This window comes from Biomphalaria glabrata, chromosome 8, assembly GCF_947242115.1.
Source record: "Biomphalaria glabrata chromosome 8, xgBioGlab47.1, whole genome shotgun sequence".
Lineage (NCBI taxonomy): Eukaryota > Metazoa > Mollusca > Gastropoda > Planorbidae > Biomphalaria > Biomphalaria glabrata.
The window spans coordinates 31,132,822-31,203,707 of NC_074718.1; the positions used below are offsets into that span (position 1 = coordinate 31,132,822).

The 70,886-nt window shown below is 36.4% G+C and overlaps 4 protein-coding genes across 15 annotated transcripts; 1 reads left to right on the forward strand and 3 right to left on the reverse strand.

The window, feature by feature from the left end:
- The first annotated feature begins 9,933 nt into the window (after positions 1-9,933).
- Positions 9,934-10,677, forward strand: LOC106067437 (uncharacterized). Its single transcript, XM_013226612.2, has one exon. It carries the CDS (start codon positions 9,934-9,936, stop codon positions 10,675-10,677), a length of 744 nt encoding a protein of 247 aa, XP_013082066.2.
- An 11,049-nt stretch (positions 10,678-21,726) lies between these two features.
- On the reverse strand, positions 21,727-31,906 carry LOC106067430 (uncharacterized). The gene is made up of 6 exons (XM_056037133.1): positions 31,746-31,906; positions 30,322-30,604; positions 28,200-28,682; positions 26,239-26,421; positions 24,621-24,840; positions 21,727-22,446 (listed from the first exon to the last, which is right to left on the reverse strand). The coding sequence occupies exons 2-6, from the start codon at positions 30,598-30,600 to the stop codon at positions 21,938-21,940; spliced, it is 1,674 nt and encodes a 557-aa protein (XP_055893108.1). The 5' UTR covers positions 30,601-30,604; positions 31,746-31,906; the 3' UTR covers positions 21,727-21,937.
- Positions 31,907-34,190: 2,284 nt separating this feature from the next.
- Positions 34,191-43,673, reverse strand: LOC106067435 (triostin synthetase I-like). 2 transcript variants are annotated; one of them, XM_056037146.1, is made up of 6 exons: positions 43,422-43,673; positions 39,493-39,818; positions 37,439-37,906; positions 36,761-36,943; positions 36,095-36,308; positions 34,191-35,127 (listed from the first exon to the last, which is right to left on the reverse strand). In XM_056037146.1, exons 2-6 carry the CDS (start codon positions 39,754-39,756, stop codon positions 34,637-34,639), a joined length of 1,620 nt encoding a protein of 539 aa, XP_055893121.1. In that variant the 5' UTR covers positions 39,757-39,818; positions 43,422-43,673; the 3' UTR covers positions 34,191-34,636. The 2 variants fall into 2 exon arrangements, with proteins under 2 accessions (XP_055893121.1, XP_055893122.1); XM_056037147.1 differs by lacking the exon at positions 43,422-43,673 and adding an exon at positions 41,615-41,666.
- Positions 43,674-45,378: 1,705 nt separating this feature from the next.
- On the reverse strand, positions 45,379-59,534 carry LOC106050635 (salicylyl-CoA synthase / salicylate adenylyltransferase-like). 11 transcript variants are annotated; one of them, XM_056037138.1, is made up of 7 exons: positions 58,298-58,736; positions 55,734-55,948; positions 50,997-51,322; positions 49,270-49,737; positions 48,089-48,271; positions 46,745-46,958; positions 45,379-46,261 (listed from the first exon to the last, which is right to left on the reverse strand). In XM_056037138.1, exons 3-7 carry the CDS (start codon positions 51,258-51,260, stop codon positions 45,771-45,773), a joined length of 1,620 nt encoding a protein of 539 aa, XP_055893113.1. In that variant the 5' UTR covers positions 51,261-51,322; positions 55,734-55,948; positions 58,298-58,736; the 3' UTR covers positions 45,379-45,770. The 11 variants fall into 11 exon arrangements, with proteins under 11 accessions (XP_055893113.1, XP_055893120.1, XP_055893112.1 ...); XM_056037145.1 differs by lacking the exons at positions 55,734-55,948; positions 58,298-58,736 and adding an exon at positions 59,516-59,534; XM_056037137.1 differs by lacking the exon at positions 55,734-55,948 and having other exon boundaries at positions 58,298-58,735.
- Between the last annotated feature and the right edge of the window lie 11,352 nt (positions 59,535-70,886).

A 70,886-nucleotide genomic window follows, 5' to 3' on the forward strand; every position in this document is an offset into this window, starting at 1 on the left:
ATTCAATTCCTACAATTGATAACACTTCCGTTATCTACATAGTTGAAAATTAGAATAATGAGATAGTCTTTTGTATTCTAGCTTTTCGAGTAGAAGTTTCCCACATAAATTCGTGCTGCATGATAACACAATTAATTAATTAATCAAATTTCAGAAATATCAGTTCATTAACTATCGCATTAATTGAAAATTAAAGTAAAAGAAACTGTATCTATTCTTCCACTTATGTATTGTGAAATTTCTCATGTCTCTATATTCATTATAATATTTACAAAATAAAAAAAAATATCGATAGTTTATTTATTGAGTTTAATACAATATCGGGACATAAAGTAGGAATTGGTGTTTTGAAATATACAAGGCGAATAGTAATCATATATGCTGATACCATAAATTTTTATAAGGTATCTTTAACATAAAGTCTAATTATTAAATTTCTATAACACCTACCCATACACTCCACAATGTAAGTTGTATGACAATAACAATAAATAAAAAATATTCTTCTAAATTAATTTTGGATAATAATAACTGACGGAGCAGTTTAAAAAAAATATGCTTTAAAAAGCTAGATTTAGGATGGCTGTCTGGTTGTGCAGTAGGCGCGGTGGACTGTCGTTCGGTCAGCTCAATGGTCTAGAGTTCCTACCCTGCCCGCTGCCATTTCCCCGTCCTCCTGCGGGAGGTTTGCACTAGGAAGTAGATTATCTTCAATACTGAATGAACATTCGAAATATGTCAAACATTTTACAGATTTCTTATTGATTAATTTTCAATAATAATGACTGATATAAAAAAGTAAAACGTATATTCAGACCTGGCGATCTATGATACAGATGATATAAAAGTCATCTGATTCTGAGACTGACTTAGCAGCAGAAAAAAAAAAAGACCATGTTTTAAATTAATTTTTCCCTTAATATAAATTAAGAAAAAAAAAATTAAAACAGATTCCTAAAAACGTTTTATCTTATCCGTTTGTGTGTTGATTTAAAATTCAGATTTGGATTGTCAAAATTGAAAACATTCTGTACAAAAAATGTAAGCAGTTTAGCAGGTTGTTTCAGAAGTTTCTCAAACTCTTTTTTTTTTTGGCTGTATTGACATGGGGAAACATCAGAAAGGATAAAAGCGGCAACTCTAGCACAACTGACAGCGAAAGAAAAACGTCAATGCAATGACAATAGCCTTACAAGCAGCGTAAAACTTCTTAAGGCAACAATCTGGCATTGACATGGTCTCGATTGCTAGATGCCGTCAAACGAAAATCTTAGTTCTTCAATACAACGGAACACTGAATTTTTTTACCAAAATCAAGGCTTCTCAGATTTGTATCTCCCAAGTCTAAATAATGTACTTTAATTTTGTAAAATAAATATATTTCCGATACCAGATAGTGATAGATAGATATACAGAGATAGAGATAGTGAGATGGTGAGCTTCCCACCTTAGTTCTTCGCATATTCAGAGCCAGTTCTATGAATAAATACAACTGAGATTATGGTTAGGTTTAGGTTTAGGGTTAGGACCTGGAGGGCGGCCGAGTTCGAATCCTGGTGAAGACTGTGATTTTTAATTTCGAGATCCTTAGGGCGCCTCTAAGTACACCCCGCTCTAATGCGTAACTTAAATTTGTTGATGAAAATTAAAGGCGGCTGGTCGTTGTGCTGGCCACATGACCACAGTGGTCCACAGTAACAGGGGACCTTAAAATCATCTGCCCTATGGTCCACTTCATCGTCCCTCGAGGCGAACTCGGATTTTTTTGTCCCAGCTTCGTAGTTAACAAAAAATGCTTTATAGTAAAGAAAATTTCAAGTATGAAGATATTTATGGATAGTTACGAATCTGTACCATTCTTTCTTTCCCACCTCAGGGGGATAGATAATATTGTCCGAGAACCATTGCTCATTTCTCATATAAATTCAAATGTAGAAATCCTCTGCAACACACACATACAAAATTACCCATGTTGAATGAAAGTTTTCGTTTACCTATTGAAAAGCTGTCTCCATCACATCCCGGCACAACAGTATACGAGCATATAGAAAGACTGTCTCAGTCGATCTGTGTCAACAAGCAGAGAAACTCGAGATATCTTGAAGGCAAAAGCGACTTCTCAGCGTCTTTGTAAAAGTTGTTTGTCCTTGTATGCAAACGTTTATCGGAAACTTTAGGAAGATATTCGATCAAACATGTCTTTTACCTCGGCCCAGGTCTCGCAGAATGAATGAAACTTAAAGACTGAGTCTTGCTGCTCTTACTCTTTTCTTTACTAATCACAGATCGTCGTTTAATTGAAAACGTTGGGTCGCAAATTACAGCACTCAATCTTAAACCTTAGTATTCACATATGTAAGTAATATTCTCTCTATATATAATCAGGGCCGGCCCTAACCATTGCGGGGCTCTGTGCGAAACGGATTGCGTGAGGCCCAATCTGGGTAGGAATAAGCATAATGTCAAAACTTATATTTTGTATTAGAAAATACATTCATCTTTTCATTTTTTTTTTAATTAAAAAGAATTGTGATAATAATATTGTTTTTAAAATCACGCGTACGATTGGCACCCCAAAATGACAATTTTCTCTATTTTTAGGACATTTTAATAATTTCTGGAGATTTCCAGGACTTTTTCGTATATTTTACTATTTCATGAGATTTCCTGGAAAATCAGGAAGCCGGGGAAACCCTGTTATTATATATTTATATATTAAAGAAAGACTTTAAAAAAAAAACACAACTATTTCTTAATCAGCTATCACCACGCCGTACAGCTGACCCACAGCTGACTTCAAACGAGCCACATCAGAAGTTTCAAGCCCACTGTATTAAGGAACGTTGTTTTACTTCTCCTTTCCCTACTACTGTCTCGGGATTCATTTCAAAATAAAGGGGGATTTTAAAAAATGCGCAAAAAATAAAATAAAAAGAATTAATACCTAGTTGGAAACAATTGTTGAATATAACTTAAAGAAGTTTTGTTTTCATGGTCTACAAGTGCTCAATCTGACCATTACTGGAAGTACAATATGACAATTCCTCCCGATCTCCTTTTTGAATGTTCCCCATCCACTGTGTTGATTCTAGCCATTGATATTTACTGGCAAAGGTGGAACAAACACTTTTGTTTTTAACGACCCCCACAGGAAAAAAAACAACTCGCACACTGTCAGGTCGAGAACCTGGCAGGTCAAGCCTTTCTAATCACGTGCATTTATAGTTTCCGTTTTTTTTTTTTTTTAAGGAGGAATTCCTTACTGGTGCTCGGCCTCCGGTCTCTCCACTGTATCAGGAATCAGGCAATGGCTCAAGAAATAGAGACACCGGAAATCAAGCGTGATTACAAAATGAATGAATGACCATCAGACAGACGGGTTGGCAAAGAGCATTTCGTTCCTCCCAGCCCTATGAGTGAATCCTTCGTTTAGTGTAGACTGTGTAGAGTCTCATGGGCCTTGGGTCTTTTTTTTTTTTTGGAGATGGGGGTTGGGAGTGGGGTGCAAAGGAAGGGAGTATGATTTTAATATATTTAAGACAAAACCATATTATTTTGTTCATCTCTAAGCTGATTGTTTAAACGATATTAAAAAGAGAAACCCTTTAACCGGAAGTGAGAACAATACTACAAGCTCTGTGTTTCAACCATGGTGATTGCCTACTTAAGTGTCCTTTTTGATTAGTTCTTCACTAACGCGAAACCCACTTTCGTTTTGTCATATTGCCTTTATCTTGGAAAGCGCTAACAAAAAACCCCCCCAAAAAACGAAGCAGGGCTTTCACCAGAAAGTACCTCAAGTGCTATCACAAGACAGAGACAGGCGTGTAAACAATGTTGTCTTGTTTTGTCAGTGTCAATGTATCAAGACGTACTGAGAGAGAGAGAGAGAGTAAGAGAGAGAGAGAGAGAGAGAGAGAGAGAGACCCGTTGATCTCAAAGACTTGTCTCCGAAGATTACATTCAACCGAACAATTCAATTGTATAAGAGTTGCGTCCCTTCTGTTGACGTAATGCACTTCTGAGGTTACTCTTGGAGTGTCGGGTCAAAGGTCAGATATGTTTGAAACGTTATCTCCTCCTCTTCTCTTCAGATCATGATATTGTAATTATATTCACTGAATGTCAGTTCAGTTGTCATCTACTGACATGGAACAGTTCACTAGCAATAGATTTGTTTCTTTTTCTCTATATAACTTTCTCTCATGTTGTTAGTCACACTTTCTCTCTCACTGTCTATCTTGCATTGCTTTTTCTATTTTAAATCTCTTTTTCCTTTTCACTTTCTCTCTGACACTCTGCCTTTCTCTTCTCTCTGCCTCTCTGTCTCTTTGCCTTTCTCTATCTGTCGCTATCTCTATTCCTCTCTCTGCCTCTCGCTTCTCTCTGACTCTCTCTCTGTCTGCCTCTTTCTGTCTCTCTGCCTCTCTGTATTTCTCTATCTCTCTCTCTGCATCTTTATCTCTCTTCGTCTCTCTGCCTCTATAAGTCACTCTATGCCTCTCTCTTCTCTGTCTCCCTCTGTCTCTTGCCTCTGCCTCTCTCTCTCTCTCTGTCTTTCTCTCTCTCTCTCTCCTTCACTCTTTCAAATTGTCATAGTTCCTCTCTTTTGATTTGTGTGTGCTCTAGTTTCCCCCGAGTCTTGAAGTTGATTTCCAATTTATGTTTCTCCAAATCCTTCATTGAAAGCGGCTGATTCTTGGACTAACAGTTTTGATTGAAGGCTGCTATCGCTAAACTAGCCGACACTCTTATCGCTACATTTCAAATCCCCCTCCCCACCTTCAACCTTCCCTCTCTTGAACCACGATATCAGCCCCTCCCCAACAGATACCCCTCCCCACACCCGTCAATTTTTTTGTTTTTTTTTGCTACTGTTTTTCAACATTTTTTTTTTGGTCACAAACTTGCTGCTGTAGACTGAGGACAGGGGGTGGGGTGGTTTAGAAACTTCTTATAACCTCCCCCACCCCGTCTCCCCCACATTACCCAGCACACACCTTTGAGTTTTGTCCCGAGGCTGTCTGCCCAGAAACCTTCACTATTTCGTTACCCCAATATCAGGTCCTGATAAGAAACACAATGCAGTCTTCGGGGACTCGCCGGAATCAGAAATAGAAAGTATTTGATTAAGTTTAAAGAATTAAACATGTAAAAGAAAAAAAACAACTTGAGGAAGGGGGGAGTCAGGGGAGGAGCAAAAAGCGCTATTCCTTGTTCTTCCCAATGGGTCGTCCACCTAGTAGGATTGTATCGCTTCTGTTCGGTTCTGGTGATTAAACATTTAGACGTTGAAATATTCTTATAATAGACATGGAACTCTTAAAATATCTTCTCAATTTTTTTCCAAGACGTTTCGGAGAATTCTCAGTCAGTCAATCCATTGTATTTGTGCAGATATACAACCAGCTTTACAAGGTAGTAACTGTGAATAGTGACAAAATCTCTAACTGCTCTCACAACAGCTAAAATTACTTTTATACAAATGTACTAATAGTAAAAGACATAAACACATTTTTAAAGAGGTTCTAATACACAGCTTTTTCTTTAAAGATAGTGAAGTGCAAAATATTTCTAAGTGATACACATAAACTTAGCAGGATATAACCTGCGTCCCGCGGGCCTTACTTTTGTGTATCACTGGTACAATGCATTAGATTTAGATCTATATCAAACATTGCGAGATATTCCCTTAACACGTTTTCATTTTCACACGAAAATGAAAGTAGACTATGAAAATGGGGTTTACCCGTTTAGCCGACACATTCATAGCTCGTATAAAATACAATAAAAATGTGTTTATCCGATTTGTTAAAAAGTTTCGTTCTTTAAAATAGATTAATTTAGGTATTTTAGTTTATTTTTATGATCTTCCGGTTGGGATTGAAATATTAAACATAGGCAACGGTCTCCGCCATGATCTAAGAAATATTTATGCCAAGTTTTATATAGATTGGTCAAACAGTTTTCTATTTCTATTCGATGATACAAACATACATACATACTCCTTACATTGTGTTTATATATTAGATAAATGAAAATGTGTTGTTTGACAATGCAAATAAAAATACAAAAGTTTTTGTTTTTAATTAGACATTTTTCCTGGTCCAAAATAGTGTCGCGCTAATTTCTCTGTCACTGCCAGACGATTGGCTGGCATCCGCCGGATGTCTCATTAGTGCATTATTGGATTCATCGTCTTCGATGAAATTACCCGGATCATTGCTTCGCGTGGCACCAAAAGGCAATCAAAGCGGTGTGTCTTCAGCTCTCGAGGCCAACGGCGAGCGACTTTCTCAGAAAGTGTCCCTGGATTTGTGGCCTGTCCTCGGTGCGATAACCTTGTCCCCTCCCCCCTCTCTCTATCCCAGCGATCACTTTTATTTCCCTTCTTTTTTTCTCCGTTCCTTCATTAAAGCTTCGCCACGTCAGTGTGTCGCCTTCACTCGTGAACCACTGGAGCAATTTATAAAGCATCATCTTGTAGACCCGCGTGCCAAGGAAGCTGCCCAAACAATTTATTACCTCCAGACTTGAGTGATAAGAAGAAAGAGAAACAAGACAGAGAGTTAGCCACGACTGGACCCCCCACCCCCTCTTTTAAGCCACTAAAACACTTGAAGAGATCTGCGGGGTGAGCAGTCCAGAGGAAATAATGGCAAGTAGTGTTACAGTTGTTAATACTTCAACTCTTAAATCTTTAGTTCTTTAAACAAAAACAAAAATTCCACTGGATACGGGAAAAAAAAAAGAGCAACATTTTATCGGGTACAATTTTGTGTTAGAATTATTCATGATTTATGCCATGCTGCCGCGTGTGTAAAGTTTTGCTAGCGGTAATTTTTTTTTTAAATCAGTAAATATAATATCTACAAACACTTATTAATATTTAAATAAAAAAAAAAAAAACAACAACCAAAAAACTTAATTTAATATAAACAGTGCTGTAATTAATAATCATGATATTTAGGTCAGACAATTAATCCATAAATCACTTGAATATTATCGCATGGCTTACCTTAGAGATTATTAGCTCTTGAAATTAAAATTACAAAATAAAATATCAGCAGTGCATTTTTATATTTGAGATTTTCATTCATGGTGGAAACTATAAATAGCTTTTTTTTTTTCGGTGTATCCGGTGCACAAGGTCAAGGCAGTGTTAAGAAGCTAGGTGTTGTTGTTTTTTTTTTAAATGTTATAAGATAATTTGTGTTTTAATGATATAAGATAATCTGTGTACACTCTTTAGGCCTTTAGAATCAATTTTTTTTTAAAGCTCTTGCGTGTGTGCAGTAAATAGTATGAATATTCAAGAAGGATTTCACTTTGACTCAATGACTTCAACTAAATAACGGCAATAAAAGGAGACTAGACTCGAGCCTCATCTTGCCCACATAGAAATCTGGCTAAAAATATGACTCAATTTCTTCATTATTTAGTTGGCAACACTTAAGTTCAATTGAGTATCTTTGACATTGTTGAGTTGCTCGTAAACAGCTCCACTATCAACACAGCGTGTTGTAAAGTCATCTAGTGTGTAACTAACAGGTTGAAAAGGAAAGTAACTTTAATAGTAAGGAAAATATTTAAAATTCTAGTTAAAATAGACTTTTTAGCTGTAGGTTTAAATATCCGCTCTGCTACAGACTTGGTACTTCGTTACATTAATGTTTTAATCGAATCTTATACCTACATATTCATAAAACTATGGTGACATTAACAATGTCATTAAATTATAGTGACATTGTTTTAAATCAAGTGAAATAGTTTTGAAGTAAGTGACATTTTTTTGACTGAACTATTGTGACATTTTTCATTAAACTATAGTGATATAGGTTTGACAAATTATAGTAATATTGTTTTTAGTAAATATAGTGACATTGTTATTACTAAACTATAGTAACATTATTTTTACTAAAGTTTACCTAGTGACATTTTTTACTAAACCATAGTGATATTTTGATAAACTATAGTGATACTGTTTTACTAAACTATGATGACATTATTTGCTACTAAACTAAAGTGACAATGTTTTTACTCAAATATAGATTTTACAATTGTATTTCATTCAAAAGACGTTTAAGCAAGGGGATACTAGCCATATACCTTGTTTCGTCCTAAAGCCAATAAGAGCTGGAAATGTTAATCTCTTATGGTAGAATACGAGTTACCCAGCAAGATGAACTATACACGCTTTATGCATATCGCCATCAATATTCTGATATTTATATTAGAACTAAAATTTATAAGTTGACGCGTCGATTTTTTTTAAACAAAAAAGTAAATTATATAAAAAGATTAAATCTTTTTCTATTACCAACACGGATTAACATTTTTGTTATCAATATAGTAAACTAGTATTTCCAGAACATAAACAAATCAAAGCAAACAGACTCATGCTTTCTAATGTGAGCATCAATTTACAAAAGACGGTATAAAATTTAAAAATACAACAACGTATTCGTTGTTTCAAATTTTAAAACCTATTTCTTGTCTACATTTCAAAACGTTTTTCCACCCCATCCGCCGTTCAACATTCAGGTCTGTCTTGTTGACATGAGTCACAGTTCAAAACTTACCTTGTAATGGGTCGTGTGGCATACACATTTGTGCTGTATTGTATGACTATGAAGCAGTCAATACAAAAGCTTAGCTAGACTTTTAGTTTCTAACTTTCACAAAATATTTAGGCTTCTTTTTAGCAAACTAAAATGATTTCTACAGGCGTGGCGCCTAGTGCTAAGGCGCGAGGGTTCCCGGGTTCGAATCTAGATGAAGAGTTGGACTTTTCCTTTTAGAAGTCCACCCAACTCTACCTGACATTGATTTGGAAAAATAAAGACGTTTGGTCGTTTTGCTGGCCACACAACACCCTCGTTAACCGTCGGTCATAGAAACAGATGAAGCAAGATATGAAAGTGGAAATTACCTTGTTTTTTTCTCAATCTTGTTTTCTAAAACTATTCTGTAAACATTAATTATTTTTATTTTATAATAAAAATAATTTAATGAGATAGATTGATACTAGAACATGTTTCCTCTAATTAATATTACCAATATGAGGTCAACCGCTTTCCCCCGAATTTCTGTTTGTCTATAAGATAAAAAGTTAATATGCAATTTTGTTTTTGATATCCGTACAATAGACTGGTATGTACTAGTAGAAATAAGAGCTTAAGACTAATTATTGGTCGCCTCCTATAGAAATAAAAGTATTATGGTTTCTCAAGAGCACAATCATTTCATTATTTCAATTTCAATTATAGCTCAATTAATAAAACACTAAAATTAACCTCAAACATCATTTCATTCAGATGATTGTTGAGCAGAAAGAGTGCATTTGTACTAGACTCAGTTGTATTTACAATACTAACGCTCAGAATCTTTTAATATCTTCTAACAGTACTCTAATAGAATCCTTTATAATATTAGAAGAAAAATGAAATTAAATATTTTTTAAAGTTGTGAGCTATTAAGCTTCTGGTTGTTAAATGTCTAATATTTTCTTTGAGAATAATTTACGGTTTATTGTTTCAGATTGAATGTCCTAGCAATATTATGTTCATATAGCCACAAAAGAAAAGAAACTGACTAAAAATGTTTAATGTCTAATCTACATTAATATAATTAACTAGTCCGATCAGACTACATATAGACACAATACAATTACATATGTCAGTGTGGTGAATTGTGCATTTCGTAACTTCAACTAGCTACTGACCCAAGGAAAGTGTGTGATGAACTGTGTTCACCAAAATGTCAGTAAAAAATGATGGATGTTGGTTAGACTCTCATCTTTTTTTTCACTCATTGTGTCTCCATATGCGGTTTACATTCTGAAAGTGAATGTCTTGCAATGCTTCAGCTAGATTTGAAGTTTTCCTGCCATTAAAACTCCACTTGTTCTAAACCTTTCTCATGTCTATTACCATGGATGGACATGCACGTTTTTATCCCGCGTTCATGTATCCGAGGGAGTTTGGTGGCTCCGTGGACGGAAGCGGCCATCATTCTCATGCCTTGATTTCTGGTCAGCCTCCAGCCTGCTATTACGCCTACGCCCAGGAACACGGAGGTTACGGCGGTCAAGCCATGTCTGTTGTTGAGCAGGAGCAGCACCAGCAACAATTGGACTCAGTCCACCCAACCTTCGCCTCCAACCACCAACAGCATTCCGGAATGGGACACCATCAGTCGAGGTGCTACAGCAGAGGGCTAGATGGCAGTCATTCGGCTTCTGGGCGCCTCCACCACCCTTGCTCCCATGGATCACTTCAGCAGGCGCACCATCACTCCCCTTCTCAGCACATCCCTGGCGCCCATCTTCAGCATCCTTCCAATGTGGAGACAGGGACTCACGAAGCAGCCCACAAAGGCGCGCCCGCTTCTATAGACCCCATTTCCGCCACACCGGTGCCAGCTCATCACAGCTCGGCTTCGGTGATGCCGGGACCGCATTTAGACCACCACGGATTAGCAATGCATATGAACGACCCTCCACCAGCCCACAGCCAGAATGCGTGCCCTACCTCGCCTACCGCTTCTCTCTCGGACTCGGATATACACCATCAGCACCAGCATTCTCAGACTCTACCATTTCCTTGGATGAAGACCACGAAATCCCACGCGCATCAATGGAAGGCGCATTGGCCAGGTAAGGAGAGTTTTATTTGACATTCATCAAACATACCAATAAATCTACACAACTTGTCCATAACACCTTCGTAACATCGCTACATCTAGGTTTTAATTAACAACTCTCTTGCACTTCGTATTTACTAGATCTCTATGCCATTTTCGGTTTGTCGGTCTCATAGATTATGCCTGGAAGTTGAATTTCTATACTTTATTTATGTATTTTATTTTTATTGTGACAACAAAATAATATAGCCTATTTGAAAAATAAAATAAATGAACTACTGAAGAATGGAGCTATTTACGTCAGTTAAAGAAATTATTTTTCCTGTCTGGAATAGGTGTAACATCGAAATGTTAAAAAGGTATTGATATGTATTAAGGTTAGGGTTAGGGTTAGCAATGCATATATATATATATATATATATATATATATATATATAGGAACATTATATAAGTATATAGATAAATACTTTATATAGAGAGAAGCAAGAGATAGATAGATAGATAGATAGATAGATAGATACATACATACATACATACATACATACATACATACATACATACATACATACATACATACATACATTGAAGCCATGATTATAGTTAAATATTTAAGAAAAAACATTTATTAGCTTATTAAAGAGAAAATGGCCCCTAGACATTGTAACCACTTAAACTAATCATACAGTTACACGACATACTATACACGACACAATTTGAAATAATTACACAATACAGTTCATTCACATCACGTTATATTTCATTCAGAATAAAAATAAACACAAGCTATTTAAATAAATAAGCTTTTAAATCTATACTTCTTTTTTATAATACGTATATGTATATATGCATATTTCTATTATTGTGTTTTCTCTCTCTCTCTCAAATTTCTATATTCAATATAGTGGTTAATCGATAACATCTTTTATTGTTGATTAAATGTATAGAATTTACACATTTGCATTAATTTTTAGATATGTAAAATGGCATCCCTTCTACGCTATGCTGAATGTGAATTATTAAGAAAGTTTTTCTTTCAACATGTTCTTGCTGTGTGATGTGTGTGTGACATATTTCACCGTCATAGCACATAAAAATGAAAAACAAAATACCCTTTAAATTTATGTATAACTAATATATATATATATATATATATATATATTATATATATATATATATATATATATATATATATATATATATATATATATATATATATATATGTGTGTGTGTGTGTGTGTTCGCGCGTGCGTGCGTGCGCGCACGCTCGCGCACAAGTAATTGTATTATATGCTATTCAGTTTTATATTTACTATTCTGAAATCTGCAATGTACAGACACATTCTTTATTACATTAATTTCGGAGCAATTACGGTACAAGCCTTCTTTTCTCTATTACACATTAAAATAAAGTGTTACAGTCCTAGATCTTGGGACTAATGACCTAGAGATTTTTTTTGGTCTGTGAGAACGAAAGTCATGCGTCAAATTCTTTCTTGGGTGTAAATTGTTTTTAAGAGTTCATTTATACTTTTACCTATGTTTAGAATATTTTTCACTATACAGTGTACTAGCTTTCAGTTTAATTCATTCATATTCTAACTCACGATTATTGTCTAAGTCTTCTACCAGAACTATCTCGAATTTTTCTTTGTTTATATTTCCAGGAGAAAAGTGATGACATTTTTAAATAGAACTACTTTTATGTAGCTTTAACTTTACAAAAGTCATTCACTGATCAGATTCAAATAAATCTATTACAAATATTACAAATCAAACTAGGACTACCACTTTTAAAACTAACTTATTAGAATTATTTATTACACTAATTTTACCTATAAAGTGTAAGCAGGTATTAGACATAAATATAAAACAATACGACTTGTGTAGAAAGTTATTGTTAGCTATGCATTTAAAAGGTGTGCGCGATAATTTTGGAGTAAATTTTGCTTAAAAAAATAATTTTTTAAGATCTTTCGCTTATAGCAAAAAATTAATTTTAATAGTTTAGTTGGCAAAGTGTTTCGATATGGCGTTTTTGTAAAGTTTATTTGAGGTCTCTATCTCAAACTCTCTCTCAATCTTTCACTTTTCATTTTATTGCGTTTTTCATTATGTTACCTCCGCATTTCTCTATATTCTTTTTTTCTTTGTTAATGCAGAGCCGGCCTTAGATAATTGGACGCCCTGGGCGAAGTAAATTTTGGTGGCCCCAAATGAAATAGAAAAATAAAAATAAACAGCGAAAAAATAAAATGACGCCAATTATGAAAAACTACATTGGATACAAGTCTCTTCTTTAAAAACATTGTTTCGAGCTCTGTACGAGGTCCCCACTAATTTAGAAGCCTAGGTGAAAATTCCTAAGGCCAGCCCAGGTTTCAGCATTTTATGGCTTAGAGAATGTAAAGCGTATGTTTAAAGAAATGCATAACTAAGAGAAGATCATTCTGTTTAAATTTAGTATGAAAATCATCATTTACGTTTCTTATGTTATAATGTTACACTTTGACCTTTTATTCAATCGTATAGTTCAGTTAAAAGACCTGGAAAATGCAGACATCAGTATCACTACAAAAATCAATTATTAGAATTAAAGAAAAAAAAAACAAGAATACACAGGCTGTCTTCAGCATGGATAACAAATTAGCCATACACAATTAATTCTCTGTTTTATTCATACGCAAATGATACACAGGAGTAGAGTAGTCTATATAGTACTGCATTGTCTGTTGTTGTTTTTTACTAAAACCCCATTTCCAATTACCCGGCGTTTTCACAAAGTAGGGTACCCTTGGGTCCAGATAAAGCCGAGTTGGTAGATATTTACTGTATTGGGTGGGAAAATTTGTTTAGAAATTATTTCCAAAATGTCTGCCAACGTTTGGAGGAGTGACTGACTGAATGTGAAGTACATTGATGGTTTATTCAAGTTAATTTGATCTTTGTTTGAGTAGTAACAGAGTTGAGAGCTTTAATCCAAATACAGTTTTATTGAAAGACTAATTCAAGTATTAAAGAGAACCAGCATAGAAACGTGTTACATTGAAGAGAGACTGCTCTAATGTTAAAATAGCTTAAATGTTTCCAATAGACCCCCACGCATTCTCTTTCGACACCTGCTGATGAATGCTCCGCCTAGTTCCGTTAAGACTTAAGAGAGAGAGAGAGAGAAAGAGAGAGAGAGAGAGAGAGAGAGGAATAGAGATATCTAGAAACAGAAACACAGTGCAAACAGACTAAATCCAAGGATTATTAGAGTTTCCTTTGACAAGAGGATTCCTGCTGAGATCAGGACCAGACCAGAATTTATGAAGTACTTGAACAAAAAATCAAACAATTAACAGCATCGTTTCTATTTGACCCCATCGAAATATACAAGTGTACGTGTATTTGTGTACGAATAAAAATATAATAATTGATGAAGTAAAAACAACAAAAAACACTTTACAACTAAATAATCAATAGTTAGTAAAATACATGTTTTTGCCTTGGGTAGAACCTCTTTCAATGTCAGGCTCGTCCGAGGCAAAAGACCGAGAGGAATGGAGAAATACCGTTGCCGAATCTTGTGTGGTGTCCCAACGGTCCAACAGACTAAGGGATAGGTGAATGTAAAAGTGAATATATGTGTTGCATAGAGTATACATTTTTTCATAAGCGATTCGCTGGCACAGTTGTTAGTGTATTGGCTTGAGGAAGCTTGAGACATCGAGTTTTTTTTGTTTTTTTTTTGTTTTTTTTTTTGCAAAAAAAATAAAATATTTGAAATCACACAAAATTTATTATTGTTAGTCTACATCTATTACAAATTAACCGACTAATCGATACAACTACAACGAATAAAAACTTTGTTTAATAAAAAACTTTCTGAGGTTTTCTGGGTATTATTTAAAAATTGTAAATTACGAAAAATGTTATTTTTAGTGACCTTAGGATTTTTTTTTTTTTGGGAGAGTCAGAAATGTTTTTTATTTTTCCATTTTTAGGTAGGTAGCTTATTATTCTCAGATTAAAACATTTGCTTATTGACTTAAAACGGCCTTTAGAAAATCGCCCCCCTCCCCATCTCCTAATAGTTTGATTGATGCACGAGTGTCATCTTACGAATTCATCAGAGTATGTGTAAGAATTGAAAACCTCAAAACTGAAGGAATTGGTTCGCTGCTGGACTATTCAATTCAGTAACACTTCCCAGGCCAGATACTTTCCTCCCCTCCCCCACACCTTTTAATTTTTCATTAAACATCCCATTCCCCCCTCCCACAGTTAAAGTATGCTCAGACTCTATCATGGGCGTAGCCAGGATTTTTTTTCGGGGAGGGTTTGGAGGGGGGGGGATTCCCCCCCCCCCCCGACCCCGACCTCCCCCCCCCCCGCGAAAAAAAAATATATATATAAATATATGTGTGTGTGTGTACATAATTAATCTTTATTACATTCTGACCCTTTCGGAAGACTTTTATTGTTTATTGTAGACTCCCCGCCCTTGCTAGCAAGGGGGTCTGGGGGAGTTCGCAGCGCTCGCCAAGCGCGGGGCGAAGCCCCGCCGCCGAGCACTATTTCTGGTATTGAAAGCCAACAAAATGCATATTCTGAGGTATCTACAGTGCATTATCTTGCTATTAAAAAGTTTTATTTCAAAAACCTAATGTGCTATTCTTACTGACTTAGACCCTCTCGCGCCGTTCTGCGCATTTTCCGGCAAGCTGTTTCCGCAACTCTTATTTTGCGTAATTCATTTTGTCGGAAAACATGTCCCGCAAAACCTCATGCGACGCTCTGTCACAACCTTACTAAGGATTCGACTCCCAGTTCGGCATATGATTTCTTTGATTTAGACCCGATCTCTATGACTGACTCCTAAAATCTGTCTTAGCCATCTTTGTTGAGACACATTTAATGATTTTCAATTTCGGCAGAAGACTATTCACACTTAATTAATGGAGCCCAAGCCACTGGTAGAAATTTGTAACCTTTCTTGACTACGCTCTTGGAATTACATGCCTGTATTTCGCTTTAGATTTTATATCGAAAAGGAAAGTTTTTTCGTCAAATCATCTGTTGAGGGGTTTTAAACTAAAAAATCTCTGGGTTTTTTTTTTGTTTTGTTTTTAATTCAAAACCCCATTTAGCTACGATCATAGAATTTGGTGACTGTAGTTTGCTTTAAAATAATATTGAAGAGAGAGGTTTTCAACTCTAAACGCTCTGTAGGGGAATTTTAAACTCAAAACCATCAGGAGGGGTTTTAAACTTTAAAGAAAAAGCCATCTGGAGGAGGGGGATTTAAACTCAAAACCCCTTTGGCTACGCTCATAGATTTTATAGTGTGTAATTTGCTTTGTTTTATATTGAAGAGGTACTTTTTAGCTTCAAACCCCAACTGGAAGGGGGAGGGGGGTTAAACTCAAAACCCCTTTGGCTACGCTCATAGAATTTTTAGTGTATAATTTGCTTTTTTTTATATTGAAGATGGGGTTATCGTAAATTTTGGATGGGGTTTTAAAATCAAAATCTTCCTCAACTGTGCTGTTGGAATTAGGGGATTGTTGTTTGCATTTTTTTTGTTTTGTTTTATAGAAGAGGGGGATTTAACTGCAAAAACCTCTGGTAGGGGGTTTAAAATTCAAAGCCCCCTGGTAGAGGGATTTGTATCTCAAAACCCCCTGATAGGGGTTTTTAAAATCTCAAAACCCCCTGGTAGGGGGATTTAAACTCAAAGCCCCCTGGTAGAGGGTTTTTAACTAAAAACTGCCTCGGCTGACCTGTGGTAAGTGATGATTTAGTATTAAAATCTCACCTAAAATAAACAAATGAAAGCAAAAATCAGTCACTTAATCCCTCCCCCCCCCGCGCGGGGGGGGATTTCATTTCGGGGGGGGGGGGGTTGAACCCCAAGAACCCCCCCTGGCTACGCCCATGGACTCTATACATGTTCCAGTAAACTTTCTTCAAGATAACGCTGGTTTGGCCAATAATCCAGTATTGGTTAAAAAAGAATATGAGCCGGTCTATTTGTTTTGTTGATAAAATTATATTCCTACCTTAAATTGACTTAAAACAGGGAGTCGACTTTGGGACCCATTTTTCTTTATATATGTCATGGCTTTTATTTTTTATTCTTATAAAATGTGAAAACGTTTAGTCACATCTTTAGTAATTCCGGAGCATGTTTAGTAAAATAACAATAAATCATAAGGCATTGATAGAAGATCTTGCAAGACCCTAGTGCTATTAGAGCATGGAATGGGCTGCCTGAGCTAGCCAGGAAAACCAGTGACTTGGCAGAATTTAAGTCATTGGTTAATATGCATGACTAAATGCATGACGCGTAGGACGTAATCATCTTCTTTTTTGAAGTAACGTCTGTATTATAGAAGATAAGATAAGATTAATTCAATGAAACATTAAGTGGCCTCTAGTTAACTCATACTTAGTTTCAGCAACAGTCACTATTTTTCCTAATTTACACAAATAAAATTAAAAAAAAAAGCCTTAGTTGAAGAACAAAGGTAGATTTGTACTTACGAAATTTTACATACAAAATTAGATCAAGATGAAGTAGAGCAATGTTAACTATTTTGGTACATGTCTCTCTATCCAGAAAATGCCTACTAATTTTTTTTTTTGTAAATTTACTACTTTACCTATCCCTTAGTCTGTTGGACCGTTGGGGCACCATGGAAGACTTGTCGACCGTTTTTCTTCATTCCTCTTTGTCTTTATTTTTATGAAGTAATAATAAATAAATAAAGGTATCTTATTCATGGTAAACCAGTTTATCTAATGGAAAATTTTAAATATTATTCATCAGAAATAAAATACTAAAGATGAAAGGAAGCATTAGTGTGATTTAAAAAATAATGTTCATAAATCAACAAGAACATTCAACGAAAACGCTAGTTTATTTTGGTGAAACTAATTTTAGAATAATAATAAAGTTATTCTTCGAGTCCGAAGATTAACGAGGAGAGCAGTATTTCACGTGGCTATGAAGCCCCAGCTGCGATCTACATATTTTGCCACACACAGTGCAGACATAACCGTTGTTCGGGGGTGGTTCTCTTTTCGCCGTCTGCGTCTGTCATCGGTATTGAATTTTGTTTTAGTCTCAAATGTGTATCCCACTACCTTTGTAAGAAGCCTCCATTTTTCCCGTTCGAAATCCGCCTGCTGCCAAGTGCTCTTTGCGATGTCTGCTAAGCAAGTTGGCGCCTAAGTATGATCGCACCACAAAAGGATATGTTCTTGCGAATGCCGATATGGACAGTATAGACCGGTGACTCCCAGCCTAATTCAGCCTGCGGACCAATTTAATTTCCGACACTCGTGTCGCGGGCCCGATGACCGAAAAGTTACAAAAACAATTTTGTTAGAAACCTGTAGATCTAGCGCTTACTACTGTACTTACATTAATGGAACATTTAACAGAAATCTTGTAGTCTCTTCAACTCTCCCATTTCATGAACGTACAAATGTTGAAGGTCATGGTGCCAATCTCTCAGAGGGCATTAACGTAGGTACTCTTTGTGCCGACGTTATCGGCGGGCCGGATAGAACCACGTCGCTGGCCGAATGTGGCCCGCGGGCCGTATCTTGAACATCACTGGTATAAACTTTAGAGAACTGCTTTTAGTTCGGACAACTACGCTTGTCATGTATCCCTTATGGAAGATGACCGTATGCCAAAGGATATCTTTTTTTGGTGAGATGATGGGTGAACGGCATAACAGAGGTACCCCCACCCCTAGAAATGCTTAATTTTAGAATACGTCTTCTTAACATGCCCAAATGAGTTAACTTCCCTTGAGACTAAAGAGAGCTTGTACCACTTTTACAAATCTATTATTCTTATGATCGCTTCCAAAGGGCCAGCTCTACTGACAGTCACACTCTTCAGACAATAAAACTCTACTGACAATAAATCTCAACTGACAATAAAACTCTACTGACAATAAAACTCTACTGACAATAAATCTCAACTGACAATAAAACTCTACTGACAATAAAACTCTACTGACAATAAATCTCAACTGACAATAAAACTCTACTGACAATAAAACTCTACTGACAATAAATCTCAACTGACAATAAAACTCTACTGACAATAAAACTCTACTGACAATAAATCTCTACTGACAACAAAACTTTACTGACAACAAAACTCTTCTGACCAAAGCTAGAATCAAGATTCTAGATTTATATGTCAAAAAGACATTTGCAGATACTTGCTTGTACCTCAATGAGACTTGGTCTACAGCAACACTCTGTTTGACTGTCAGTCCCGATGGCGTAACAGATGTGTTCTTCCTTATCTTAATGATGACTAGAGTGTGTTGTGTGTTGTTTGTATGTAAAGTTCTTGTGTTTTAGTGAGACATTTTATTTCTTTGATCCCATTGATGTTATTAGTTGGTCTCCTTCAGTCGTAGAACGACTATGGTTCATCTCGAACACTTTTTCATGTGACTGTGGAGCCCTATTTTGGAGAGACACCCCCGTCAATAAATATCGCAAGGTTAAGGTGGCTTTCGCTTCTGTGGTAGAGGAGCTGGCCATTTTTCGCATGGTACGCATGATCCCATTGATGTTATAAACCTATAGAATCGAGTCACAGAAGTTATAATAAAACCCAACTGCTTTTACTTTTCCCAAACTAATGCTATGTACCCATTACAGTTGGGTGGACTCGGGCATTACAGTTGGGGGTGGACTCGGGCATTACAGTTGGGAGTGGACTCGGGCATTTCAGTTGGGAGTGGACTCGGGCATTACAGTTGGGGGTGGACTCGGGCATTACAGTTGGGGGTGGACTCGGGCATTACAGTTGGGGGTGGACTCGGGCATTACAGTTGGGGGTGGACTCTGGCATTACAGTTGGGGGTGGAGTCGGGCATTACAGTTGGGGGTGGACTCGGGCATTACAGTTGGGGGTGGACTCGGGCATTACAGTTGGGAGGGGGGGACTCGGGCACCCCATAAATTTGAAATTAGTTTTTTTCCCTATTGTTCATGAACTTTGATTAACTAATTTCTTTCATCGAATAAATTGTAAGTCTAGCTTACTTTCTCTTGTTTGTTAAATTGTCCTAATTGTAAGGTCCTCCTTTCTGTCCTTGTGCGTGTACATGCCCTTATGACCCTGTCCATCTATTCTAAAATATATGATGTGCATAACACCAAGTGATGAGGATATTGTTAAGGTTTGTTTTGACTGTCGATTGACACTGAAATTTACTTTACGATCACAGTTGATCTCCTAGCCTACAGTTGGTCGTGAAAAGTACAGACATGACACGAAGTTTGAAAAGACTTATGTCTTATTACAGGAAGTAGTGAATTGAAACTACGAATGTGAGAAATTGATTGTTAACAGGAAGATCTTTCTGTCTGGCAGTGAGCTCGACCTAATAATATTTTCGTCTGAGAACCTTTTTGGTCTTGATGAAGGGAGCATATACACTTCCGTTTCATGTGTCATGGACCGCAGGTCGAGTCTATTAGAACGGATCATCTGCGACCTAATGGTGCACTATGGGTAAACATGTTGAGGGGTGGAATAGCGTAGCTTTACAGGCTGGATGTGGAATGGTCATCATGGTGGTAGGATCTGTTCAGAAAACTAGTTCATTTGTGAGGTAAAATAATATCATTCATAAAGATATGAACATATTAAAGCAAACGTTTCTCAGTTTATATTTTAAAACGTTATAAAACCAAAGCTGACCGGACTTATTAATGTGACCCGTACTTTTTTTGTGTAATTAACAATAAACAAATTAATACAGAAGCAACGTATAAAAATACTTTAAAAAAACACAAAGCTAATATTGAGTGAAGGGAGAGTACCATTCAGTTGCTGTCATATGTCTCAATAGTGCAATGTTTATCTTACCTTTCTATATAAAAATAATTAATTACTTTTAGTTAATAAACTATTAGGTTAGATTTTTGATTGATTCCTGTGTTGTCATCGACAAGGAATAATTGTGCGAAATTTCAACTTGATCCCAGAATAGGAAGTGGGAGAAAAAGGGTAAAAGAGTCAGACACACAGACAGACGGAGTGAGTTAATATAAGCTTGGTAAAAATGTGGATGCATAGTTACATTGACAAACAAAAGACAAATATGAGTTTGAGTTTGAGCTTTGAGTTTAGGCACATCGGCACAATTTAGGCGATGTCGTGTTCAGACATTGTTAAGTTTAGCGTCCTTGACATTGTTAAGTTTAGCGTCCTTGACATTGTTTAGTTTAGCGTCCTTGACATTATTTAGTTTAGCGTCCTTGACATTGTTTAGTTTAGCGTCCTTGACATTGTTTAGTTTAGCGTCCTTGACATTGTTTAGTTTAGCGTCCTTGACATTATTTAGTTTAGCGTCCTTGACATTGTTTAGTTTAGCGTCCTTGACATTGTTTAGTTTAGCGTCCTTGACATTGTTTAGTTTAGCGTCCTTGACATTGTTTAGTTTAGCGTCCTTGACATTGTTTAGTTAAGCATAAACATCTCCAAAAAAGTTGGATAGCTCCTTGTCAACAACCGGACTTGACCCAAGGGTCCTAATTTCGTTATGCAATTTTAATAGAACTACAAGACTTTTTTTTTATTTATTTTCCCATCTACGAAATTCTATTTAGCAGTATTAGACTTAGGATGATCATGGCGTCGCGCTGTGAAAACTGGAGCAACAATTGCAGAGTTTGAGTTTGAGTTTTGAGTATTTGGCACATCGGCACCATTTAGGCCATGTCGTGCCAGTAATCCTTCAAGGATTACTCTCCTTTACAAGAGATAAATTCCATACAGTTAAATCGTTAAAAGCAAGGTCTATTCACAGTTAAAATAGCACTGGTAGAAGATTAAGCGCCCGAGAAAAACTAGGCAGACGATACCAGCACAAGCTGAAACAACCTGCCTGGTGTGCAGCCGAACATTCCGGGCTCACGTACATTTCACCAGCTAGATGAGGCGAGAAACAGCAGTGCATATCCCTCAGTGGTCATCTTCGAACCACGATGAACGAACTAAACTATATCTCTAGCAGTGCTTGTGATGATAACTCAGAATGGATAGCAACAATATTGTTTATAATAGTATTTTTTTATTATTAATCTAATCAACTACAACACATGCAATGATAAAAGTAATGTACTAAAAGAATGCGGGTTAACATTGGTGGCTAGGAGTTAAGGGAACAAAAAGCTCTACAATTCTACTTTGAAACAACTATAAGAAGACTCTCTTTTAGTTTTCAGTGGAGAAAATGCTTTTTTTTCTTCCCCAGAAATTATCTTAACGAGGTTGTAACTCAAACCCCAATCTTAGTCTGATCATGTCCTTAAGTAAGGCAATCGGAATTTTTCCATTAGCCGCCTCTGGCAATTTATCGAAAAACAAAAATTCCAAATGATCCAGAATTGAGGTGCTATTGTTACTTGTGCTTAGCGCCATTAAAGAGTGGGGGCTGCAGAGGTAGAGTTGACAGTATCTCTGCATAGACTCCTTGCTCAGCCTGGCTCCAGTCACTGGCACGATACATGCGTAAAACTTCTCTCTCCCTTCTCTGTCTTTGACCACAACGACAAAGTTCCGTAGCACATCCGGGCTGTGGTAGAGCATCGCCTTGATGTTGCTGGCGTAGTAGGTCACATCTCCCAATTTCAGTTGCTCTCCGGCCCTGCCGAAGCAGTACAGGCTGCCGATGTCGTCCACGTAGCCCCTGTCTTGGGTGACGTAGAAACCGTTAACAAACGTCTGCATGACTCCTGGCTGATTATAGTAAGATGTCGCCATTGTAGGCGCTGAAAGATGAACGTGGGATATAATTATAATTAGGATTTAATTGAAACGTCAATGTTCAATAATCATGATTAAGTTTCAAGGAGGAATACAATGTCGTGAACGACACGACTTTTTAAATAAAACAAACGGTCACGTGATGTACGCGTCAAGGTCCAGAGAGAAGTGCAAACAGAATGTTTACTTAAGCATTTTGTCTTCGCGAAAATCCAAAATTTTAAGCATACAGTTGGAGTTTTAATAAAGGAATTTAATTAGAAATGAAAAGTTCTACTTTATTCCCTGTTCGAGAAGATTAGAAGTATAGATCTATAAAAGGAGGAGACAAACTTAAAGCGAGATATGTCAGTTAACTAGTTTTAAGCTTAATGTTAAATACTTTTGTGCATTTATTATTGAAATTAAGTTATATAGTATGTTAATATCATACTTTTGTGAATCTATTAGTGAAATTAAGTTTTATAGTGTGTTAACATTATGATCATTTTTTTTCTGTTATTTCTACTTTGAGAATTAAAGTGTTTTATATCATACAATATCATACAATATTTTAAGCCACATTATAAAGTATAACTGAATTGTATATTCATTAACACCTCGGAGGCTATGTTAGACTATCTCATCATATTTTTTTTATTAACTACTGTTTATATTAACAATAATATGTTTTTAATAAGTGGTACTGGCGGCCAATTGGAATACTCGTTTAAAATTTTGTAAAGCCTTAGGCACAAATGTATTTGAATTCTTAAAAAGTTTCATGAATATATTCGGTCAAACATTAAAATGAGCTTATTGTGTGCGTTAAAAGTTGGAAAAACAAACGTGATCTTTGCTCAAATCATATTGAAGAAAAACAATTTTGTTCAATTTTATCATTTTAATTTCAATAATTTTTTTTTAAAGTTTATTAATAAACCATGTTTCTTCGAAGTTGTACTAGATATTGGAAGGTAGCTGTACATTCACGTCTATAAAGAAATGGATTAAAAGTAGCTACATTGGTGCTTAGTACTATAACTTCAAGAATATCGAAACCAAAGTAAAGCTAGATCATAAATAACTTTTGTTTGGTACTAACTTATATCAATCTTACTAAAAAAATATTACACATTTTTTTTTAAAGTAATACTTTTGGTTAATACATACATAGTGTTAAGGATTTTTATACAAAATTGAGAAATTGATACATCTATAACAATGCTCTTAAAAATATCGTATAATTCTATTTTCAATTGCGCTTTTAATTAATAATTATTATTATACTATTATGTTATATATGTAAATAAATGTATTTATTATTAAGTGTAAAAGTAAAACAACCCAAAAGAAATTATAATTGATTTTCGTAGGGAAAAGAAAGAAAATGATATTGTTTCTGTAGCTGGAGAGACTATTGAATCAGTGCAAACTTTTAAATACCTTGGTACTATCCTAGACAATAAACTAAATTTTACTGCAAATACTGATTATATCAGCAAAAAGGGGCAGCAAAGATTACGATTACTGAGAAGACTGTCCTCGTTCAATGTTAGTGAAAAGGCTTTGGCTATGTTTTATCACGTCCACATCTGCAATATTTTAAGTTTTAATATGACTGCCTGGTATGGCAATCTGAGCATTAGAAATTAAAATAGACTCCATAGAATCCTAAATGCTGCTGGTAAAGTCATTGGTAAAAAACAAACCCCATTTGGGCAGCTGTTTGAGACAAACATCCATAAAAAAAGCAAAAAAGATTATAGAAATAAGAAATCACCCTTTGGGTCAGGATTTTGTGATTTTACCATCACAAAAGAGATACAAGACACCGATAGCAAAGACAAACAGACATAAACACTCATTTGTACCTCTGGCAATCAAATCATTAAATAGAAACAATTGATATATAATTTTTTCGTATGTAAATTATGAATGAAATGTATGAATGTACTTATTTTTTCATAGTTACTATGTTCTGTTTGGTGTAATGCACAAATTGTAAGACAAATTTCCTCATGGACAATAAAGATTATTATTATTTTTATTATTATTATTATTATTATTAACTGAGGGAATGATCGACAAAAGGACAGACAAACACCACAAAACCAATATCGGCTTTTTCTCTGTCGGGGGCTTTGAAAAACATGCTTATCAAAATATCAACACATTGGATACATCGTCCTTCTCTTACATTTTACTGCAATGTTTCCGACAGCGTAGGGCGCCAGTTGTTCGCCCTCGTCATTTACTATCTGTAACTCCACATCCTTGATGGGCATCCCGCAGTAATAGAGCTTCATCTCTGTCTTATTTTGCTGGCTGACCACCGCGGAGGTCAGCAGTCCAGTCTCGGTAGCGAAGTAGATCACTTTGACATACTCCGTCAGCAGACCGATGGCTCCAGTGATGGACTGACGGAAAATAGAAACATTCTTTACAGAAATGCAACAGTAAAATGTAGTTTGTCATTGGAGCTAGATGTAGCTAACACTATATGGATTTCGAATTTCGCGATCTTTATGGCGTTTCTGAGTCCACCCAGCTGTAACTGGTATATGACATTAGTTTGGGAAAAGTAAAAATAGTTGGGTTTCATTATTAAGTTTTTGTGTGACTCGATTCTATTTGTTTATAACATCAAAGGGATTAAAGAAAAAGAATGTCTCACTAAACCAAAAGAGAACTCTAAATACTGCGCCCGGTATTGGGATACTGTTTATTACCTTCGCAGAGACTGACCTTTCATTCAGTAATCTTAGTACTTCAATTCTGCCCGGACTCACCTTTAAATGTTTGTCTTCAAATCTTTTGCCCCAATTAGTTCATTGAATGTTTGTGTTTGTAAGTGTTTGATTTACATGTTTCGGATCAATCGGATGTTCCTTCTAAATTATAGGTTATTACATCTTAGCCAAAACATCCCGCAGGAAGGCGGCAGCGGGCAGGGTTCGAAGCAGGGGCCATCCCGACGACAGTTCAGAGCGATACCAATACAAACAATACTCAACGCTTGATTTAACAATAACATTTGTATTGATTCAAGAGATAAAGTAATAATGGTGATAATAATAATAATAACATATTTTGACTGACCAGACGGTCAATTTCAAACTCCTAGATTTACTGTTTATCAACAAACAAAAAAAAAGAAAAATCCGTAACCATCATTGACATGGCCTTACAACTAGCCCACAATAGAAGGGACATCGACATAAGAAACATACAAAATACAACAAGCTTAGAAATTTCGGGACTATAGAAGCTATTTATAGTAACAATAATCCCTGTTGTTTTATCAACCGAAGAGATCATTTCAACTTGCTTCGCAGACATATTCAAAGCCCTAAGCATTCATTAGAGGATCCGTACGACCTGTCAAAGGGCCTGCTGCAGATTTGCACATTAAAGAAATATCAGTGCTCACTGTTAAAGGGACTAGAAGGAGTTTTGTTTCCATTTAACGAAGCTCTACCTGGCAGTACCTGCGAATGAAAATTGATTGATTTCCTTATCAAAAAGGGCGACTTTGGAACAACGTTGTCGCCCCTACAGCAGTTTCATCCCATTACACTGACTGCTTTATGATTCAAATGAATCAGCATCGTCTCAGGATCTGCCTCAATTTAGGCCTGAGCGATACAAGCTGCCCAGTGGTAAAAGCTCCTTATTTCCCCCCAAGGTTCACTCTCACCTTTTTCCATATTTGGGTTTCTTCGCAAGTCAAAGGACAATTGAATCTAAGCCTTTCTTTCTAGGGCATATCTAAGTTATTGCCATCAACGAATACACATACAATGTCTTCAGATTACCTGGATAATCGGCTGTCCACCAGTGATGAGTGTATGTACTTTGTAAGATGGCCTCTTCTCTCTGAGAACTATAATGAGCTCCAGCAGCACTTGGGGCAAGAGGAAAGCGGTCTCACATTTCGCTTTGCAGATGACATTCCATTTGTCTTGGGCTGACACTCTCTTCTGACACTCAAAGTAATCCTTCCAAGGGGAAGAGACATAGTTCAAAATAATGTGCAAGAAATAGTAATAAGCACCCAAACATTTATAGTAATACTTAAAGAAGCAAAATATCAAAATACTTTAAAAAAAAAACACAAACACTTATCTTAGACAAAGAACTCCACATTTACAAGTATATCTCTTAATTATATATTAAAGTTATTTCACGTTTTTGGATATCAAATAAAGTAATTAGCTACCAAAAAATAATTGACAAATTAGTTAATTTTTAATTGATTCATTTTTTGTTAGGCGCATAAATGGCTGTTGGAAGTTTCAACTTGATACGAGAATTTGGTATGGGAGAAAAAACTGGTACAATTTTCTAAGGGGACTAAACCCCACATATTTAACCATCTCTTAATACAGAAGGATTAATCTCCATTGTCGGTATCAAACAAACTATTAATCAGACAGACAAAAAGAGTTGGTATAAGCTTTGTAAATATATATATATCAGTAAATTGATTGCATCTAGTATCGTTGCAAAGTTTCTCTTTACTTTTGAAAATGGCCAGAGAGGTGTAAGCTGAAATTTAACTACAATCTAGTAGCTTCTAATTTCTACAGTTAAGAGTTATTTTATGAAAGGGAGATAATTCAACAAACTTCAAACTTTATATTTGTGAATTAATCATTAAGTTTGAATTTATCAAGTGTTTCTTTGCTTTCTTTAAGGAACAATATTGTTATGATTTCTCTAACAAGATCAAAAAGTATTTTGTAAAATGGAATTATTTTATCTAATCATTGTAAACAAAGATCTTCGGCATAGGGTTAGGCTACAGTGTTATAAGATGTAACTTAGGGACATTTCAAGGCGCCTTCAGCAGCTCAATTTCAATGTAAAAAGTTCCCCCTTTCAGACCTTGCGATCTATATGTTAGATTATGTAAAGGTCATCTGTTTCTGTGACCCACGGTTAACGAGGGTGTCATGTGGCCAGCACAACGACCAATTGCCTTTACTTTTCCCCAACTAATGTCACGTACCCATTAGAGCTGGGTAGACTCGGGGGCCCAAAGATGCCGATGTTAAAATCCCTATCTTCAGCAGTAATTAATAACCAATAGTTAATTAGCTAATTTAATACTTTTTAAAATTGATTCTTGTGTTGTCAGGTAAAAGAAATAATTGTGCAAAATATTAGCTTAATTTGAGATTGGCTGTGGGATAAATAACGTGTACAATCCTTTTACCAGACAGACAGACAGACAGACAGAGTGAGTTGATATAAGCTTTATAAAAAAAAAATAATAAAACGCAGTTTATTAAATCGATAAATAACTGAAATTCATATGTCGCAATTTATTTCTGTGTTAAAACCAGAGTTTGACTAGTCAACACTGAGTCTTAACGCTCTGCTTTGTTTAAGATCTGATCCAAGTTTTGCAAATTTTTTCTCTATTTTTAGAGTCCTGTGCGAGGCCTCTCTTCCACCAATTGGAGGTCCTAGGAGACTACCTAGTTTTTCTATGCCACAGGCCAGCCCCTGCTTAATTAAACATCATAGAACAGAACTTAACAAAATGTATAGTGTATTAAGATATTCAATAATAAATGAAATCGTCCTACAAAGAACTCAATCAGAATGAAGTGCAATGAACTGATCAACTTAAAGACAAGATGACTAGACTGTCATTCCGAAAAGAATCAAACACTGTTAAGTGATACATTTTTATGCCCATATTCTTAAATTAATTACACTGTGGCTACACTATTAAATTAATGTCAATATAAAAATAGTAATTCTTTACCAGTAAAACTCTGACTGAAGATTCATTCAAGAAATCGTATGGAAACGAGAACACCCAGCCAAGAGGTCTATCGTTGAAGAAACATCCGTGATTCTTCTGAAACATTTTACCGACAGTGAGAATTGTCCAGTGCGACCTTGGAATCAAGAGACAGGTTCCCCTGGACCCAGTGGTGACAAACACTGTCGCTAGGTCATCGGGCTTCGGGGAGGCAATGTAGCCCTCGGATTCGTCATCCTCTAGGCTTTCCAAAAGAGAGACTTCCTGGCCACTGCCGTCGTCACGGTGGCAGTAAATCAGCTGTCTCACGCTCTGGACCTTGTCGATCTGTACGTTGGCCTGGCCGGACTTTTGCGACGAGTCTGGCATGAATGGTCGGAATAGTCTAAAGGCATGGTTCTCCTGGTTGGTGGTCAGCAATATGGCTTTACACTGGGCGGTTCTGATGGTGCTCCAAAACTGTTCAGAGAAATGTTCAGCAGTCTGAAAGAAGTAGAGCAGCATTAGATGTTCATGGCAGCGAGATGGTTGTCAGTGCTAGAACTGGATTACAAAGATATTTTTGTTTTGCATCATTCATGCCATCATTCACTAGATCTAAGACTATTACTTCACGACGATTGTCTCATAGAGAGTCGCATGTCATCTCTATTTCTTTATTCCTTTTTCTATGGGGAAGGGGGGGGGAGGATATTTGGTTTTGGTAAATCTTCGTCTTAGTTTTGTAGGTTCAGCTAGTATAGAAATTAAAAATATATAATTAAACACGTCTTCATAATTAATTCTTTTAATTAGTTCTTTAAATTTATTCTTTTAAACTTTCTTAAAGCGACTTAACGGATTCGAGAAATAGTTAAGACTGATTGAAATATTTTGAAATGCTTTCCGCTTGGGTGCAATGTAATATCGGTCTTGATTTTATCCAAGTAATAATTTTCTTTTTTGTTTTGAAACCAGTAGAAAAGACTTGGTATACATTCTGTGATTATGTTTATTCAAAGTGTAGGATGCTTCGAAAAATCCACTGTCTATCTACTATATAAATATATTCCGATGTCTAGATACTATATAAATATATCTAGCTTTTTGTGTGTGTCTGATGCACAAAATAAAAGAAGTGTTGTTTTTTTAAAAGGTTTTCTGATTATATTGTGTGCACTTTTAAGCAGTGCAGACTGAATTTAATGAGGGTTTCTTGTTTATACTGAACAATACTAAAGGAGGCATCAGACTCTCCGTCCATTCAGCTTCTATTCAGAAACTAACAGGCAACTAACTAGCGGTAATAATGGAGAGTCTACTTGGAGATTAAGTATCACGCATTGAAACCTCAATACAATTATAGTTCACTTGTATTTCATAGAGATGGCAACAGTAAACTTTAATTTAGCGACCCTGACATTGTTTAGTTTAACGTGAAAATCTCCACCACCCAAACACGAGAATTGCTTCGGGGGTAAGCTCAGAGGAAAAATCAGGAGCCGGTGATCCAAATATAAAAATTGTATTCGCTTTTATTAAGAGCTAAACAGCTGCTTGGAGAAGCAGCCATCTCGTCTTTAGAAAATAAAATAGAGTAGTCCCACGGCTCAATGCCGCCTATATGGATGACTCTGCTTACATTTTATACAAACGTCCATTATTAACAAATATTTACAGTTTTATGGTTGGCTAAAACTTTGACAACGCGGTTATCACTTGTCTTTCCAATGGGCCTTTATTTTTGTACATCGCTAATGTTTCATACAGGTGTCACATAATTTCTCTTTCAGTTTATTTTCATGTACTGGTTATGGTTAGTATTATGTTTAGTGCTGTGTTTAGGGTTAGAGCTAGGGTTAGGATACGTGTATTTCACTAGCGGATCAGGTGACGGGGGTGATGTAGGAGTGATTGCCCCCTTCCAACTCGACCCGGCAAATTTTGATAAAGATTACACTATTAGTGTACAAAAACATTCACTAGTCTTAATATTTTATAATGACTGTTTCTATCTTAACCATTTGTTATATTGTCGCCCTCCCACATGGTGTGTGTGTGGGGGGGGGAGTGACGACAGCATCTATAGCCCCCCTGGATGGGGACGGTTTAATCCCACGTATCTCTGGATTATCGTTCTTACCTCACAACTGACCGTGACGCACCCTGCCAGAAGGATTCCGAAATCTGTCAACAGTCTCTCTGGTGAGTTCAAAAGCGTGTTCCCGACTACGTCGCCGTCTGTAAGGCCGTACTTCCTGAGCCTTGCTGCAAACTTGCTGGCCACCTGGAGGATGTACTGGGGAGTCAGGGAGGCATACACCTCTGAGTCTTTCATAAATCTGAAAACCTCCTTGTCTGGAGCCTTCAGTGCCCATGCTTTGAGCGCCTCCACTATTGTCTCCGCACTTTCCGTTGCCATTGAGCTGAATAAATGTTTGTTATAACAAACTTGGTCATTTTATTTCAAGATTATATTTCAAAACTGACATCAAAATGAAACAAAAAGGATTACCTACAGTACGATGATGAAAAAGATTCTACGCAGTGGGGGCGCTGTAGGTGAGTGGTTAAGCGCTTGGCTTCCGTACCTGGGTTCTAATCTATTTGAAGACTGGGATTTTTAATTTCGGGATTTTTTAGAGCGCCCCTAAGTCCACGCATTTCTAATGGGAACCTGACTTTAGTTGGGGAGAGTAAGGGCGGTTGGTCGTTCGGCTGGCCAGATGACACCCTAGAGGTTCGTTAACCGTTGACCATAGAAACAGAATATTTTAACAACATCATGGATCGCAAGGTCAGAAAAGGAAACATTTTTTATTTACGCAAATGCTATTGAGTGCGTGGTTCAAGCCTTTGTAAAACTATCTGGATAAGTTGTAAAGATAGGCTGAAAAAGATTCTGATGTAACCATGAGAGATTCCATCGTAGTTGAGGCTATAAATAGAGAAGTGAACGGTGAAGTGTGGGATGAGAGACAACCGAGAGACGAATGTGAGGGTGACGTGTTGTGACTCTGTGTCTGTTTGTCAATCTACGTTACGTTCATTTTTAAAAGAACTTTAAGTTTTATTCAAGTTTGACATTAAAAAAAATGAATCCGCCTGAAATTGTGTAGTTTAGCGAACTGTTTATGTTAAAAATCAACTTTACTGTACGCTAGAAGTAATAAATGAGGCATTACCGTCCCGTCGGATATAAAATGTCTAATGGAATGTGTGAACAATACAATTCACAAACGAATTCGTGACACTATACTTGTATTACAGCGTCCATTAATGTAGAGATCTGGGGGGGGGCGGGGAATCAAATACTGTATAAGGCTGGGGACAGTCAATAAAGCAGAACCCACGTAACCATGACAACCACATGTCTCGGTCAGCTTACCGTAAATAACTTTTAATTTGACCACTCTCCCTCTCACTATCCACCAACCAGTCTAGTTCTACTTACATCTAGATCTACCTGCCTTTGTCTAACTCTTATACATCTATCAAACTCTTAAATAATCTAGATTCTAGATCTAAAGTTTCAAGTGGTTTGTTCTCTAACAAATTAAGACTCACTTTAGATTTCCATTTCCAAACCAACAAGACACTAAAACCCCTGTATATGAATACTTATATAGATCCAATAGTCTTGTACTTCAGTAAGTTCTTCTAGTGTAGACTGTCTAGACTTTTCTAAGCATGATGTCTGGAATAAAATTGCACTTTTGATTGTAGCTGTGCCAGACAGTGCTATCAGTGAAACATTTCTGAAAATCAAGACGCGAAAACGTAGACAAATGCTTTCTGAAATCAAGATCTCAACCTCAACGTAGGTATTATAACAATAACAATAACAATATAGATGCGAAGCCAACAATATTCACATTGAGGTATACACAACGAGCCCTCTGTGAAGTAGGCCTTTATGTACTTGTCTTTGACAACAATTGACCTTGAAACATCCTTACTAAAATAGGAATAAATGAGTTTTTAAAATCTTTCTGTTCTAGTTCGAATGGAGAGGAGACGACCACTCATCGAGATCTGAAGTAACTGTGGTCTAATGGGTCCAAATTGTCTTTGAAAATTTTGGAAAGGCATTTTTTATGAAACAGATTTTCAAGAGATGGTACCCGAGTTCAAGTGATATACAATGCTTTTTAAAATTAGTTTATTTAGCCTATGTCCTTGTACTGGTGAAGTATTACTATACCACCAGCTGATAGCAAAGTTAATAAGACTACAATGGTTGCTGTGTAAAATTTTTTTTTTTTTAATTTTATATTTTGCGAGCTTCCTATGTATAAAGATTTGACAGTATTCACTTCTTTGTTACTTATGGTTGTACCTAGGTATTTGTATTCTTCCACTTGGTCTACGGTTTGGTTGTTTATATGAATTTAGTAAGATAGTCTTTTTGTTTCATAAAATCAACAATCATTTCTTTAGTTTGTTGAACATATAGAATTACGTAACCATCTATACACCATTGGTAAAAGGTGTTAACCTAACTTTTTTTTCATATTAAAGTGGTTCATTTTTATGAAATATCTGCTTGCATAGTAAATATTTAAAAGATTAAAGGGTTCATTTTCGGAAAACAAAAAGGACTAAAATATCATGATGTCCGATTTTCTTTCTTTTCTAGTTTCTGAGATCTAAACAGGACGGACGGACGGATAGACAGACCACACGAAATTAATAGCGGCTATTTCCCTATCGCAGGCTTCTAAAAAACTATTCAGAGTCTGTATGGCTAACTAGCAGTACACACCTTCTACGCCCGTTGTACCTAGGCTTTATATTGTTCATTATGGCCGGAAAACACTTTTAATTAATTTTTTTTGAAATATAACGAGTCACATTTTAACGATCAACCCTAACATACTTTCTCAACCCTTGATTTAGTGTATGTGTTACAATGAAATGTTATGGTCCGCTCTCTCTTTCCTTCTCTCTCTTTCTCTCTTTTCAATCTCAGGAACTCCATTTTTTTTTTTTTACCTACGCATCGTAATTTCTCCCACATAGACTTTTGACTTAATTGGGTAAGACACGCTTCAGCATGCATACCAGACATATAGGCCTACACGCTCTCATAATTAGGGACCGTTAATTTTAGTAGCAATTTTATTTATTCGCTCCCTTCCCCTTTTCCAAGCCAACAACAAAAAGTAGATACCCCATTTCTACATTTATCTTGGACAAAAATAAGAAAATATGGGAACCTAGGCTTGGAGATTAAGCGGTTATGAAAGTTTTCTAAAATAACAATATAACCTGATGTTACATCAACTGAGCGGATAATGACCTCACAGATACCTCCAAGGCTCTTAACATTCCTAAGAGGATTCTCGTTGCTTGTCAGAGGATGGTACTGCTGCAGACCTACCACATCATAGAAAATTTATCAGTGGATACTGTTAAAGAGACTACAATGAATTTTATGTTTTTCTAACGAAGCTTGACCATGGCAGTGCAAGAGAATGATTATTAGATAGCTTGTAACACAATAATAATAATCTTTATTATACATTAGGAAATTAGTCTTACAATTTGTGCATAGTGCAGAAAAAGCCCACATTTTAACCAAAGAAAACAAAATACACATTCACACCAGACTCACTCAAAAGTAAAAGGTGCAATGTATATATCAGATAGTTGAATTGTATTTTATGATTTAATTGCAAGTGGAACAAAAGAGTTTCTGTGTCTGTTTGACTGTTGTGTCTTGTATCTTCTTTGGGTTAGCAAAATCACATTCTTTATTTTTTATTTCTCAAATCTTTTTAGCTTTCTTTTGAATGTTTTTCTCAAACAGTTGGACAACGGGGCTGGCTTTTTACAATGACCTTGCCAGGAGCATTTAGAATTTTATGATTTTTTTTTTTTAAATATTCAGATTGCCATACCAGGCAGTGATATTGAAAGTTAAAATACTGCAGATATGAGCATGGTAAAACATTGCCAACGCCCTTTTTGCTACCACTCTACAACTTATACAAATAACAATACAATGTGTACTGTGTTCCGAGCATTGTAATTTAATTTGTAGTTAAAAGCATAAAACTATAACTTTAGCCCTGCGAACTCGGCCAGGCTAAACATCGGTATGTACGTCGGTGTCCACGACAATGGTTATTGCTTAAATTGAACTCAGTGTCCCTAACATTGTCCGTATCTGAGATAAACTGTCCTAAACATAAAAAAGTAATATATATATATATATACATACATACATACATACATACATACATACATACATACATACATACATACATACATTCATACGCCTTACTATCTACTTTATAGTATATCTATCTATCTATATCTCTCTCTCTCTCTCTCTCTCTCTTCTTTTTCGGTGTAACGTCTGTATTATATAAGATAAGATAAGTATTTATATATCCCTCTCTCTTTCTCTCTCTAAGTCGAGCTTCTGATGAAAAAAAAGTTTTTATAAATATTTATGCTATAGCTGTGCTGTTAACACATAGCTGTTGTAGAACAAGGTCCTTCAGTCGAGGTTTGTTAACCTTCCCTGTAAATGTCTGGGGAAATCGCTCAAAAAGAAAAATGTCTGCCAGCTCCGGTTTAAATTTCTCCGACGTGGTTGAGGTCATGAAAGAAGATGTGTAAAAGTCCATCAAAGATTCTTTGGTGACAGTAGAACCTGGTTTGGGCACCACGCATGCGTAAAAACCGGCGGCATTGTCCGTAACCGACATAACCAGAACCACTACGTCTGCCACGTCCGGACACTTTGATAAAACCTTCTCAGGCCAACTGGTGTATACAAGGAGAGGTCCCTGAGATATGACATCGCCAGCGCGGCCGAAACAGAACAGGTTTCCAGACTCGTCCAGCATGCCACGGTCGCCTGTAATGAAGTACCCGTCTGGGGTGAAGATAGAGCTGCTCGCAACTGCTGGGAGGTAGTTGGTCAGGATGAAAGGCGCTGCAAATAAAGAAAAAAAACAACACGTGATTGTTGGAAAACAAAGCTAAAACATCTTTGGTTTGAGTGGTTAGTGGACTTGTCAGGACCTTTATTTTGACATCTTTCATTCACAATCTTTTTTTATACAAATATCATATAATAAGGGAAGAAAGAAAGGGGACGGCCCAGAAATGCCTGGCGCAGAGATTCAGATGCCCAACTGATTAGAAAAACTACGGGTCGGAGAGACTCATCCAGAATCGAGACGCCTGGAAGAAGCTCTTTGGTAGATTATTCCCCAGACGTGACCATGGAGAGATGTTCTTCAGTTTTTCCACGTTCTACGGAAAGGTCTTCAAACACCCTTTGACCAAATGATATGACCATACCACGTATGTTTGTCTTGACTTAAAAGTAGTTAGAGTCTCATTGTAATCAGCTTACAGTTGCTAACTCACCTACAAAGCCAGAGTTACTCAAACATTTACTAGTTACTACCCCCTAGAACAAAACATTTACGTTATCTCTCTTCTCCTCTTAGCCATCTTGAGATCTATAAGGGCAAATTGAGCTATACCAGCACTGTTTAGCACTGCCCAGCGAAAATTGTTATCCTGCATTCTGAGGGTTAAGAAAGTCATTCTCCTGGCGTCTACAAAGCACTATTTCTCGTAATAATAAGAACGCAGGTCAAATAAAGGGATTAAAGTAAGACGGGATTAAAGTTATCATCCCATTCAATGAAAATAATTTCGAATTTACAAATCACGTAAAAGATAGAATCAAGATTCTTAAGAAGATAAAATGCGTTGATTTTCTACAACTCATTTAAATCTTATGATTCACTTGCAATTTTTGTTTTAATTAAATTAAAAAAAACTTTCACTTTTAATTTGAAATATGCTCCTAATGCTTGATGAGTAGACTTTGATCCGATCTCTCTCTCTCTCTCTCTCTTCTTGAAATAATTGTTTTAAATACCTACACTTAAGTAAAATAAGCCCTTGCTCGTTGGTGGCTACCGGGTTATTGCTGTCGTCCACTATGGTCAACGAGATGTCTTTACCAGGTTTACCAACAAAGTTGTCTTTCATTTGGTCAGCGGAGGTGACAACTCCGACGCTGACCATAGCACACTCCGTTGAGGAGTATGTTACTACCAAGGCATCTGTAAGTAATCCTACTGCAGGTGAGAGATTCTGGGGAGTTGGATCAATGGTACAATATTAGAAAACATGATCAATGGAGATTGTTGTAGGAGTGATTTGTTACATTGATCGTGAAAATCGTGTTTGTTGGAGTTAGTGAAAGAGAAAAGGAATATATTAAACATGGCATTACGTCAATCACCCTTAAGTAGGAGTATTAGTAATTTATAAATAAATAAGCTATTTATCATAGACATAGATCCATATAAGATCTGAGCAGTTTATATGTATTATTTATCTATCGAAGGCTAGAGGGTTTATAGTATCTGCTATCAATAGAGGACTAGACTATATGGAGCACACATGTTAAAGATTGATCTGTCATTTCGTCTTGTGAAGGCTTGAAGCAGATGGCAGCATAAGACTTTCTAGATACATCCTTATCAGTGTTCAAAGTATTGAGTGACCGATGCAAAAATACGCGATAGACTGTTCACACTTACCCTTGTAATCGGCTGACCACCGGTCACTATGAAGGGAATCTTGTAGGAGGGCTTTGATGTTGTGTAGGTGTGGATAAGGTCCAGTATAGCAATGGGTAGCATGGCGGCGCCAGTACACTGCTCTCTGCTGATCACGTCCCATATGTCTGTACTGGTCTCTGCAAAGTCGTCCGTTAATTTGTCCTAGTGACCAGAACAATGACAGAGGACATTTTATTATTTAAGATTTTTCACAGACAGCCTTTAGAACATTTTCCTACATGGCGGAAACAAACTAGAAACTGAAATGTTTCGGTGTATCCTGTGTAGAAAATAAAAAAGCATTGATGTGGTGGATAAGTTAGGGTCATATGTATATATATGTCTTTGAACATAGCTTATCAACCATATCAACACTTCTTATTATATATATATATATATATATATATATATATATATATATATTTATATATATATATATATGTGTGTGTGTGTGTATGTGCGTGTGTATATGTATGTGTGTGTGTGTGTGTGTGTGTGTGTGTTTCAAATGCTATGATGATTCTTATGAATATTGTCAATTTTTTTAAAGATCTTCTGTTAGTAGCTTTTATTTGGTTTGCGATTTTGAAGTTTAATTTAGCGTCCTTGAAAAAAAAAAGATAGTGTCATAACATTTTATGTAAAAAAAAATATTACCTGAAGAACCCTATGGGAGCATCTAACTATATAGTCGAACGGGAATCCTCCCATCCAGCCAAACGGTCGGTCAGAGTAGTATTTTACGTTGCCGCCTTCAAAAGACCTGCCAGCTTGCAGTATCTGCTCGTGCGTCCTGGGCACCAGCTTGGAGAACCCGGACGTTCCTGAAGTGGTGAACAAAACAGCCAAGTCACTTGGCGACGTCTCTGCGTCAGAAAAGATCTCATCCTGCCCCAGATCTTGCAGCAGTGGAGTCAGATCTCCCTCCACACGGGAACAGAGCAGCAGTTTTGTCAGAGAGGGTGCCTGTTGCACGAAGACCTCAGTGTACTCTGCACAGTTCTGACCAATGAGAGGCTCAAACAACTTGAACATCGCATTATTGTTCTTCTTGTAGAGAATAACTCCTTTACAGTTAGAGTTGTTGGCGGTGAGGAAGAAATCAGAGCCGTCAACTTCACAAACCTAGATAGCAAATGTAAAATATAGCTTTTGATTTTATATGTAATGTTTTATGTATATATATATATATATATATATATATATATATATATATATATATATATATATATTATAGCTTTTATATAGCGCTACTTGCATGCTTATAGCATGCTCAGAGCGCTTTTGGTCCAATCTCATTTGTGGTCCAGTGGGGGGGGGGGAGGGGGTATCTAGGAGTTGGTTTTCCGTGCTGCCTTTAGGCGCTCAGTAAACACCACTCAGCCCGAGTCGGGTGTGTCGAACCTCGAGCCCCATTCTAGGTAGCCAAGCCAAGCCACGTTCAAGCGCAATTGGGTTATACAATTGGCCTCTCGACCACGCTTCCCACTAAATGTATTATTTTAACATTGATCATACAAACCTAATACAAATAATATAACAATCTTTTTAAAAGCTACTGATGCAACTTTTAAATTCGTGATACTACAATAGGTCTATGTTTCTGTACAATTGAAACAAATAAAATCAAATAAATATGAACACTTTATACGTTGCACAGTGATATGATTTAATAGTAAAAAGTTTACCTAGTAGTTCTGGACTAGAAGATTAGTATTATAAAATGATGGCTTGGTACTAGACTAGTATCTAGAAATACATTCAGATATTATACAAGAGCTACTACATATTTATTGCCACCAATGTAGACTCCGTCCACAGCTACACTCGCAAAGCTCACTAAAATCAGACTTATGCTATGATTGGTCTTAATCAAATTCTTATATAATTGCTAATCTTGGACGCTAACTGCAAAGTTTGAGAGTAGGATACTAACAATGAAATTGAGATGCTATAGAAGGATACTAGGTATCAACTACAAAGACGACATCACAAATGAGGAGATTCAGAACAGGATCACATTGGCCCCCATGATGACCTATTGGCTACACTGAAAAAAACGCTGACTAAAAGTTTATGGTTATATAACAGGGCCCTTCGAGCTCGCAAGACCTTCTATCAGGGAACAGTACCAGGTAAAAGAAGAAGAGGTCGACAAAGAAAGCGATGGAAAGACAGCATCAAAGAGAGTAGTAGCCTGTCACTGGAAGAGATTCTACTTAAGGCAAAAGACAGAGCGGAACAGAGGAAGGCGGTCGACATTTCATGTGTGGTGCCCCAACGGTTTATAAGACTAAGGATTAGTGATGGTGGTGAAAAACTTACTACATTTCTTAAATGAATAATCACACATGCACAACATTATAAAAAAAAATAGCTTTTAATATATATACATATGCAATGCAAAAATGTCAACAATAATTTTTATATCTATTGGTCATTTAAATAACAATTCTCTTCAATATCAATATACTTTAACAGTGCCCCATCGATTTTAAAGACTAAGGAATAGTGAGTGTGGAGGTGTAGATTATCTAAATATATTTCTTAATATGCACAGCACAACATTACAGAAATAACGTTTTACTATAGGGCCTATACAGATGCAATGCAAAAATGTCATCAATATGTTTATATGCTTTGGTCATTTAAAAAAAATGTCTCTCAAATATCAATATACCTTAACAGTGCCAATAAAGAGACACTCCTACCTGAGCGTTGACCATGACACACCCTGCCATGATAATCCCCATGTCTGTCACAAGTCTTTCTGGCGAGTTCGGGAGCCCGTTGGCTATAACGTCCCCTTTTCTAAAGCCGTACCGTCGTAAGCGGGATGCAAACCTCCCGGCCTTCTCATACACAGCACGTGGAGTGTACTCACTAGTGACGCCATGCTTGTTGACGAAAGTAAAGACCACCACTTCCGGTTTCGTGTCTGCCCATTGCCGCATGGACGCCACAATGGTATCCATTTCGAGATGCTGTATCAGCCTGGGGACTTGAACCCGAACCTATCAGTCATGCGTGGTGATATCTGGAGAGATTAAACAACACATTATATCTCTTCTTAACCAACAGACCTGGATTAGTAGTTGATTATGAAATTATCCCTGGTCTATCAGACCATGAGATCATAAAAATACACAGTCAGATAAAAGCAGTAGCCAATACAAAACCCAAAAGAAAAATCTTACTCTGGAATAAATGTAACCTAACACAACTACACCAAGCTGCACTAAACTTTCAACAAACATTCTTATTAGAAAAAGACATTAACCAACCAGTCGATGACCTCTGGAATTTCATTAAAAACCATCTTAAAAGCAAAATAGAAAATCATATACCAACTAAATACACATCAAACAAAATAAATAAATGCTGGTTTAATAATAGACTAAAGAAGCTTTGTAAACAGAAGGAAAACCTCTATAGAAAATTTAAAGAAACTAATGGAGAAAGAGTTTACAAATAGTATATAAAAATTAAACACTTAACCCAAAAAGTAAGCAGACAGCTGCAGAGTGAATACATAAACAATGTAATATCTAAAGATAACAACAAAAACCTATGGTCATACATTAAGTCTAAGAAAATGGAAACAACAGGCGTAGCGCCATTAAAAGATGAACATAACATAATACATAATGATAATGAAACTAAAGCAAACATTCTAAACAAATACTTTGCATCAGCATTCTCAGCCCCAGGAGACAAAGACATATTACTGAATTTGAACCAAGTAGACAACATAGAAGATATAGTAGTACAAGAAAATGGAATTCAAAAACTATTAGCCAACACCAAACCAAATAAAGCTTCTGGACCTGATGGTATTCCAGCTAGATTACTCAAAGAACTAAGTAATGAGCTAGCCCCAGTGTTCAAAATACTCTTTCAGGCTTCACTTAACCAGGGCAGAGTACCAAAGGACTGGAAAGAAGCTAATGTCACCCCCCCTATTTAAAAAAGGAGAAAAATCTGACCCAGGGAACTACAGACCAGTATCACTTACCAGCATCACATGTAAAATCCTAGAACACATAATATGTAGCAACATCATAAACCACTTAGACAAACATAATGTCCTCACACCATACCAACATGGCTTTAGGAAATATAGATCATGTGAAACACAACTAATAGGACTAATTGATGATTTTTCAAAAGGTTTAGATAATAGTGAACAAATAGATGCTATCTTACTAGATTTTTCTAAGGCTTTTGACAAAGTTCACCACCATAGTTTGCTTAAAAAATTAAAATATTTCGGCATTAATGGTCCACTGCATCAGTGGATTAAAGACTTTCTGATAGGGAGAGAACAAACTGTAATAATAAATGGCTCTAAATCAACACCGATAACAGTAAACTCAGGTGTACCTCAAGGTACAGTCTTGGGTCCACTACTATTTTTAATTTACATAAATGATTTACCAAATTGCATTAGTTCAGGAACAAAAGTCAGATTATTTGCAGACGATTGCATAATATATAGAACAATAAAAACAACACAAGACACAGATATTTTACAAAGAGAATTAGATGAATTACAGAAATGGGAATCAAATTGGAGCATGTCTTTCCACCCAGAAAAATGTCAGTTGTTAAGAGTAACAAAAAAACTAAAACAAATTAATTCCACTTATCTTATTCATGGCAAACCAGTATCACAGACTAAAAACGCAAAATACCTAGGTGTTATAATAAATGAAAAACTATCATGGAATCCACATATTGATGAAACTACAAAAAATCAAACAAAGCATTAGGATTTATTAAAAGAAATTTCTATAAATCAAATAAGAACATAAAACTAAAATGTTACTTAACCTTGGTTAGGCCAATAATAGAATATGCATCCTCCGTTTGGGACCCCTCAACTCAAGAAAACATTAAGAAACTGGAACAGACACAAAATAGAGCATTGAGATTCATAACAAACGAATATTCACATTTGACTAGAGTAACACCTTTAGTAAAATCACTAAATTTAGAAAGCCTTCAGGACAGAAGGCTCAAAAGTAAAGTAGCAATCATACATAAAACACTGAACCATAATCTTCAAATACAAAAACAAAATTTAATAAAATACTCTGAAAGACACAAAGATAAAGGCACATTCCTCGTCCCATATGCTAGGACAAATTTGTACAAATACTCCTTCTTCCCTAGTGCTATTAGAGCATGGAATGGGTTGCCTGAGCTAGCCAGGAAAACCAGTGACTTGGCAGAATTTAAGTCATTGGTTAATATGCATGACTAAATGCATGACGCGTAGGACGTAATCATCTTCTTTTTTTAAGTAACGTCTGTATTATATAAGATAAGAAGATAAGAGAGTGAGTATTTCTTTGATACAAATAGAACGGAGGAGCAAAGCGAAGATGGCAGTGGATTAAATATCTAATATGATTATATTTACATCTTGGGCAGAATTATTAAGTGCGCAGTAAAGTGGTATTTGGCGCCCAGAATTCTCTTAACTTTCTCCGCTTCTGAAGTGTCGCAATGACTCAGACAATACACTAAGCCCGCAAGCAGGTTTCAAAATCGGCCAGGGCTTTCAAAATCGGCCAGGGCTTTCAAAATCGGCCAGGGCATTTTATTACAGTCTGACCTACAAATCGTTTACCATATCATGGACATCCAATCATGTCTGTCCTCAGAAGTTTTGTGTAAAGTTTAATAATGTATCAAAAGTAGTTAGCTATATGAATAATTTATTAGATGTTTAGCTCTATTAGGAGGTAGATAAAGTATAAATAACACTTGGAATAGAGAATGTTTAATGTGAAAAAATTTCTGCTACCATATACATTAACATAGTCATGTACTTTTCTTTTCGCCTATGCGTCTGTCCTCGGCGACGGATTTTCGTTTGGTCTCAAATGTGTATCCCGCGGCCTTTGTGAGTGACCTCCAGCTGTCTCCTTCTGAAGCCACATGCAACCAGGTACTCTCTTCTATGTCAGCTAAGGCAAGTTGGCGCCTAAGCTGCTCTTTAAAGCGTTTCCGTGGGGCACCTCTGTTACGTTGACCACCTTTTAGCTCAACAAAAAAGACTGCCTTTGGCACATGTTGGCCCCCCATACGGGATACGTGCCCTGCCCAGCTATACTGTCCATACCGGCGAACTAGGCCCCATAGACGCCTAATTTCAAGGGGACTAATTCAGCTTATACACCACCACTTCAGGGTAGATGATTTTAAGGTCATCTGTTTCTGTGGCCCACGGTTAACGACAGTGTCTTGCGGCCAGCACAACGACCAACCGCTTTAACTTTTCCCCAACTAATGTCCGGTACCCATTAGAGCTGGGTGGACTCTGAAGCGTCAAAGTCAAATTGTTTATCTCTTCCGTTGCTATCAATAAAACTCAATGGACCTCATTCACCAATCGTAAACTAACAACATTTAGTCACGTGATTCTCTTTCTCTTCTATACAAATTACGGTCTAATTTTAAATACACAATGGATATCACGTGACAGTTTTTTTCCCTGTTGTTTTATCAATATTATCACGGGACTAAATGTTGTTTGTTTACGATTGGTGAATGAGGTCCATTTAGCTTTCTTAAATATTCGGATTCCCATATTGGACAAGAATCATTATAACATTTCAAATGTAGATCTTACCTCAAGTTAAAAAAGTGAAAAGTGTGGATTAAAATGTAAACGCCTCGTGGATATATTTAGAATCCTTCTTTCCATGCATTAAACGAGACATCGCTAAACTAAAGCCATAAAATTCGTTTCATTCATTCCGTGGATGGTCTACACTAGAACTAGATCCATATATAGAAGACTTTTTCTTCTTTCTAAATACTTAAGTCTCATTCAAGAAGAAAACTTTCTGGTGCTGAATTTATCCCGCCAAAAAGTATTTAACAAATTTGTAATATTTAATTAATTTTATTAAGTAATTAATGATCCTATTATATCTAAATGCTCTCTTATTAGAAATATGTTCATCAATATAAGGTTATAACGGCTCTGTCTGCATTAGTTGCGGCAAAATATACAGGTCACCACCAGGGTAGCGGAAGTAGAGACTTGACAGTACGAATGTGAAAGTTTGACTATAAACAAAAAGTATTGTCTGTCTGTGTTGTCAGCTCGGCTTGATACTCTCGTCTGCTTTGTGTGACTGATGGCGAACCGATTTAGACATTGGGAGAGGGGGTTGTTGACTTATAGCACCAAACTGCTGGTAGACAACTAAACCACTGTAGGTGTATTGTGTTTTAACTTGTAGCACCAAACTGCTGGCAGACAACTAAACCACTGTAGGTGTATTGTGTTTTGACTTGTAGCACCAAACTGCTGGCAGACAACTAAACCACTGTAGGTGTATTATGTTTTGACTTGTAGAACTTGAAATACCTTGTCTAACGTATTTGTGAACAAGACTATGTATAAGTTAAATGTCAATGTAACTTGAGATAAAATGAAATAAATGTAAGTAGCTTTGAAGGACAAGGTCGGCACTGTCTGCTGATGCTCCTCAAGGGCAAATCTCACTAGTCCCTATTCTTAGCTTCCCGAACATGTGATGTCCCATTGTGTCCGGTTTTGAGACGAAGTATTATGTGTTGGTCATGTCGGGACAGCGTGTAATAGGCATCTTTTTTTCTTGAAATGTCTGTGTCAGCAGGTCCAGTTCTCGTCTATGTTTTTAACATTTCTTCCGGGTAAAAAAGGACTTTGGGTTGTTTGGTCATTTTCCCATATTTGGCCAATTTTCACCTATGCTGCCAGATCGGACGGCTTTATCCACTACGGTGTCACAGTGTCCGCGCAATTTCCAGTGTCTACAACATTTTCCGTGCCAGTGACAACGGCAATGTTCAATTCATTGTCATGGACATTATCTTTATCATGGTCCATGTTTCACGCACGGAATTGGGGGGGGGGGGGGTAAGGGGGGGGGAATGTGCAATTAAAGAATGAAATCACATCTTCTAGATGTACATGTTTCATTCTACCTGTCAGCATGTGTCTTTTTTTTTCTGGTGAGTGAGAAAACAGTGAGGTATATTTCATATCACTCTACTTTGAGGAGGAAAGTCATCGTGGATCAGTGTGTCATGAATGTATTATCTTTAAGGATCAATGCAATGTTTCACATGAGTACGCAGACCAATTGCGACATACATATTATTTTCCACATTTGATGTATACAAAGCCTTTTCCAGCCGGCCTTCGTGACAGCCTTAGTGACAGTTCTCCAACTGTCCCTTTCAGAGACCAACTTCTGACAGCTACATTCCTCTATGCCGGTGAGGGCGAATTGGCGCCTGAGTTGATCTTTATAGCGCTTACGGGGAGAGGGAGGGAGGCAACTCTTTTAAGCCATCCTCCTTTATTAAGCTCGCCAACTATGATTGCTTTTGAATTTCCCTGTACAGATTTCACATAAAAACCAAATAACGCCTAGACTCATTTCTACATTTCAGTCTTTCATTCCCTAATACAAACCACCGGCGCTACACAGAGTAGTTATGGAGTAACAACTGGTATCTGTGCCACACTATTAGCGATACCCAGGGCATCACTGCCCGCTATAAAGCACAAAGAAATTCGTTTCAACTCATTTTTAAAACCTAGAATTATTTATTTTAAAAAATGTGTATTTTATTGTTTTTAAAAAAGGAAACGATTCATTTTGAATTGAATGGTAAAATCAATAATAAACACTACAAATTGTCGTCTGAAAATCGTTAGTCATTCAATGAAGAAAATACAAATATAAACAAATGACTCTTTGACCATGAACTTGCCCAGAAACAGAAAAGGCTTAACTATTTAATTTCAACCCTAAACTAAAAGAAGGTATGTATAATAGACACATATCTCTCTCTCTCTTTCTGTCTATCTCTCTATTTCTCTCCCTCTTTCTCTCTCTCTCTCTCTCTTTCTCTCTCTATTTCTCACTCTCTCCTCTCTCTGTCGAGCTTCTACTGAATAAAAAAATTCTTTAAAAATTTATACAACGGCTGTGCTGTTAACACATAGCTGTTGTAGAACAAGGTCCTTCAGTCGAGGTTTGTTAACCTTCCCTGTAAATGTCTGGGGAAATCGCTCAAAAAGAAAAATGTCTGCCAGCTCCGGTTTAAATTTCTCCGACGTGGTTGAGGTCATGAAAGAAGATGTGTAAAAGTCCATCAGAGATTCTTTGGTGACAGCAGAACCTGGTTTGGGCACCACGCACGCGTAAAAACCGTCGTCCTTGCCCTTGACCGACATGACCAGAACCACGACGTCTGCCACGTCGGGACACTTTGATAAAACCTTCTCAGGCCAACTCGTGTATACAAGGAGAGGTCCCTGAGATATGAGGTCGCCAGCGCGGCCGAAACAGAACAGGTTTCCAGACTCGTCTAGCATGCCACGGTCGCCTGTAATGAAGTACCCGTCAGGGGTGAAGATAGAGCTGCTTGCAACTGCTGGGAGGTAGTTGGTCAGGATGAACGGTGCTGCAAATAAAGAAAAAAAAATATAACAAAGCAAAGCAAAAAGAAAGCTTTCGTTTCAGTATTTAGTGAAATAGTCAGGACGTCCATTTCGTCATTTATAATTCATAATTTTAATATGTTAATATCATACACCATGAAAAGAAGGAAAGGGGACGGCCCAGAAATGCCTGGCGCAGGGATTCAAATAATGACTAAATGACGGGGAAGACGTGAAGGTAGGTTCAAAGATCTGTATAGAGTATGGTCACCTACAAATTAATTTAAATCTTATTATTTACTTTCAAATATATTTTTTGAGTGAGGTCAAAATTAAAAAACGTTGACTTTCAATTTGCAGAAAAAATAAAAATAAAATGATTAGTACTTTTTGGATAGCGTATCTATTATGATCCTATTGCATCGGACTTTGATACAATCTCTTACTCTCTCATTTTTTTTTTTATTTTTAAACAAAAAAAAAAACAATTAGTTTTAAATACCTACACTTAAGTAAAATAAGCCCTTGCTCGTTGGCGGCTACCGGGTTATTGCTGTCGTCCACTATGGTCAACGAGATGTCTTTACCAGGTTTACCAACAAAGTTGTCTTTCATTTGGTCAGCGGAGGTGACAACTCCGACGCTGACCATAGCACACTCCGTTGATGAGTATGTTACCACCAAGGCATCTGTAAGTAATCCTACTGCAGGTGAGAGATTCTGGGGAGTTGGATTAATGGTACAATATTAGAAAACATGATCAATGGAGATTGTTTAAGTTAGTAATTTATAGTTGAAAATCGCGATGTTTATTTTTTCATTGCTTATATTAACGCACTCTGTCTGTCAGTCTGTCTGTCTGGTATAAAACTTTGTTCACGTAATTTCTCCCACACCCAATCTCGGTTCAAGCTGAAATTGTGCACAATTATTTCTTTTACCTGACAACACAAGATTCAATTAATTTATTAAAATATTAAATGAAAATGAAAAGGGCCTACATGCGGAAATACTCGAAGACCTAATCTTTTCAAGTCGTCTAACCAAATTTAAATAAATATGTCTGTATTAGAATTAGAATTAGAAAAAACATAACGGTTAAACTAGAGTCTTTCGAACTTGCCCAACGAGCTAATAATTGATTTCCCAATAATATATATTAACTGTCAAATCTCTAAGAAAATCGTTAGAGCCGTTTTTAAGAACCGTGTCTACCTACCCAAACAGGTTTTGTATTTATTTATTTTTTCAGAAAGCAAGGTCAATCTCACATGTAGGTCCTAGTCCCAGATAGCAAGGTCAATCTCACATGTAGGTCCTAGTCCCAGATAGCAAGGTCAATCACACATGTAGGTCCTAGTCCCAGATAGCAAGGTCAATCTCACATGTAGGTCCTAGTCCCAGATAGCAAGGTCAATCTCACATGTAGGTCCTAGTCCCAGATAGCAAGGTCAATCTCACATGTAGGTCCTAGTCCCAGATAGCATGGTCAATCTCACATGTAGGTCCTAGTCCCAGATAGCAAGGTCAATCTCACATGTAGGTCCTAGTCCCAGATAGCAAGGTCAATCTCACATGTAGTTCCCAGTCCCAGATAGCAAGGTCAATCTCACATGTAGGTCCTAGTCCCAGATAGCAAGGTCAATCTCACATATAGGTCCTAGTCCCAGATAGCAAGGTCAATCTCACATGTAGGTCCTAGTCCCAGATAGCAAGGTCAATCTCACATGTAGGTCCTAGTCCCAGATAGCAAGCGTATAGTAAAAAAAGACTTTCTAGGTACATCCTTGCCAGTGGACAAAGTATGATTGACACTTGGCAAAAACATGCGATAGACTATTCACACTTACCCTTGTAATCGGCTGACCACCGGTCACTATGAAAGGAATCTTGTAGGAGGGCTTTGATGTTGTGTAGGTGTGGATAAGGTCCAGTATAGCAATGGGTAGCATGGCGGCGCCGGTACACTGCTCTCTGCTGATCACGTCCCATATGTCTGTACTGGTCTCTGCAAAGTCGTCCGTTAATTTGTCCTAGTGACAAGAACAGAGCAATAAAAGAGGATAGAGACACCTAATGAAATATATGATAGATATAATTATATAATTAATGAGTCACCTTACAGCTATTTCTCTCAATAATGTAGAAGTTATTCCCTTTTATATATCAAACAAAATAAATTAATTTGGAATAACTAATTAACTAATCGGTTAATTTTTATATTGATTCATCATTCGTGTATTGTCTTCGCCAGTGAATAATTGTGCAAAGTTTTAATTTGATTCAAGAATGGGTGTGGGAGAAATAACGTGTTCAAAATTTTAGCAGACTGACAGAGTTGATATAAGCTTCGTAAATAAGGACTCAGGGACAATTAGATCATTGTTAAGGTCAAAGTTATTACCTCTCACCCCCTCTCACCCCCCAGTACAGACACACATCCAGGTACTCTTTAAAACATATAGAAAACCACTTAGAGAGATTTTTGCATAATTTCATAATTTCGACGACCTGTTTCTCAATATGAAGAAAACTTGAATCCTAAGTCTAGGTGTACTAACATAAGGCACGTGCTCAGTTCATGTTAAAGCAGAAATGAATCAGTACATGTTTATTTACATGGAAGCATACATTTTACTATTCCAGATTTTCCACAGGTAGTCTATAGATTTTCATTCTTGGGAAACATGTAAACAGCAAGCTTTTTTTTTTATACAACATTAAATAAGTTTTGATGTTTTCTAAATGTCATGATAATTCTTGATAGAACAATTTAGCACTACAGAATCAATATTTGAAACTGTTTGTAACTTTCATTTAGTTGGAGATTTGTAAACTCAATTGAGCGTCCTTGACATTGTTTAGTTGATCCTGAACATCTCCAAGTCTTAATAGTGTTACTCTTTAGTTCGGTAACATAAAAACACAAACAGAAATAGCGAGAAAAAAAATCATTTTTCTAATATTTCAAATCGTTGAGGAAAAAAAAATGTGTACTACGTCATAAAATTTTATGTGAAAAACAAATTACCTGAAGAACTCTATGAGAACAAAAAACTATATAGTCGAACGGGAATCCTCCCATCCAGCCAAACGGTCGGTCAGAGAAATATTTTACGTTGCCTCCTTGGAATGACCTGCCAGCTTGCAGTATCTGCTCGTGCGTCCTGGGCACCAGCTTGGAGAACCCGGACGTTCCTGAAGTGGTGAACAAAACAGCCAAGTCACTTGGCGACGTCTCTGCGCCAGAAAAGATCTCCTCCTGTCCCAGACCTTGAAGCAGTGGAGTCAGATCTCCCTCCACACGGGAACAGAGCAGCAGTTTCGTCAGAGAGGGTGCCTGTTGCACGAAGACCTCAGTGTACTCTGCACAGTTCTGACCAATGAGAGGCTCAAACAACTTGAACATCGCATTATTGTTTTTATTGTAGAGAATAACTCCTTTACAGTTAGAGTAGTTGGCGGTCAGGAAGAAATCAGAGCCGTCAACTTCAAAAACCTAGATAGCAAATGTAAAATATAACTTATAAATTAATATAAAATGTTATATCTGTTACAGTTATTATATCATCATTGTTAACATGAACTTACTACAAATAATATTAACATCATTTTAAAAGCTACACTTGCAACTTTAACTCTTTGCACTACAACTTGCAACCTTTAACTTTGTGATACTACAATAGGTCTGTGTTTCTGTACAATTTTTATAAACCAATAACATCTACTAAATATGAAGACTTCATTAGATACGCCACACACTGCACACGGTGTTATGATTGAATAGTATTATGAAAGATAAACTAATAGTTGCGGAATAGAAGAGTAGTTAAAAAAACACAAGGCTCAATAATTTGTATCTAGACAATACATTCATAGTTTAAACTAGAGAGATAGAAGTTTGTGGTCTATAGGGCAGATGATGTAAAGGTCATCTGTTTCTGAGGCCTACGGTTAAAGAGACTCTCATGTGGCCAGCACAACAACCAATCACTTTTACTTTTCCCCAACTAAGTTCAGGTTGAGTTGTTGAGTGGACTCAGAGGCGCCCAAAGATCCCAAAATTAAAAATCCCATTCTTCACCAGGAGGCGCAATGGCTGAGCGGTAAAGCGATTGGCTTCCGAACCGAGAGTTTTGGGGTTCAAATCCTGGTGAAACTATAAGTTTATTACACCAATTTACACTAAACCCACAACAGAAGTTGTATAGCTCAATAGAATATGGAAAGACAAAGTCATAACCCTCGACACTAAAATAAGACTGATGCGCTGATTGTTAAAAATCACATTCTTGTATGCATGCGATTCTCTTTTGTTCAAGCTCTTTTTCTTGCTGATCCCCGGGGATGTAGCCCAGCCTGCCCTACCTTAAATCCTGCCCAGCGTTCCAACAGAGAACAGTACCAGGGAAAAGAAGAAGAGGCAGAAAGAAAAATAGATGAAAAGACAACATCAAGGAGTGGAGAAGCCTGCCTGTGGAAGGCAAAAGACACAGAAGAACAGAGGAAGGCGGTCGACAGATCATGTGTGATGCCCCAACGATTTAACAGGCTAAGGAATAGTGAATGTGAAGGTGGATGTTATCTAAATACATATCTTGATATGCACAACATAACAAAATAGCGTTTTACTATAGGGCCTATACATATACAATGCAAAAATGTCATCAATAATGTTTATATGCTTTGGTCATTTTAAACAAAATGTCACTCAGATATCAATATACTTTAACAGTGCCAATAAAGTGACATTCCTACCTGAGCGTTGACCATGACACACCCTGCCATGATAATCCCCATGTCTGTCACAAGTCTTTCTGGTGAGTTCGGGAGCCCGTTGGCTATAACGTCCCCTTTTGTAAAGCCGTACCGTCGTAAGCGGCATGCAAACCTGCCGGCCTGCTCATACACAGCACGTGGAGTGTACTCGCTAGTGACGCCATGCTTGTTGACGAAAGTAAAGACCACCACTTCCGGTTTCGTGTCTGCCCATTGCCGCATGGACGCCACTACGGTATCCATTTCGAGATGCTGTCTCAGCCTGGGGACTTGAACCCGAGCCTATCAGTCATACGTGGTGATATCTGGAGAGAGGAATATCCAAGAGAGTGAGTATTTCTTAGATACAACTAGAACGGGGATGAAAGTGAAGATGACGAAAGGATTTATGAGCCACTTGGATTCTATTCACATCTTGGACATACACCTCGTTAGGCGCATATGTAATAGATAAGATAATATTAAGATAAGATACGTCCAGTGGTACTTGGCGCCCAGTATTCTCTTAACGTCCTCGGCTTTTGAAGTGCCGCAGAGAATTAGCATTGTCACAGAGGACATAATCCAAAGTCTTTCTTGCACGTTAAATCTCCAATTAATCCTATTGGATATACATACTGGAAAAACTATAAATAGCTAGCTTTTTGGTGAATCCGGCGTAATAATTTTCAAAATTGTTGATAAGCAATGTTGTTGGTTTTTTTTTTTTAAAGGAGTTTGGTAATTCATGTGCCCCATTTACCACTACTGAATCAAATAGTCTGAGCTCATCCGTTTGCAGTACAAAATAATGTCAATATAAAGGAAGCATTACACTTTTATTCTATAACAAAGACGAAAAATTACAACTTTATTAATTAAAATAATAAAAAAAAATTATAAAATATAAGAGAAAGAACCTCATAATTACTGTCATATCTCCCAATACCACATGATTTATTTTACTTTTTCTTAAAAAAAAATTACTTAGCTAATTGGTAATTTTTTTATTATTATTCTATTTTCTTGGTCAATGAATATTTGTGCAAAGTTTCAACTTAATCCGAGCTAGGGAAATGAGAGAAATAACGTGTACAATATTTGTACCAGACAGACAGACAGACAGATTGAGTTGATATCAGCCTTGGAAAAAAAAGCACCATAAGAACCTAAATGTGCATTGTAAATTTAAATTTTAATGAACTGGTGCATTCAATAACAAAATTACACATCTAATTTTAGATTCATTTTTTCCCTACAAAACATAATAAAATGTAAACTGTAGATTAGTGTAGATCTTACCTCAAGTTAAAATACAGCGAAAAGCGTCGTATAAAAATGTCACCTCCCTTTGTATCTAGACTTATAGCCTTTCAGAGACTTATAACCCTTCTAGTTCTTAGCATGCATTGAAAATATATTTTAAGCGGTAAGCTCAATTGATAAAATTGGTTTCATACATTTCTCGGATAGTCTGCACTAGATGAGACTAGATCCATATCTAAACGCCTTTCATAACTTTCTAAACACTCATAATCGCCTAGTGTCTAACTTGTGAGATAAATAAAATACGAAAATTTTACCTATTCTTTTTAACTAAAGCCTTGGAGTAGAACAATTAAGCTATTTGCAAGATCGAAAGCGCAGTTTCATATCAAATACTTGGTTCTGACTACTCACTGGTAATCGCTCATTCTGCACTCATTCTCCCACTTGTAGTGGACGATAAAATACGAAAATCTAAATTCTATTTTAACTAAAGTTTAGGACAACTAAGCCATTAGCAAGATCGAGCCCGCGGCTGCTACATTTACCAAAAATGATTTTTTATATACAATTTCTACCAGCTTTGTATTTGACAGCCGACATTGTAATGTCTAAAGTACAAACAATAACTCTTTCCGTGTAAGTACTTATGATCACTTTTTTTTTTTGGTGCGTAACTTTCGTTGCATTTTGTTATTTATGTATATATGTGCCTCTATTCTTCACATGTCTAGGTCTAATGGGTTTTTACATCTGGATGTGTAGAACAATTTTAAAACGACAAGATGTAGAACAATAAGTAGTCCTCAATTCTAAAGCAAACATTCAAAGCCCTAAAACGTTGTAACAGTCAATATGAGGGCATATGAAAAGTGTAAATGTGTGTACGTGTCAATTGTTTTTTTGAGGGGGGTGGGTATAATACGGTTTGCCAGGATGGGCTATTCTAAACAAGGTGCTACTCTAGATCTAGAATTCTAGATTTATGACTTATAAAATAAAACAAAATATATTCAAAGAGTGCACTAAACTGCGAATATAGATATTATTATACTACTGGCAGTCCCACTGGCAGCTCCCCACTGAATATACAAGGGTCAAAAAGTATATTGTAAAAGGAAGGGGCGTTTCATTACGACTAGTGTGTGTGTGTGTGTGTCTGGGGCTTAATAAGAAATGTTTATGTACACTCCATTCAAGAGGTTTCCGGGACGTTCGATTGAAGAGGCAGAAATAAAAGGACTTATAGAATGTAAGGGTTAGACAATTTTGTCAGCAATGGGGTAGTGTTGTAATGTTGTCCGTTTTATTGTTGGATTTAAAAGTGCTCAAGGCGAGGTACACCTATACCAACTATTTCAACAATAGCGTAGTATCAGGTATAGTTATGGGCTCTCAGAGTCCGAGGCCAGTCGTTTCATTAGTGAAGATACAAAAGGTTACTCTAAATAAGATTCTCTAGATATAGGTCTTTGACTGACAAAATAAATATGTAAAGAGTGGACTAGAATGAATTGCGAATGTGTTAATTCTTTCAAACTTTTCCTCGGTAAGGGATGTTTCATTTGGAAAAATTTATATATATATATATATATATATATATATATATATATATATATATATATATATATATATGAGAGGCATTATAGTGCAGGGATTTGGAAGGTTACAACTTATCGGCCGAAGAAGTGTTTGTGCATAATCTATCATAGTGGATTGCGGGCCCTTCGTTTGAAGGGTGAAAGAAAAAAATACTGTATAATAAAAAAAGCATGATTATTTTTCTTAAAAGTAGTTTATGCGAAGTGTAATTGTGTCAATTAGTTTGGATCAGTCGTGTGATTAAATCTGTAATAGATCAAGACCTGCATAAATAAATATGTGCCATTAATAATATTTTTACCAATTGTTTTTGTTTACCGCTATCTCATGCTTTTAGCTTTTTCAATACGCCATGATTCTATCAATTGTCGGGACCTGTTGGGAAAATTGGATATCTGGTGAATTTTTATCGTAATTGGTTTTTAAAAGCATTTACAAAAATTTTTTTTAAAAAAATGGAGGAACGAATGGAAAAAATTATATACTAAGGGAAGTAATTTAGGCAAGTACAATTTCTTTCCTTTGTTCGAGATACCAAACAAAATAATTATTTACGTATAGTTAATTAACTTTTTTTTATCCTTGTGTTGTTAAGTAACAAAAAATATAATTGTGCAATATTTCAGCTTGATCCGAGAATGTTTGGGTCGAAAAAACAACAACTTGTACAACCTTTATACCAGACAGACAGACAGACAGAGTAGTTGATATAAGCTTTGTAAATAAAGAATTGTAATTTGAGATATACAGAAATGTGTTTGCTTGGGGCAAGCGTTATAATGCGTGCCATTTTATTGAGGGATTTAAAATTGTTCCAGGTAAAAAAAAAACAACATATATACCAACTAAATATACTGTAGCATTGCTCGGGTATCAACTAGTTCAATATAAGGTTATACTGGCCAAATATGCATGTCGCAACTGCGTGGTCTCGTGAAAAAAACGCACTCGTCATAAATCTTCGTAATTAAAGACACTGACTTACATTGTTATTCATGTTATCTAATTAAGCATTGTAAAAAATAGTTAATTGTCGGTACATGGGGCAGACAATATAACTGTATTTTGCTTCTATGGCCCACGGTGTAATGTGACCATCTCAGTGACCAACCTCATTCGTTTTCCGAATAGACCCATTTTGAGTTTTCCCAGAGATTTGAACTCTTGACCTCTCGATTAGAAAGCAAAGCAATTTTCCAGTCACCACGCCCACAAAAACTATTGAACGTATTGATAAATCTTTATTATCTGAGTAACCATATTATGAAACAAACATCCCATGTTATAAAACAAATATCCATGTTATGAATCAGAGATCCCGTGTTATGAAACAAAGATCCCATGTAATGAAACAAAGATCCCATGTTATAAAAACAAGTCTCTAGATGTTTTGACCTACAATGCATACACATAAACAACCCATTTTGTCTACCAATTCTACATTCTGTTGTGTTCCTAGCGTTTCACTATAGCCTGCTTCAGCAACTCACATTAGAGCGGAATCTCAACAGCCAAGGAGACTCCGGAGATAACTAGGGCGCTGAGATCTGAGCGTACAACACAGCAGGACGTCGATAAGAAAGATATCTTATAACGTTACAGAATCAAAGCAACAATCTTGGGAGTGGGGGGGGGGGGAGAGGGTGTACATCCATGGTAACATAATAAATAGGTTATCTTTATGTTTTGTTATGTTTTGTAAACCAGAACTAGTGTTTTGTAAACCAGAACTAGTGTTTTGTAAACAAGAACTAGTGTTTTGCATTTTAAACGTCCAGTTTTGTTTTTTTTTTGTTTGTTTTGTTTTCCACTGGGTCACGTGATATAATGCATTCATCTTATTAATCTGAATCGAAGACAATAACTTACATTATTATCCATGTTATCAATGTATCCATTGTTTTTCTGCATACAGTGCTAATCATGAAACAAAGCGTAGTAAGCTCATTATTTCACTGTTATAGAATCTGTTATCAATCCATGGACATCTTACAGACACTTCAGATTGGAAATTATGACCTTTGAGTTTGTTTTGGACCCCTTCGTCGACAGCCTCTTTACCGCTCTTACCAACTATATACAAGCTGAAATAGCCGGTGTTGACCAAGTTATTTCTTTAAGAGAAAACAACTAATTATTTTCCAAATTATTGTATTTAATAAAATTTTAGTATAAATATGCATATTTTATCTGAGAATAGTTTTGAGATGCATTTATTAGAGACTATAGAGAGTCGGTCATAAAAAAAAAAGATGTAAAATCCTATTTCTTTTCACTAGGCCCTTTTTTAGCGGCCCCCGAATGGGGAAAAGACGCTATTAGTTTTGTGCGAAATGTCTGTCCGTCTGTCCGTCCGTCCTGTTTAGATTTCGTAAACTAGAAGAGATATTGAAAATCCGACTTCACAATATTTTAGACCATTCAAAGTTCTGATGCAAAGGCTACGTTTTTTTTTCCTGAAAGCGAAAATTCTAATTTTTAAAATCAATTATGCAAGCAGTTTTTTTATAAGAAAAAGCTAATTAGTATGCATTATATGTTAGACCTAATTTAAGACGAATAGTAATCTTATAAACATCATTTCTGTGCACATTTTTTCTAATATCGGAAATTTTTTTTTTTTGAGGCTTCGAATACGAGATTGAGCCTTTTCAAAACAATTAACTTATTTAGTTCGAACCGAGGGTCCCGGGTTCGAATCCTGGTGAAGACTGGGATTTTCAACTTCTGAGTCTACCCAGCTCTGATGGGTACCTGACATTAGTTGGGGAAAAGCAAAGGCGGTTGGTCGTTGTGCTGGCTACATGACACCCTCGTTAACCGTAGGCCACAAAAACAGATGAACTTTACATCATCTGCCCTATAGACCACAAACTAGTTAGGCCAGGTTCACATCTAACTTTACATTCACTTTCACGTATCCTTTGATCTGCGGGACGGTTGGGGCACTACACAAGATCTGTTAACCTTCTTTCTCCATTCTTATCTCTCATTTGTCTTTGATATAATTTCATTCGGATGTTCTTTCTGAAAATATTGAAGCCTACCTGGGTGGACCACTGGTCGTGCGGTTTGCGCGCTGGACTGTCGTTTGGATTTATCGACGATCGGAGGTTCAAACCCTGCCTGCTCCCATCCCCCGTCGTCCTGTGGGAGGTTTGGACTAGGAAGTAAAGTATCTTCAACTCTGAAGGATTATCGGAATTATGTAAAACATTTTACTTCGGGGGCCGATTTTGAGTTTGTGTTTCCACACAAACTGTCTTTTGTAACCTTGTTTAAATTAAGTTATTGTATTGCTAAAACGAGTCGATCTGTATCTTCTCTTCAAAACATCAACTGTTTCCATCTTTTCAATTGTACACAATATCTCTCCTCTTTTTTTAAATGTTCAAATACTTATACCGTCTTATTGTGTCTAATTGAAAGGTAGGTAGGTAGATCCAGAAAGATTGATTAGCGAAGGATAGAACGAGCCATTAGCATACAAAAAAAATGGAAGAATCTGGGCCAAAGAATTTTTCATTTTGTAAATAAACCTCTGTCCCTTGACAAACTTTTCAGTCTATTTATATGATAGTGGTAAAATGAATACATTTCAGTACATTAGCTACTTTGGGCAATGGTCAATTTCTAAGATACACCGTAGATCTAGATGTACCAGTTTGTTAAAAGAAATTAAAAACCGTTTTAGGCATTTATAATGTGATCAGTAGGCCTAATATGGTCGTAATGCTAGAGATGTCCAAATTTCTGATTAAACTAATTTATTAAATTAAGCCAAGATACTTAACAGGGATAGATACAATGCTGGCGACCAACCCAGACCCCGCTCCTTAGTAGGGAGTGGGCGCCTTAAAGAGAATCTTTAGTAATCATCAGACCATAGTACCTATATTTGTGACCCTAATGTGACACACGACAAGGGCCCCACGCACTACAAAGGCGGCCATCAACCTCTAGTGCTGGGTTTACCTATGGACAACATAAGCTATAGATTAGGGCCCCCACTTGCTGGGGGGAGGAGCAAAGATTATTTTTGAAGAAAAAGCAAAGGAATAAATTGCCTTATGCTGATTTCAAGGGGGCCCAATCTCCAAATCCGTCCCTGAATAGATAAAGTTTGATCTCTTGATAACAAAAACAAAATGGACCTCATTCACCAATCGTAAATAAACACATTTAGCTACTTCATAATATTGATAAAACAATGAAAAATACGTATCACGTGACACCCTTTATGGATTACATAATTTTATAGAAGATATATAGAATCACGTGACTAAATGTTGTTTGATTACAATTGAATGAGGTCCATTAGCTTATTGTATAGATATGGTTAATTTTCCATTTTTAAAAGAGTCATTTTTAAATTATAGATAAGCTGTAATGTGTCTACGTTGTCTGATCACATTTAAAGAAGATATACTTACACGTCGAAGATGACAGAAAGGAAGAAACAATGAGAACTCCCTTTGTTTGTGAAAATAGTGAAATCCGAGTTAATAGAAAACAATCAACTTTACACATTCAGGTTTTGGAACAAGTGATTCTCACTAATTGTGCAGTGTTTACTTAGTCCAAGAAATGGTACATTAACTCAGCCTTCATGTGCTGACGTATGTGTGTGATGTTATGTGGGCGGCTTATATTTCTAAGATCTATAAACCTTTTTTTGTTTATTTGTTGTTATGAGCTGTCTTATAGAGGAAGAAAGCACTGCTATCTCTTCCGACAGAGTCCAACTAAACCACTAATGTGTAGCTATATGAGACCCGGTAGGGAGCTTGGTGCATTGTTAGAAGGGTCGAGATAGATCTTCTTGGTTTGATTAAACTTCAACACCTCCCCATCCGCTCCTTTACCTTTCTACCCCCCATCCCTCTTCTTTCCGCTTTTCTTTACACTTACTATAGCAAGCAAACACACTGACACAGAACACTCACACACACACACACTGACAATGCTTCCCCTGCACAATTTTTTTTTTTTGCTTCTTCTCATAAGCTTTGTGACCTGGAAACATCTGTTTTTAAAAAACTACGGGCATTGAACGCGGGTCGTGTGTTATCTGTTGGTCATGACAAAAGAAACTTTAAAGAAAAAAATTGCAATAGATCTATCTGGTTGCTGACTGGTTTAAATGTACGCTATTTGTTAGCGTGTAGTTCTATTCTTCTTTCATCGTTAATAAGTCAGATGAACAACACATTGGAGCCAAAGTAAAGCAACGTGTCACCAGTACAGATATGTGAAATGATGTCTACAGGGCCGGTCTAACGCATAGATAAACCAGGCAGTCGCCTTCAAATTGTGGTGGGCCTTGCACAGAACTAAAAAAAAAATTAGAAAAAAACATTGCGAAACTTGGTTGAGATCTCAAACACAGTAGAGCACTATGACTCGATGCTTAGTCTACTAGTCTTTATTATAACTCTATGCTTAATCTACTAGTCTAACTCTGTTTTTATTATAACTCTATGCTTAGTCTACTAGTCTAACTCTGTCTTTATTATAACTCTATGCTTAATCTACTAGTCTAACTCTGTCTTTACTACGGAAATTGTGATATACGAATTACAATACCTCTATTCAAGTCACTCCTTCCTGGAGGGTGGGTGGACAGCTAATCTCAAAAAAATGGCACTTACGGTTTTCCTAGAATTTAACAGTTGAGGTATATTGCTGAGGAAAGAATTACTAGCTCGATGGCCATATGGAGAAAAATCCAGTTTGACCGCTATTTTTTTTTTTGTCAAAGTAAAAATAAATAAATGTTAATTTGGCAAGAGACTAAATCTAGGTCAAGATTCTACATCAGTTTTGAAAGTACTATCGCTTTCTTGAAAGGTGCATCGCGTTCGGGAATTTCCGAATGTAAGGCATTATTGATTCAAGAGTTTAATAAATTTATGTTCAGGAAAATTTGGCGCCATGTCTTCTAAAATCTAGATCTAAATGCTTATCATTGGAATATTAAAATGTGTACTTGATCTATAAAGACGCTTGACCAGGATTCTTTCTCGGGGAGAAGGGGGCGGGATAAAAAAGTGGATGACTTGAAAAAATTCTAAACTTCCCAAACTGTTGGTAGAATAAGCTGCCCTTGTATTGCTTTGATAAGGAGAATGTACTATAAGAGGAATAGCCGGTGTCCGTAAAAGGTAACAAGGGAAAAAAGCAATGTAGATTAGGAAATCAATATTGTCGTAAGTCCTTAAATATTTCATGTGGATATGCTAAAAAGATTTTATAAGTCAATGAAGAAAGGTGTAAAGAAGACTCATTGGTCATCAAATACAACGGTGGAGCAATTATTACTAGAACAGACATGATGGGTTCGTACTCAACATATTAATCTGCTTAAATAAAGTCTAAATGAAGTCTTCAAACTTTGGATTTTTTTGAAAGTCAATGTCTTTAGTTACTACGGAAGCCTACAGTTCTGCGACACATTCAGAGTCAAAACGTGAATGATTTTAAGTTCAAGTTTTGTATTGCAGGACATTTGACAGTTGTCCAAAGTCCATCCCAGGTCTTGTGGCATTTTACGTCTTCAGACACAGTCTTTTCCATTTGCAACTTCTTGTGTGACTAAAGAGGCAAATCCTTGATACACAGGTATTAGTTGGAAAATGTGTCCAGGAATGTGTCCAGGAATGTCATCTAGTTGTCATCCAACTGCGTGATTGAGGCTAGTATTCCAATTACTTACAGGCCATCCATCATTGGATTTGAACTCATGCTGTCCAGGATATTTTCCTTTGCTCTTTATTTAAATTGATTGAAAATATCCCATGAAACATTTTTGGGGTACCCCCAGCCAAGGAGGACCGTAAGCTATATCTTATCTTGCCTATAGGTACACCCAGCACTGTTCGGGTGGAAGGTGAGCAACTGTGTGATGTTGACATTCCTGTGTCTAAGACAGGAAACAGTGGACAGCTAAATAATCATGAACTTGGAACAATTTATGAATTACCTGTGTTGACCAGTGGCCCTAACTCTTCAGTGCTCATAAGTCTGAGGGCTACCTACTTTGTGATGAACATTTAAAACTGACCTCGTTCGGTCTACTTGTATATGCTCCTAGATTTACGACTGTGAATTATGAATTCATGGCGTGGGCATATACCAATGAACAATCTATACGATCATGAACAATCCACACATTTCTCGATAGTGTTGACCACTTGACCGTGTTGTACAATCTGGCCGCCTTGCATTCTTGGTGACTCTTTAACGTGCTTATCCTATGTGGTATTATAATTAAAATAGAAACTAAATAGAAATTTAAAAAAAAAACAACGAATCAGGAAAGAATGATTAACCTTTACCCTTTGCTTGAATGTTCAATTCAGTGTCACGTGCAATGGTTCCAGCGTGAGTATATGTTGGTATACACTGTAACTCTCGATGTATTGTTCATCAATGATAACACTCGATGTATTGTTCACCAATGATAACACTCGATGTATTGTTCACCAATGATAACACTCGATGTATTGTTCATCAATGATAACACTCGATGTATTGTTCATCAATGATAACACTCGATGTATTGTTCACCAATGATAACACTCGATGTATTGTTCACCAATGATAACACTCGATGTATTGTTCACCAATGATAACACTCGATGTATTGTTCATCAATGATAACACTCGATGTTTTGTTCATCAATGATAACACTCGATGTATTGTTCACCAATGATAACACTCGATGTATTGTTCATCAATGATAAAACTCGATGTATTGTTCACCAATGATAACACTCGATGTATTGTTCATCAATGATAACACTCGATGTATTGTTCATCAATGATAACACTCGATGTATTGTTCATCAATGATAACACTCGATGTATTGTTCACCAATGATAACACTCGATGTATTGTTCATCAATGATAACACTCGATGTATTGTTCATCAATGATAACACTCGATGTATTGTTCATCAATGATAACACTCGATGTATTGTTCACCAATGATAACACTCGATGTATTGTTCATCAATGATAACACTCGATGTATTGTTCATCAATGATAACACTCGATGTATTGTTCATCAATGATAACACTTGATGTATTGTTCATCAATGATAACACTCGATGTATTGTTCATCAATGATAACACTCGATGTATTGTTCATCAATGATAACACTCGATGTATTGTTCATCAATGATAACACTCGATGTATTGTTCACCAATGATAACACTCGATGTATTGTTCATCAATGATAACACTCGATGTATTGTTCACCAATGATAACACTCGATGTATTGTTCATCAATGATAACACTCGATGTATTGTTCATCAATGATAACACTCGATGTATTGTTCATCAATGATAACACTCGATGTATTGTTCACCAATGATAACACTCGATGTATTGTTCATCAATGATAACACTCGATGTATTGTTCATCAATGATAACACTCGATGTATTGTTCACCAATGATAACACTCGATGTATTGTTCATCAATGATAACACTCGATGTATTGTTCATCAATGATAACACTCGATGTATTGTTCACCAATGATAACACTCGATGTATTGTTCATCAATGATAACACTCGATGTATTGTTCATCAATGATATCACTAGATGTATATATATATTGGCTTCTCTAAAGATTGTAAACATAGAAATGGAAATAATTATATTAAGGTTGTCATAACTTTTTATGGTTATAAGTTATTGTTTTTTTTTAATCAATTTAAGAACAGGGTTAATGTCATAATTTTTTTCCCTTACTTTGACAATTTTTGATTGTCTTTCTTGAGACCTGGAACATTACTTCCTCCTCGTCAAGGTGGCAATCATGTCTGGTAGAGTCAGAATTTGGAGAGTCTTTGCTTGCGACAATATCTCTGTGACTAACTTTTAGTCACAGGGGTTTATTAGAGTCGTACTGATAATACTCCCTCTGCTGGATCATTTTGAGAGACAATCCAACTGAAACTTATTAATTTGACGTATGTAATGTAAAGTGGTAATATCTTAGTTGCATTAAACATAAATAGAAGTGAAGCTAGGAATAAGATATAAGAACATAATTACAGAATCAATAAAATTTGGCATAATACTGGAATGATTGTCAATAGGTTAACAAACATTGGCAGTACAGAGCGGGAGACACTGCATTCAGATCCACCTCCTCAAGGGGGACAAGAGTGACGATCTCCTTAAATACATTTTGGGTATTTTTTCTGAGCCTCAATGTGAGAACATACTATCTTCCTCGAATATTCATAACGACTCTAGTGGCACTGTATGGTGTTTACATTTATTGTCTAACTTAAGCTTATAACTCTTTAATAAAAAAAATTAACGAAAAAAAAAAAATATATTTTAAGAATTGTACATAAAGACAAAGACATTGCAAACGTGTACGTTTTATTCTCGAGTGCCGCCGCTGGTGTGTGCTGTCTTCCCCTCGCTAGGTTCCAATCTAACATTTCAATCTTGTTTCTGTTTTCCTTTTTTTTTATGTATCGATAAATCTAAAGTCCAATTTCGGAATATTCTAGAAACATTAGTCTCTTCGCAAACTGAATAAATGATGTATCGATCCCTTTCTAAAGCATTGAACTTGTAATCTGGCATCGATTTGATTAGACTGCGATTGATTACAATTATAGACATTTCATGATTTGGTTATTCTATGCATTCTTATCCCCCTTTAAACCAATTTCTCCCATTGTCTCCCTTTATACAGTTTGTCCACGCTGCTTGTCTCGTCGTCTCGTGTAGTCTGTATATTAGTTAGTATAATATTCTAAGCTTACACGATAGACTGTTTATCTAGATAAGATAAGATTAATGGTTTCAATTTATTGTATAAAGAAGACAGAACATAAAACAATCTCTGGAATGTTGAAAGTTAAAACAAAATAGAAATAATAAATTTAGCATAATAATTGTATAGATAGTATCGCACGGTAATCCAATCCACGAAACGACACATCCTCATTCTTATAATGTACCAACCATTGCGCTGGCTTAAGGTACCATGTCCCACGAACAATACAACAAAAATCGTCCTACTATCTGTTTAAGTAAAATCGGATTGGATGCAAGAGGATCGGATCATATCAGATCCGATTGTAGAAGGATTGAATTAGAAGCAAATCGAATTGGATTAGAATAGTTTAGATTGGATCAAATTTAGTTGGATCAGATCTTCATGGAAAAAAAAAATAATGGGAAATTAGAACAGACATTCGCAAAAGTATAATGATAATAATATACCCCATTGTTTTATCAACCGAGGGGATAATAACAACCGACCTCACAGATACCTTCAAGGCCCTTGGCTTTTCTGGGAACATTCTCGTTGCCTGTCAGAGGGCGGTACTACTGCAGACCTGCCACATCACCAGAAAATTCCTCGTTGGAAACTGATAAAGGTACTACGATGAATTTTGTTTCCCTTTAACGAAACTCGATCCTGGCTGCGCCAGAGAATGAATACTCGTTCTTTTCTAACATAATAATAATAATAATAGTAATAATACTTCTGCATCTTTTATCAAGAATATTATTTCAAGTCTTTTTATTAGTGTAAAGCGCTTGATATATGTTGTGTTGACACCCCCTGATATCTTTTGGTTGGCTGTTCACCTGAAACTGACGTCAGCTATTTGTGTTTGTCTTTTGCCCAACCATTTCCACCTACTCAATATAACAAAAGTTTGTAGTTCAAGGCTTCCCGGAAAGCAAAAATTAAAAACAACATACCACGTTCAGGGCTATTAGGTTGGAAATTTAGTTTGGCTGTTTAGCATTTCCCCCCTCTCCCCATATAATAAAATCCAACACACACACACACGTCTCTTTAAAAAAAAAGAATGGCAGGAGATAAAAGGTATTTTTTCCTATCCCTGGTAAACCTTAGTGACTTTGTACAAATCTTTATGTATTAGTTCCGCTTTGAGAAACTCTTTAAACAGGGGCGTGACCCATTCGTCATGCCATATTTGAAAACAAAGTCAGAGTCTAGCATGACTCAGTCAATACGGACACTCCATTTTATGATGATAACCCACAATCAACTTTAGTTATAAGATTTACAGAATAATTGACTCATAAGTAGATAATTTTATAATAGCGACAGTAGTACATTTGACATCCCGGGCTAAACCAATTATCCTACTTTTGTTTTAGAAAATAATACGTTAAAATAGTCAAAGTAAATCCAAATGATATTGTCCCATATAGACATAAGGAGGTGTTACAAATCCTGTTTGCTGTGGGATATAAGTGTACTTGATCAAAAACATATATAATTTATTACGAAACCAGAAATATTAAATATATTATTACCAATTAAGTGGCTAAAGGACGTCCTCGTATAGCATGGCGCCGCTCCTAAATAGAGAACCTCGGAGAAATGAACACCATCTGGGAAGAGGCTACAAACATTGCTGGACACTGATTTCCATGCAGACATCTTGCCACTCGATGATGTAAATCTAAGTACGTAATTTAGCGCAAGATTGAGAAGGGTCTTCAGTGAACTCATTTGTTGAATTACCTGCATGTTGAAACACACGCAACTTGAAGTGTACTGTCTATAACTAGAAAACTAATTTATTTTGTGGTTTCGGAACTAGAATATTCAAAAGTATAACGGGGAAGGATTGAGTCAGGGAGCCCTTGATTCAAGTTAAGGACGGCTGCCTGGTCGTGCGGTTTGCGCGCTGGACTGTCGTTCAGATTTATCGATGGTCCAGGGTTCAAACCCTGCCCGCTCCCATCCCCCGTCGTACTGCGGGAGGTTTGGACTAGGAAGTAATTATCTTCAACTCTGAAGGAACATCCGAAGCATGTAAAACATTTAAAAACATTTTACAAACATTTTAAAGTAGTGTTTCTCAAACTTTCACGACCCTTAGCCAAGGACCAGCTGTAGACTTCCTAGACCTGGGTCTTAGTTGGAGGACCATTTTGAGCTGCATTAATGCATTCATCTGACGTCTAGAGCGCACTATTTATGCTAATAAAAAAAGACTAATTAGAGCACTCGTAAGGCCTGTATGAGGTGTTATGGTCGTAATATCATCTTCGTGTTAAACCAGACGTCGTAATTTTTTTTTTTTAATGACGAAAAAGTTGTCAATGGAAAGGTGTAAGATAGTCGGAGAAAGTTGATTGTTCTGACAAAAGAAAGTTGATTACCAATCGAGTATATGTAAAATGTTCTGACAAAAGAAAGTTGATTAAAAATCGAGTATAGGTATTGAAATCGCTAAATCTAAACGACTTGTGTCAAGATGTTGCAGATGCGTCTCACGAAAACGGTCCTGCTTACGAGATACATTTCTGAATTAAATTACTTTAAGTTTTAAAACCAAAATGACAACAAGCACAATAAGATATAAACATGCAAAACAAAGTTTATCTTAGAGGAGGAACTCTACATTTACAACTATATCTCTCAATAATGTAGAAGTTATTTTCCTTTTTTCTATATCAAGCAAAATAATAAATCACTAATAAATAATTGAAAAATCAGTAATTTTTTTTATAGATGTATGTTTTGTTAGGTACAAGAAATAATTGTTTCAAGTTTCAACTTGATCCCAAAATGGGCGTGGTAGAAATTACATGCACTAATACCTAAGGGGACACAACTCCCAACAATTAACCCTATCTCCGATTACTGAAGATAGAATTTCCGTTGTCGGTATCATAAAAAAAATAATTTTTAGTAATTACTTAACTAATTGGTTATTTTTGTAAAAGTACCAGGTGACCGAGCCTCGCTCGGTTGAATAATTTGTTGAAGAAAAGTTTTTTACTTATTTTGGAAACATTTTTGTTATGACAACAATGTGTGATCGGGTCAAGAAATCCCAATCCAAAGAGTTGCTCTCGTGCTCCTCTACATGTTCTATATGGCGATTAGAAAAGAAAGTCTCCACACAGAACATGTGTAGGACGTAATCATCTTCTGTTTTAAAAGTAACGTCTGTATTTCATAAAATAAGAAAAAATACAGTCTGGGAAATCGCAGCTCACGTCGAGTCGTTAACATTGCATCTTTTACCTCAAAGTATTGGCTTATTATTGGCTTGGAAGAAAGTCTTAGCATTGTAACTTCTCAAATGGTTACCTTCAGACATTTTTTTTTACTTTTAACAAAATAAAATGGCAGAAAGACTTAAAAACATTGCGTTAGTATTTTAAAGAAGGATTCGTCAAATCATTTTTGGACAAAAAACGTCAGAGCAGTCAATGAATTAGCATACGCTGTCACTTCTTTTGTTTTATTTATAAACATGAAAAGCAAAAAAAAAAATACAACAGAAGTCATGTTTCAGAATTCACCCAATAAAACCTACTCAGACCCAAAGATATCCGTAAATGGACATGCCCTTAAGGTGGTAGACCACTTCACATATTAAGGAAGCATGGTATCGAATGACGCATCGCTTTCAAGGGAAGTTCATATCCGTCTGGCCATGGCCAGTAGTGCTTTTGAAGTGAGTTGGAGGAACAAATCGCTCCGCCTGTCTACAAATATCAATGTCTACCAAGAAGTTGTTCTTTCAACTCTTCTATATGGTTCTGAGACATGGGTACTATACAGAAAACAGCAATAACTTCTTGAACGCTTTCACCAAAGATGCTTGCGCTCCATCATGAACATACAGTGGCAAGACCGCACTACAAACAGCGATGTCCTTGCGAACACCGGTGTGGACAGTATAGAGGGACTTCTTATGGTCTGACAGTTACGCCGGAGAAAGCACTATCCCATATGGGGGACGAGCGTTTGCAAAAGGCAGTCTTTTTGTGTGAGCTGAAAAGTGATAGACGTAACAAAGATGTTCCTAAGAAACGTACTAAAGGCCAGCTTAGGCATCAACTTGCTTTAACTAACATAGAACAGGGTATCTGACTGCAGGCGGCTTCAGAACGAGATAGATGGAGATCTTTTATAAAGACCTCGGGATACACCAAAGAAAATCCACAGCAAAGGACAGATGTAGACGGCGAAAAGAGAATCTAAATCGACCACCGGCATATGATGGTTATGTTTGCGTTGGATGTGGCAAACTATGTGGGTCGCAGCTAGTGCTGCGTAGCCACGTAAAATACTGCACTCCTTCTTAATCATCGAACTTGAAGACAAGGTTTGTATAAAAGTATAAAGGCATCAAGGAAACCTGCTTCCAGAGACCCTTTACCACCATTATAGAGATAGGACCGTAGCGCTCTGTTAATGCTATAGGCATGAAAGTTGCACTATAAAAAAGTCATTCAATTATTACAATGCAACATATAAATATTCATAACTTTTTATTTTGTATTATAATAATGTTCAGACTCTTACAAAGACTTTGTAGATTAATTTATTATGGAACTATGGAAGAAAACAAAAATGAAAACTTGCAGAGGTATGTCTGGTTATTGTGTTTTGCGAGTTTTATTAATTGTTTACAATTAAATTGCGGAGAGCCGTGTAGGTGACTTTTACTTTGTTGACAAGGCCAATAGAGCTTTCATGTTTAATTAGGCCAATTGATTCAAAGTTGTTCACGTTTTGTCGTAAGTCTAGTGACGTACGCAGTGTTTTTCCTCTTTGACGTCATGGAAAATTTTCAGTCATAAAACATTCTAGCCAAAATTAATTTTTCGATAATGGAACATTTTCAAACCGATATAACGGTCGACCTCGAGTTTTCCCTTTGTGGCTGTCAGGGGGAGGTATGGTGAGAATAAATGCTAGTTTGATATTTTGGTATGATTGTTATATCCCCTTGTTATGAATGCGAAGTGTTGCACGTGTTATGAACTGAATGAGTTAGTCTTCGTTGAATGTGCGAAAGAGTGTGGTTAGTAAGTTCTTGTTCCCGGTCCAGGAAGGTTGGATGTTTACTTCCGGGACTGGTGTTTGTTTATTAATATTAATATTTATTGCATTATTTGAGCTATTTTGGATATTAAAATATCATTGTTATATTCTTGGAGATCTGGAGTTGGAGTTGATGTGTATTGAAGTATAATTGTTCTTAGTTGTAATATTTAAGAATTGAAGAATTTAAGAATCAAGTAATATTTGTTCGTATAAGTGAAACTCCTAGTGAGCCACAGGAACCAAGTCAAGAAACACAACACCCCAAGAACAAACATTATAAATTGAACCCTGACAGTGGCCAATGTGTTGAGATTTTTTTCTCATTTATATACATATACCTTGAAATTTTAGAAAATGTTTTCGAAAAAAAAAATATATATATATATACATATATACATACAAGAATTGCTCGCTTAAGTGTATAAAATGGATCCATGTATTGTCTTTGACAATGAATAGTTTGCAAAGTTTGAATTTCATCCGGTAACGGACGTGAGAGGAATAACATAACAGACCATAAGATTGTGTTCATTTTTTTTAGGGAACTGATATTGTGTTCGTCTTCGATGTTTGAATGTGATATAGCTAATTATATGGAAAGCTTCGTATTGTTATACTAACTAAAGTAGTTTCGTATTTGATTGATTCTGTAGTTTACTTTCATTAATGTATTTTAAGCTCACTACAATTAAACAAAATATCATTTGCTACTTGCTTCTTAAATGTTGTGTCCCCTTTGTCCTCCCTGTTGCTGGGGGTGGTGGGGTGATCTGCTCCCCTACTGGCAAAAAAAAAAAATGTCCGCAGGTCGCCACGATCGCTTTTTTTTTTTTATACTCCAGTATAACCGCGATTATTTCCCTTGTATTTATATTTGGAACTTTCTCGCCTAGTCGTTAGAACGCGCGTAGTTTTAAATAAGCACTTTTAAGTCAGCACCTCAGCTAAGAGCAAGGTAGGTTGGGATTACATCTAGGTCTAGTTTTTGTTATACAGTTCTTCTTCATATTACTAAGTTCTGAAGATACACTTTGGACTAAGTTAATGAAGGATCTCAGAGCAGTATGTATAATATTTTATTATAAAAATAATAATGCATCTGCTAATGAAATGTATCGGTTATAGACTTTTAATTGATAATATATGTTCTATTTTACCTTCAAATGACATTTTGTTAATCTTGTATTAATTACACCCCCCTTTTTCTTCTCTTCCTGTCTCTGTCTCTCTTATCTTATCTTATAAATTACACAGTTTCGTTCTAAACAGAAGATAATTACATCCTACGAGCTTCCATGTGTCAGTCTTGTCTCTCTTCCCCTCATGTATTTCGTTCATTAAGAAAAACACCGCTGCATGTCATGCGTTGATTGAAGTATCAAATAAATGGGACGGTGTGAGACACGACAGTCAGTGAGCTTTGTTGGCAATACCTCAGTCTAATACTCAAGGGAGTGAATGGACTACATTTGTTTGGCACAAAACTGGATCTAAACACGGGAGATTATTCACGGGACTAACTTTAATGACATCTACTACACTACACTACACGAAATAGGCAATATAGTACTTCTACCTTGCATCAGTGACTTCACTTGGAAAAGGGGGGGGGGGGGGTGAACGCTGGTGACACATGATGACACTGAACAGAGACACAACTGACCTGTGTATTTGTAAATTAAACATTTACGGTAACATATATAGTAGCGTACGACATTGTTATTAATTATTACTTATCTCTAGGTACTATTTCTAAGCGTCATGATCCATCAAATATATATCTTTTTTTTTCGATCTTCTTAAAAAGTCAAAAGATAATCGCAAACTAAGAAAAATGGATACGTTTAGATTAAATATACACGACTTTCCTCTCGCATCCTACGTGTAAAAAATTGCAGACGATTGTGCTCTTCAATTACGTAGTAGCTCCACTAATAATCTATGTTGCTAAGTATTATTTACCATATATATATATCACTGGCGGATCCAGAACTTTTGAGTGGAGGGGGGGGGGCGATATAAACGTGCGTATATATATATATATATATATATATATATATATTTATATGAGAATTTTAAAAAGCAGCATTTCTCAACCTTTGGTGAAAAACAAAACAACTGGGGCATCGCTATAAGGTTT

Excerpts from the sequence above, each read along its gene's own strand:
- LOC106067437 (XM_013226612.2), top strand. The coding sequence starts at position 9,934 with ATGGATGGACATGCACGTTTTTATCCCGCGTTCATGTATCCGAGGGAG.
- LOC106067430 (XM_056037133.1), bottom strand. The coding sequence starts at position 30,600 with ATGGCAACGGAAAGTGCGGAGACAATAGTGGAGGCGCTCAAAGCATGG. Across the intron at positions 24,841-26,238 it reads GTGGACAGCCGATTATCCAG|TCCATCACTGGAGCCATCGG; the intron begins GTAATCTGAAGA and ends ATTTTCCGTCAG. Across the intron at positions 22,447-24,620 it reads CGGAAACATTGCAGTAAAAT|CGCCTACAATGGCGACATCT; the intron begins GTAAGAGAAGGA and ends TTCATCTTTCAG.
- LOC106067435 (XM_056037146.1), bottom strand. The coding sequence starts at position 39,756 with ATGGATACCATTGTGGCGTCCATGCGGCAATGGGCAGACACGAAACCG. Across the intron at positions 37,907-39,492 it reads GTGTCATGGTCAACGCTCAG|GTTTGTGAAGTTGACGGCTC; the intron begins GTAGGAGTGTCT and ends TTTGCTATCTAG. Across the intron at positions 36,309-36,760 it reads GTGGTCAGCCGATTACAAGG|AATCTCTCACCTGCAGTAGG; the intron begins GTAAGTGTGAAC and ends CCAACTCCCCAG.
- LOC106050635 (XM_056037145.1), bottom strand. The coding sequence starts at position 51,260 with ATGGATACCGTAGTGGCGTCCATGCGGCAATGGGCAGACACGAAACCG. Across the intron at positions 48,272-49,269 it reads GTTCTCATAGAGTTCTTCAG|GACAAATTAACGGACGACTT; the intron begins GTAATTTGTTTT and ends TCTTGTCACTAG. Across the intron at positions 46,262-46,744 it reads AGGGCTTATTTTACTTAAGT|CACCGTTCATCCTGACCAAC; the intron begins GTAGGTATTTAA and ends CTTTATTTGCAG.